Genomic DNA, 72,089 nt, shown 5'->3' on the forward strand with positions numbered 1-72,089 from the left:
CTGCATGAAACCAGAGATTGAAATTAGCACAGATACCGTTCCATAAGCCAAATATGTAATAGACAAGAGCTACTCCTTGCTCAACGAAGTGGACTCAACACCCCATATTAAACGCTTAAGAATACACCTGACTAGAAATAATCTTAAAAACTACGAATTTATATGTCTCCGAAAGACAATCAAGCGTGTGTACAGCGGCATAAACGCAGCAGTGATAGGATTGGTGAGGTTCGGTGAGCAAATGCAGACCCTTTGAAGTCATATTGCATGGTACCCATTCCATGGGTCTCAACTCTCCAGGTTTAAGGGATTCTTCCTTCAGCTAAAACATGCATGTGGAACCCAGAGTATGATCCACCATGTGATCGGGAAACGTGTTCAAATGTGTCTCAGTTTTCGTCCCCTGGTACTCGGGTGCAAATTCCAGACGCTTTACTAACACTCTCCCCACTTGGAGAGTCAGTGCCTTTAACCTCCTGTTTGGCCCAGTTTGCAATTTCTGCGGAAAATGTACAGGAATAGGGAGAACCAATGAGAGACTAGCTGGGGGTGTCTGGACGGGCAAATTTAACTCTCATTTCCCACCAGGAAGAGGAATTAACCAAAGGCTCAGCGTGCCGTGCCGGAACCACACTAGGGCCTGAAGCAATCCTGCGGTGTTGCGGCCAGCTCACAAGAAAGCGAGTTGAAGAAAGGAGCTCAAGGGCACTGTAATTCACAAACCTGCAGAGTTATAAATGACAGCTATCGTCCAAAAATATATTGAAGTAAGGCTGCCAAGAGGACTTGAAAGCGGGGCAGAATTGCAGGAAACCGATTTCAGGAGGTAGACGGGAATTGCATGTAAAGCATAGGAAAAGAGGCAGAACGTCCACAATGATGCACTTGGCCAAAAAGGGCGTATGCGTTTCTTCCAGGAAAAAACGCATACGGCCTTTTTGGCCAATCAAGCAAGCTTGCAAAGGAAATCTGCACTACAATGAAGTCTCGCTGCCCCCCGGTCAAAAGGGCCATATGAAAAAAGTGTAAAATCCAGAAAGGCAGGACAGGCCATGGAGGACTGGGAGCCTTGTTTTGCTGATGGGCAAGATGTAAATTGCCAACAGCCACTCTGGAGAAGTGTATGCTGTTTCCTGAAACATCTAAAAAACAAAGCAACAGAGCCTAGGGCACTTCCACTTATGGTCCTATAGCTTAGGGAAATTAAAATCAAAAAGACACAGCCACCCCAAAGTTTGGGACGGCTCTGTTTACAAGAACCTTGTTTACGGTACAAGTTCAATATCACAGAAAGCGAAAAATGGATAAAGAAGTTGTGGTACTTACGTACAATACAATATCACTCAGCAATGAAATCTATGTCATCAGGCCCGTAGCAGCATAATGAGTGGATTAAGGTACGATGATTGTAAGTGAAATAAGTCACACAGAAAAAGAAACATCATAAGATATCACTACTACACGGAATGTAAACTTGGCTACACAGGAACTGAATTACAAAACAGAACAGGGTCTCAAATGTAGAAAACCAACTTACGCTAGCTTAAGGGGAAAGGTGAGTTGGGGTGCTGCATGAAACCAGAGATTGAAATTAGCACAGATACCGTTCCATAAGCCAAATATGTAATAGACAAGAGCTACTCCTTGCTCAACGAAGTGGACTCAACACCCCATATTAAACGCCTAAGAATATACCTGACTAGAAATAATCTTAAAACCTACGGATTTATATGTCTCCGAAAGACAATCAAGCGTGTGTACAGCGGCATAAACGCAGCAGTGATAGGATTGGTGAGGTTCGGTGAGCAAATGCAGACCCTTTGAAGTCATATTGCATGGTACCCATTCCATGGGTCTCAACTCTCCAGGTTTAAGGGATTCTTCCTTCAGCTAAAACATGCATGTGGAACCCAGAGTATGATCCACCGTGTGATCGGGAAACGTGTTCAAATGTGTCTCAGTTTTCGTCCCCTGGTACTCGGGTGCAAACTCCAGATGCTTTACTAATACTCTCCCCACTTGGAGAGTCAGTGCCTTTAACCTCCTGTTTGGCCCAGTTTGCAATTTCTGCGGAAAATGTACAGGAATAGGGAGAACCAATGAGAGACTAGCTGGGGGTGTCTGGACGGGCAAATTTAACTCTCATTTCCCACCAGGAAGAGGAATTAACCAAAGGCTCAGCGTGCCGTGCCGGAACCACACTAGGGCCTGAAGCAATCCTGCGGTGTTGCGGCCAGCTAACAAGAAAGCGAGTTGAAGAAAGGAGCTCAGGGGCACTGTAATTCACAAACCTGCAGAGTTATAAATGACAGCTATCGTCCAAAAATATATTGAAGTAAGGCTGCCAAGAGGACTTGAAAGCGGGGCAGAATTGCAGGAAACCGATTTCAGGAGGTAGACGGGAATTGCATGTAAAGCATAGGAAAAGAGGCAGAACGTCCACAATGATGCACTTGGCCAAAAAGGGCGTATGCGTTTTTTCCAGGAAAAAACGCATACGCCCTTTTTGGCCAACCAAGCAAGCTTGCAAAGGAAATCTGCACTACAATGAAGTCTCGCTGCCCCCCGGTCAAAAGGGCCATCTGAAAAAAGTGTAAAATCCAGAAAGGCAGGATAGGCCATGGAGAACTGGGAGCCTTGTTATGCTGATTGGCGGGATGTAAATTGCCAACAGCAACACTGGAGAAGTGTATGGTGTTTCCTGAAACATCCAAAAATCAAAGCAACAGAGCCTAGGGCACTTCCACTTATGGGCCTATAGCTTAGGGAAATTAAAATCAAAAAGACACAGCCACCCCAAGATTGGGACGGCTCTGTTTACAAGAACCTCGTTTATGGTACAAGTTCAATATCACAGAAAGCGAAAAATGGATAAAGAAGTTGTGGTACTTACGTACAATGCAATATCACTCAGCAATGAAATCTATGTCATCAGGCCTGTAGCAGCATAATGAGTGGATTCAGGTACGATGATTCTAAGTGAAATAAGTCACACAGAGCTTACCTGGTGGCGCAGTGGTTGAGAGTCCGCCTGCCGATGCAGAGGACATGGGTTCGTGCCCCGCTCCGGGAAGGTCCCACATGCCGCGGAGCGGCTGGGCCTGTGAGCCATGGCCGCTGAGCCTGCGCGTCCGGAGCCTGTGCTCTGCAATGGGAAAGACCACAGCAGTGACAGGCCCACGTACCGCAAAATAAATAAATAAATAAATAAATAAATAAAATAAAAAAATAAGTCACACAGAAAAAGAAACATCATAAGATATCACTACTACATGGAATGTAAACTTGGTTACACAGGAACTAAATTACTAAACAGAACAGAGTGTCAAATGTAGAAAACCAATTTATGCTTGCTTAAGGGGAAAGGTGAGTTGGGGTGCTGCATACAACAAGAGATTGAAATTAGCACAGATACCGTTCCATAAGCCAAATATATAATAGACAAGTGCTACTCCTTGCTCAACGAACTGGACTCAACACCCCATATTAAACGCCTAACAATATACCTGACTAGTAAGAATCTTAAAAACTATGGATTTATATGTCTCCGAAAGAGAATGAAGCGTGTGTACAGCGGCATAAACGCAGCAGTGATAGGATTGGTGAGGTTCGGTGAGCAAATGCAGACCCTTTGAAGTCATATTGCATGGTACCCATTCCATGGGTCTCAACTCTCCATGTTTAAGGGATTCTTCCTTCAGCTAAAACATGCATGTGGAACCCAGAGTATGATCCACCGTGTGATCGGAAAACGTGTTCAAATGTGTCTCAGTTTACGTCCCCTGGTACTCGGGTGCAACATTCCAGACGCTTTACTAACACTCTCCCCACTTGGAGAGTCAGTGCCTTTAACCTCCTGTTTGGCCCAGTTTGCAATTTCTGTGGAAAATGAACAGGAATAGGGAGAACCAATGAGAGACTAGCTGGAGGTGTCTGGACGGGCAAATTTAACTCTCATTTCCCACCAGGAAGAGGAATTAACCAAAGGCTCAGCATGCCGTGCCGGAAACAAACTAGGGCCTGAAGCAATCCTGCGGTGTTGCGGCCAGCTCACAAGAAAGCGAGTTGAAGAAAGGAGCTCAGGGGCACTGTAATTCACAAACCTGCAGAGTTATAAATGACAGCTATCATCCAAAAATATATTGAAGTAAGGCTGCCAAGAGGACTTGAAAGTGGTGCAGAATTGCACGAAACCGATTTCAGGAGGTAGACTGGAATTGCATGTAAAGCATAGGAAAAGAGGCAGAACGTCCACAACGATGCACTTGGCCAAAAAGGGCGTATGCGTTTTTTCCTGAATATATTCAGGAAAAAACGCATACGCCCTTTTTGGCCAACCAAGCAAGCTTGCAAAGGAAATCTGCACTACAATGAAGTCTCACTGCCCCCCGGTCAAAAGGGTCATCTGAAAAAAGTATAAAATCCAGAAAGGCAGGACAGGCCATGGAGAACTGGGAGCCTTGTTATGCTGGTGGGCGGGATGTAAATTGCCAACAGCCACTCTGGAGAAGTGTATGGTGTTTCCTGAAACATCTAAAAAACTAAGCAACAGAGCCTAGGGCACTTCCACTTATGGTCCTATAGCTTAGGGAAATTAAAATCAAAAAGACACAGCCACCCCAAAGTTTGGGCCGGCTCTGTTTACAAGAACCTCGTTTACGGTACAAGTTCAATATCACAGAAAGCGAAAAATGGATAAAGAAGCTGTGGTACTTACGTACAATGCAATATCACTCAGCAATGAAATCTATGTCATCAGGCCCGTCGCAGCATAATGAGTGGATTCAGGTACGATGATTCTAAGTGAAATAAGTCACACAGAAAAAGAAACATCATAAGATATCACTACTACACGGAAGGTAAACTTGGCTACACAAGAACTGAATTACAAAACAGAACTGGGTCTCAAATGTAGAAAACCAACTTATTCTTGCTTAAGAGGAAAGGTGAGTTGGGGTGCTGCATGAAACCAGAGATTGAAATTAGCACAGATACCGTTCCATAAGCCAAATATGTAATAGACAAGAGCTACTCCTTGCTCAACGAAGTGGACTCAACACCCCATATTAAACGCCTAAGAATATACCTGACTAGAAATAATCTTAAAACCTACGGATTTATATGTCTCCGAAAGACAATCAAGCGTGTGTACAGCGGCATAAACGCAGCAGTGATAGGATTGGTGAAGTTCGGTGAGCAAATGCAGACCCTTTGAAGTCATATTGCATGGTACCCATTCCATGTGTCTCAACTCTCCAGGTTTCAGGGATTCTTCCTTCAGCTAAAACATGCATGTGGAACCCAGAGTATGATCCACCGTGTGATCGGGAAACGTGTTCAAATGTGTCTCAGTTTTCGTTCCCTGGTACTCGGGTGCAACATTCAAGACGCTTTACTAACACTCTCCCCACTTGGAGAGTCAGTGCCTTTAAACTCCTGTTTGGCCCAGATTGCTATTTCTGCGGAAAATGTACAGGAATAGGGAGAACCAATGAGAGACTAGCTGGAGGTGTCTGGACGGGCAAATTTAACTCTCATTTCCCACCAGGAAGAGGAATTAACCAAAGGTTCTGCGTGCCATGCCGGAATCACACTAGGGCCTGAAGCAATCCTGCGGTGTTGTGGCCAGCTCACAAGAAAGCGAGTTGAAGAAAGGAGCTCAGGGGCACTGTAATTCACAAACCTGCAGAGTTATAAATGACAGCTATCGTCCAAAAATATATTGAAGTAAGGCTGCCAAGAGGACTTGAAAGCGGGGCAGAATTGCAGGAAACCGATTTCAGGAGGTAGACGGGAATTGCATGTAAAGCATAGGAAAAGAGGCAGAACGTCCACAATGATGCACTTGGCCAAAAAGGGCGTATGCGTTTTTTCCAGGAAAAAACGCATACGCCCTTTTTGGCCAACCAAGCAAGCTTGCAAAGGAAATCTGCACTACAATGAAGTCTCACTGCCCCCCGGTCAAAAGGGCCATCTGAAAAAAGTGTAAAATCCAGAAAGGCAAGACAGGACATGGAGAATTGGGAGCCTTGTTATGCTGATGGGCGGGATGTAAATTGCCAACAGCCACTCTGGAGAAGTGTATGCTGTCTCCTGAAACATCTAAAAAACAAAGCAACAGAGCCTAGGGCACTTCCACTTATGGTCCTATAGCTTAGGGAAATTAAAATCAAAAAGACACAGCCACCCCAAAGTTTGGGACGGCTCTGTTTACAAGAACCTTGTTTACGGTACAAGTTCAATATCACAGAAAGCGAAAAATGGATAAAGAAGTTGTGGTACTTACGTACAATGCAATATCACTCAGCAATGAAATCTATGTGATCAGGCCCGTAGCAGCATAATGAGTGGATTAAGGTACGATGATTCTAAGTGAAATAAGTCACACAGAAAAAGAAACATCATAAGATATCACTACTACACGGAATGTAAACTTGGCTACACAGGAACTGAATTACAAAACAGAACAGGGTCTCAAATGTAGAAAACCAACTTACGCTAGCGTAAGGGGAAAGGTGAGTTGGGGTGCTGCATGAAACCAGAGATTGAAATTAGCACAGATACCGTGCCATAAGCCAAATATGTAATAGACAAGAGCAACTCCTTGCTAAACGAAGTGTACTCAACACCCCATATTAAACGCCTAAGAATACACCTGACTAGTAAGAATCTTAAAACCTGTGGATTTATATGTCTCCGAAAGAGAATCAAGCGTGTGTACGGTGGCATAAACGCAGCAGTGATAGGATTGGTGAGGTTCGGTGAGCAAATGCAGACCCTTTGAAGTCATATTGCATGGTACCCATTCCATGTGTCTCAACTCTCCAGGTTTCAGGGATTCTTCCTTCAGCTAAAACATGCATGTGGAACCCAGAGTATGATCCACCGTGTGATCGGGAAACGTGTTCAAATGTGTCTCAGTTTTCGTTCCCTGGTACTCGGGTGCAACATTCAAGACGCTTTACTAACACTCTCCCCACTTGGAGAGTCAGTGCCTTTAAACTCCTGTTTGGCCCAGATTGCTATTTCTGCGGAAAATGTACAGGAATAGGGAGAACCAATGAGAGACTAGCTGGAGGTGTCTGGACGGGCAAATTTAACTCTCATTTCCCACCAGGAAGAGGAATTAACCAAAGGTTCTGCGTGCCATGCCGGAATCACACTAGGGCCTGAAGCAATCCTGCGGTGTTGTGGCCAGCTCACAAGAAAGCGAGTTGAAGAAAGGAGCTCAGGGGCACTGTAATTCACAAACCTGCAGAGTTATAAATGACAGCTATCGTCCAAAAATATATTGAAGTAAGGCTGCCAAGAGGACTTGAAAGCGGGGCAGAATTGCAGGAAACCGATTTCAGGAGGTAGACGGGAATTGCATGTAAAGCATAGGAAAAGAGGCAGAACGTCCACAATGATGCACTTGGCCAAAAAGGGCGTATGCGTTTTTTCCAGGAAAAAACGCATACGCCCTTTTTGGCCAACCAAGCAAGCTTGCAAAGGAAATCTGCACTACAATGAAGTCTCACTGCCCCCCGGTCAAAAGGGCCATCTGAAAAAAGTGTAAAATCCAGAAAGGCAAGACAGGACATGGAGAATTGGGAGCCTTGTTATGCTGATGGGCGGGATGTAAATTGCCAACAGCCACTCTGGAGAAGTGTATGCTGTCTCCTGAAACATCTAAAAAACAAAGCAACAGAGCCTAGGGCACTTCCACTTATGGTCCTATAGCTTAGGGAAATTAAAATCAAAAAGACACAGCCACCCCAAAGTTTGGGACGGCTCTGTTTACAAGAACCTTGTTTACGGTACAAGTTCAATATCACAGAAAGCGAAAAATGGATAAAGAAGTTGTGGTACTTACGTACAATGCAATATCACTCAGCAATGAAATCTATGTGATCAGGCCCGTAGCAGCATAATGAGTGGATTAAGGTACGATGATTCTAAGTGAAATAAGTCACACAGAAAAAGAAACATCATAAGATATCACTACTACACGGAATGTAAACTTGGCTACACAGGAACTGAATTACAAAACAGAACAGGGTCTCAAATGTAGAAAACCAACTTACGCTAGCGTAAGGGGAAAGGTGAGTTGGGGTGCTGCATGAAACCAGAGATTGAAATTAGCACAGATACCGTGCCATAAGCCAAATATGTAATAGACAAGAGCAACTCCTTGCTAAACGAAGTGTACTCAACACCCCATATTAAACGCCTAAGAATACACCTGACTAGTAAGAATCTTAAAACCTGTGGATTTATATGTCTCCGAAAGAGAATCAAGCGTGTGTACGGTGGCATAAACGCAGCAGTGATAGGATTGGTGAGGTTCGGTGAGCAAATGCAGACCCTTTGAAGTCATATTGCATGGTACCCATTCCATGGGTCTCAACTCTCCAGGTTTAAGGGATTCTTCCTTCAGCTAAAACATGCATGTGGAACACAGAGTATGATCCACCGTGTGATCGGGAAACATGTTCAAATGTGTCTCAGGTTTCGTCCCCTGGTACTCGGGTGCAACATTCAAGACGCTTTACTAACACTCTCCCCACTTGGAGAGTCAGTGCCTTTAAACTCCTGTTTGGCCCAGTTTGCAATTTCTGCGGAAAATGTACAGGAATAGGGAGAACCAATGAGAGACTAGCTGGAGGTGTCTGGACGGGCAAATTTAACTCTCATTTCCCACCAGGAAGAGGAATTAACCAAAGGTTCAGCGTGCCGTGCCGGAACCACACTAGGGCCTGAAGCAATCCTGCGGTGTTGCGGCCAGCTCACAAGAAAGCGAGTTGAAGAAAGGAGCTCAGGGGCACTGTAATTCACAAACCTGCAGAGTTATAAATGACAGCTATCGTCCATAAATATATTGAAGTAAGGCTGCCAAGAGGACTTGAAAGCGGGGCAGAATTGCAGGAAACCGATTTCAGGAGGTAGACGGGAATTGCATGTAAAGCATAGGAAAAGAGGCAGAACGTCCACAATGATGCACTTGGCCAAAAAGGGCGTATGCGTTTTTTCCTGAATATATTCAGGAAAAAACGCATACGCCCTTTTTGGCCAACCAAGCAAGCTTGCAAAGGAATTCTGCACTACAATGAAGTCTCACTGCCCCCCGGTCAAAAGGGCCATCTGAAAAAGTGTAAAATCCAGAAAGGCAAGACAGGACATGGAGAATTGGGAGCCTTGTTATGCTGATGGGCGGGATGTAAATTGCCAACAGCCACTCTGGAGAAGTGTATGCTGTTTCCTGAAACATCTAAAAAACAAAGCAACAGAGCCTAGGGCACTTCCACTTATGGTCCTATAGTTTAGGGAAATTAAAATCAAAAAGACACAGCCACCCCAAAGTTTGGGTTCGGCTCTGTTTACAAGAACCTTGTTTACGGTACAAGTTCAATATCACAGAAAGCGAAAAATGGATAAAGAAGTTGTGGTACTTACGTTCAATGCAATATCACTCAGCAATGAAATCTATGTCATCAGGCCCGTAGCAGCATAATGAGTGGATTAAGGTACGATGATTGTAAGTGAAATAAGTCACACAGAAAAAGAAACATCATAAGATATCACTACTACACGGAATGTAAACTTGGCTACACAGGAACTGAATTACAAAACAGAACAGGGTCTCAAATGTAGAAAACCAACTTACGCTAGCTTAAGGGGAAAGGTGAGTTGGGGTGCTGCATGAAACCAGAGATTGAAATTAGCACAGATACCGTTCCATAAGCCAAATATGTAATAGACAAGAGCTACTCCTTGCTCAACGAAGTGGACTCAACACCCCATATTAAACGCCTAAGAATATACCTGACTAGAAATAATCTTAAAACCTACGGATTTATATGTCTCCGAAAGACAATCAAGCATGTGTGCAGCGGCATAAACGCAGCAGTGATAGGATTGGTGAGGTTCGGTGAGCAAATGCAGACCCTTTGAAGTTATATTGCATGGTACCCATTCCATGGGTCTCAACTCTCCAGGTTTAAGGGATTCTTCCTTCAGCTAAAACATGCATGTGGAACCCAGAGTATGATCCACCGTGTGATCGGGAAACGTGTTCAAATGTGTCTCAGTTTTCGTCCCCTGGTACTCGGGTGCAAACTCCAGACGCTTTACTAACACTCTCCCCACTTGGAGAGTCAGTGCCTTTAACCTCCTGTTTGGCCCAGTTTGCAATTTCTGCGGAAAATGTACAGGAATAGGGAGAACCAATGAGAGACTAGCTGGGGGTGTCTGGACGGGCAAATTTAACTCTCATTTCCCACCAGGAAGAGGAATTAACCAAAGGCTCAGCGTGCCGTGCCGGAACCACACTAGGGCCTGAAGCAATCCTGCGGTGTTGCGGCCAGCTCACAAGAAAGCGAGTTGAAGAAAGGAGCTCAGGGGCACTGTAATTCACAAACCTGCAGAGTTATAAATGACAGCTATCGTCCAAAAATATATTGAAGTAAGGCTGCCAAGAGGACTTGAAAGCGGGGCAGAATTGCAGGAAACCGATTTCAGGAGGTAGACGGGAATTGCATGTAAAGCATAGGAAAAGAGGCAGAACGTCCACAATGATGCACTTGGCCAAAAAGGGCGTATGCGTTTTTTCCTGAATATATTCAGGAAAAAACGCATACGCCCTTTTTGGCCAACCAAGCAAGCTTGCAAAGGAAATCTGCACTACAATGAAGTCTCACTGCCCCCCGGTCAAAAGGGCCATCTGAAAAAAGTGTAAAATCCAGAAAGGCAAGACAGGACATGGAGAATTGGGAGCCTTGTTATGCTGATGGGCAGGATGTAAATTGCCAACAGCCACTCTGGAGAAGTGTATGCTGTTTCCTGAAACATCTAAAAAACAAAGCAACAGAGCCTAGGGCACTTCCACTTATGGTCCTATAGCTTAGGGAAATTAAAATCAAAAAGACACAGCCACCCCAAAGTTTGGGACGGCTCTGTTTACAAGAACCTTGTTTACGGTACAAGTTCAATATCACAGAAAGCGAAAAATGGATCAAGAAGTTGTGGTACTTACGTACAATGCAATATCACTGAGCAATGAAATCTATGTCATCAGGCCCGTAGCAGCATAATGAGTGGATGCAGGTACGATGATTCTAAGTGAAATAAGTCACACAGAAAAAGAAACATCATAAGGTATCACTACTACATGGAATGTAAACTTGGCTACACAGGAACTGAATTACAAAACAGAACAGGGTCTCAAATGTAGAAAACCAACTTATGCTTGCTTAAGGGGAAAGGTGACTCGGGGTGCTGCATAAAACCAGAGATTGAAATTAGCACAGATACCGTTCCATAAGCCAAATATGTAATAGACAAGAGCTACACCTTGCTCAATGCAGTGGACTCAACACCCCATATTAAACGCCTAAGAATATACCTGACTAGAAATAATCTTAAAACCTACGGATTTATGTGTCTCCGAAAGAGAATCAAGCGTGTGTACGGTGGCATAAACGCAGCAGTGATAGGATTGGTGAGGTTCGGTGAGCAAATGCAGACCCTTTGAAGTCATACTGCATGGTACCCATTCCATGGGTCTCAACTCTCCAGGTTTAAGGGATTCTTCCTTCAGCTGAAACATGCATGTGGAACACAGAGTATGATCCACCGTGTGATCAGGAAACGTGTTCAAATGTGTCTCAGTTTTCGTCCCCTGGTACTCGGGTGCAACATTCAAGACGCTTTACTAACACTCTCCCCACTTGGAGAGTCAGTGTCTTTAAACTCCTGTTTGGCCCAGTTTGCAATTTCTGCGGAAAATGTACAGGAATAGGGAGAACCAATGAGAGACTAGCTGGAGGTGTGTGGACGGGCAAATTTAACTCTCATTTCCCACCAGGAAGAGGAATTAACCAAAGGCTCAGCGTGCCATGCCGGAACTACACTAGGGCCTGAAGCAATCCTGCGGTGTTGCGGCCAGCTCACAAGAAAGCGAGTTGAAGAAAGGAGCTCAGGGGCACTGTAATTCACAAACCTGCAGAGTTATAAATGACAGCTATTGTTCAAAAATATATTGAAGTAAGGCTGCCAAGAGGACTTGAAAGCGGGGCAGAATTGCAGGAAACCGATTTCAGGAGGTAGACGGGAATTGCATGTAAAGCATAGGAAAATAGGCAGAACGTCCACAATGATGCACTTGGCCTAAAAGGGCGTATGCGTTTTTTCCTGAATATATTCAGGAAAAAACGCATACGCCCTTTTTGGCCAACCAAGCAAGCTTGCAAAGGAAATCTGCACTACAATGAAGTCTCACTGCCCCCCCCCCCCGGTCAAAAGGGCCATCTGAAAAAAGTGTAAAATCCAGAAAGGCAGGACAGGCCATGGAGAACTGGGAGCCTTGTTATGCTGATGGGCGGGATGTAAATTGCCAACAGCCACTCTGGAGAAGTGTATGGTGTTTCCTGAAACATCTAAAAAACAAAGCAACAGAGCCTAGGGCACTTCCACTTATGGTCCTATAGCTTAGGGAAATTAAAATCAAAAAGACACAGCCACCCCAAAGTTTGGGACGGCTCTGTTTACAAGAACCTTGTTTACTGTACAAGTTCAATATCACAGAAAGCAAAAAATGGATAAAGAAGTTGTGGTACTTACATACAATACAATATCACTCAGCAATGAAATCTATGTCATCAGGCCCGTAGCAGCATAATGAGTGGATTAAGGTACGATGATTGTAAGTGAAATAAGTCACACAGAAAAAGAAACATCATAAGATATCACTACTACACGGAATGTAAACTTGGCTACACAGGAACTGAATTACAAAACAGAACAGGGTCTCAAATGTAGAAAACCAACTTACGCTAGCTTAAGGGGAAAGGTGAGTTGGGGTGCTGCATGAAACCAGAGATTGAAATTAACACAGATACCGTTCCATAAGCCAAATATGTAATAGACAAGAGCTACTCCTTGCTCAACGAAGTGGACTCAACACCCCATATTAAACGCCTAAGAATATACCTGACTAGAAATAATCTTAAAACCTACGGATTTATATGTCTCCGAAAGACAATCAAGCGTGTGTACAGTGGCATAAACGCAGCAGTGATAGGATTGGTGAGGTTCGGTGAGCAAATGCAGACCCTTTGAAGTCATATTGCATGGTACCCATTCCATGGGTCTCAACTCTCCAGGTTTAAGGGATTCTTCCTTCAGCTAAAACATGCATGTGGAACCCAGAGTATGATCCACCGTGTGATCGGGAAACGTGTTCAAATGTGTCTCAGTTTTCGTCCCCTGGTACTCGGGTGCAAACTCCAGATGCTTTACTAATACTCTGCCCACTTGGAGAGTCAGTGCCTTTAACCTCCTGTTTGGCCCAGTTTGCAATTTCTGCGGAAAATGTACAGGAATAGGGAGAACCAATGAGAGACTAGCTGGGGGTGTCTGGACGGGCAAATTTAACTCTCATTTCCCACCAGGAAGAGGAATTAACCAAAGGCTCAGCGTGCCGTGCCGGAACCACACTAGGGCCTGAAGCAATCCTGCGGTGTTGCGGCCAGCTCACAAGAAAGCGAGTTGAAGAAAGGAGCTCAGGGGCACTGTAATTCACAAACCTGCAGAGTTATAAATGACAGCTATCGTCCAAAAATATATTGAAGTAAGGCTGCCAAGAGGACTTGAAAGCGGGGCAGAATTGCAGGAAACCGATTTCAGGAGGTAGACGGGAATTGCATGTAAAGCATAGGAAAAGAGGCAGAACGTCCACAATGATGCACTTGGCCAAAAAGGGCGTATGCGTTTTTTCCAGGAAAAAACGCATATGCCCTTTTTGGCCAACCAAGCAAGCTTGCAAAGGAAATCTGCACTACAATGAAGTCTCGCTGCCCCCCGGTCAAAAGGGCCATATGAAAAAAGTGTAAAATCCAGAAAGGCAGGACAGGCCATGGAGAACTGGGAGCCTTGTTATGCTGATGGGCGGGATGTAAATTGCCAACAGCCACTCTGGAGAAGTGTATGCTGTTTCCTGAAACATCTAAAAAACTAAGCAACAGAGCCTAGGGCACTTCCACTTATGGTCCTATAGCTTAGGGAAATGAAAATCAAACAGACACAGCCACCCCAAAGTTTGGGACGGCTCTGTTTACAAGAACCTCATTTACGGTACAAGTTCAATATCACAGAAAGCGAAAAATGGATAAAGAAGTTGTGGTACTTACGTACAATGCAATATCACACAGCAATGAAATCTATGTCATCAGGCCCGTAGCAGCATAATGAGTGGATTCAGGTATGATGATTCTAAGTGAAATAAATCACACAGAAAAAGAAACACCATAAGATATCACTCCTACACGGAAGGTAAACTTGGCTACACAAGAACTGAATTACAAAAGAGAACAGGGTCTCAAATGTTGAAAACCAACTTATGCTTGCTTAAGAGGAAAGGTGAGTTGGGGTGCTGCATGAAACCAGAGATTGAAATTAGAACAGATACCGTTCCATAAGCCAAATATGTAATAGACAAGAGCTACTCCTTGCTCAACGAAGTTGACTCAACACCCCATATTAAACGCCTAAGAATATATCTGACTAGCAAGAATATTAAAACCTACCGATTTATATGTGTCCGAAAGAGAATCAAGCGTGTGTACGGCGGCATAAACGCAGCAGTGATAGGATTGGTGAAGTTCGGTGAGCAAATGCAGACCCTTTGAAGTCATATTGCATGGTACCCATTCCATGGGTCTCAACTCTCCAGGTTTAAGGGATTCTTCGTTCAGCTAAAACATGCATGTGGAACCCAGAGTATGATCCACCGTGTGATCGGGAAACGTGTTCAAATGTGTCTCAGTTTTCGTCCCGTGGAACTCGGGTGCAACATTCCAGATGCTTTACTAACACTCTCCCCACTTGGAGAGTCAGTGCCTTTAACCTCCTGTTTGGCCCAGTTTGCAATTTCTGTGTAAAATGAACAGGAATAGGGAGAACCAAAGAGAGACTAGCTGGAGGTGTCTGGACGGGCAAATTTAACTCTCATTTCCCACCAGGAAGAGGAATTAACCAAAGGCTCAGCGTGCCGTGCCGGAACCACACTAGGGCCTGAAGCAATCCTGCGGTGTTGCGGCCAGCTCACAAAAAAGCGAGTTGAAGAAAGGAGCTCAGGGGCACTGTAATTCACAAACCTGCAGAGTTATAAATGACAGCTATCGTCCAAAAATATATTGAAGTAAGGCTGCCAAGAGGACTTGAAAGCGGGGCAGAATTGCAGGAAACCGATTTCAGGAGGTAGACGGGAATTGCATGTAAAGCATAGGAAAAGAGGCAGAACGTCCACAATGATGCACTTGGCTAAAAAGGGCGTATGCGTTTTTTCCTGGATATATTCAGGAAAAAACGCATACGCCCTTTTTGGCCAACCAAGCAAGCTTGCAAAGGAAATCTGCACTACAATGAAGTCTCACTGCCCCCCGGTCAAAAGCGCCATCTGAAAAAAGTGTAAAATCCAGAAAGGCAGGACAGGCCATGGAGAACTGGGAGCCTTGTTATGCTGGTGGGCGGGATGTAAATTGCCAACAGCCACTCTGGAGAAGTGTATGCTGTTTCCTGAAACATCTAAAAAACAAAGCAACAGAGCCTAGGGCACTTCCACTTATGGTCCTATAGCTTAGGAATATTAAAATCAAAAAGACACAGCCACCCCAAAGTTTGGGACGGCTCTGTTTACAAGAACCTCGTTTACGGTACAAGATCAATATCACAGAAAGCGAAAAATGGATAAAGAAGTTGTGGTACTTACGTACAATGCAATATCACTCAGCAATGAAATCTATGTCATCAGGCCCGTAGCAGCATAATGAGTGGATGCAGGTACGATGATTCTAAGTGAAATAAGTCACACAGAAAAAGAAACATCATAAGGTATCACTACTACACGGAATGTAAACTTGGCTACACAGGAACTGAATTACAAAACAGAACAGGGTCTCAAATGTAGAAAACCAACTTATGCTAGCTTAAGGGGAAAGGTGAGTTGGGGTGCTGCATGAAACCAGAGATTGAAATTAGCACAGATACCATTCCATAAGCCAAATATGTAATAGACAAGAGCTACTCCTTGCTCAACGAAGTGGACTCAACATCCCATATTAAAAGCCTAAGAATATACCTGACTAGTAAGAATCTTAAAACCTATGGATTTATATGTCTCCGAAAGAGAATCAAGCATGTGTACAGCGGCATAAACGCAGCAGTGATAGGATTGGTGAGGTTCGGTGAGCAAATGCAGACCCTTTGAAGTCATATCGCATGGTACCCATTCCATGGTCTCAACTCTCCAGGTTTAAGGGATTCTTCATTCAGCTAAAACATGCATGTGGAACCCAGAGTATGATCCACGGTGTGATCGGGAAACGTGTTCAAATGTGTCTCAGTTTTCGTCCCCTTTTACTCGGGTACAACATTCCAGACGCTTTACTAACACTCTCCCCACTTGGAGAGTCAGTGCCTTTAACCTCCTGTTTGGCCCAGTTTGCAGTTTCTGTGGAAGATGAACAGGAAGATGGAGAACCAAGGAGAGACTAGCTGGAGGTGTTTGGAAGGGCAAATTTAACTCTCATTTCCCACCAGGAAGAGGAATTAACCAAAGGCTCAGCATGCCATGCCGGAACCACACTAGGGCCTGAAGCAATCCTGTGGTGTTGCGGTCAGCTCACAAGAAAGCGAGTTGAAGAAAGGAGCTCAGGGACACTGTAATTCACAACCCTACAGTTATAAATGACACTTATCGTCCAAAAATATATTGAAGTAAGGCTGCCAAGAGGACTTGAAAGCGGGGCAGAATTGCAGGAAACCAATTTCAGGAGGTAGACTGGAATTGCATGTAAAGCATAGGAAAAGAGGCAGAACGTCCACAATGATGCACTTGGCCAAAAAGGGCGTATGCGTTTTTTCCTGAATATATTCAGGAAAAAACGCATACGCCCTTTTTGGCCAACCAAGCAAGCTTGCAAAGGAAATCTGCACTACAATGAAGTCTCACTGCCCCCCGGTCAAAAGGGCCATCTGAAAAAAGTGTAAAATCCAGAAAGGCAGGACAGGCCATGGAGAACTGGGAGCTTTGTTATGCTGATGGGCGGGATGTAAATTGCCAACAGCCACTCTGGAGAAGTGTATGCTGTTTCCTGAAACATCTAAAAAACAAAGCAACAGAGCCTAGGGCACTTCCACTTATGGTCCTATAGCTTAGGGAAATTAAAATCAAAAAGACACAGCCACCCCAAAGTTTGGGCCGGCTCTGTTTACAAGAACCTCGTTTACGGTACAAGTTCAATATCACAGAAAGCGAAAAATGGATAAAGAAGTTGTGGTACTTACGTACAATGCAATATCACTCAGCAATGAAATCTATGTCATCAGGCCCGTCGCAGCATAATGAGTGGATTCAGGTACGATGATTCTAAGTGAAATAAGTCACACAGAAAAAGAAACATCATAAGTTATCACTACTACACGGAATGTAAACTTGGCTACACAGGAACTGAATTACAAAACAGAACAGGGTCTCAAATGTAGAAAACCAACTTACGCTAGCTTAAGGGGAAAGGTGAGTTGGGGTGCTGCATGAAACCAGAGATTGAAATTAGCACAGATACCGTTCCATTATCCAAATATGTAATAGACAAGAGCTACTCCTTGCTCAACGAAGTGGACTCAACACCCCATATTAAACGCCTAAGAATATACCTGACTAGAAATAATCTTAAAACCTACGGATTTATATGTCTCCGAAAGACAATCAAGCGTGTGTACAGCGGCATAAACGCAGCAGTGATAGGATTGGTGAGGTTCGGTGAGCAAATGCAGACCCTTTGAAGTTATATTGCATGGTACCCATTCCATGGGTCTCAACTCTCCAGGTTTAAGGGATTCTTCCTTCAGCTAAAACATGCATGTGGAACGCAGAGTATGATCCACCGTGTGATCGGGAAACGTGTTCAAATGTGTCTCAGTTTTCGTCCCCTGGTACTCAGGTGCAAACTCCAGACGCTTTACTAACACTCTCCCCACTTGGAGAGTCAGTGCCTTTAACCTCCTGTTTGGCCCAGTTTGCAATTTCTGCGGAAAATGTACAGGAATAGGGAGAACCAATGAGAGACTAGCTGGGGGTGTCTGGACGGGCAAATTTAACTCTCATTTCCCACCAGGAAGAGGAATTAACCAAAGGCTCAGCGTGCCGTGCCGGAACCACACTAGGGCCTGAAGCAATCCTGCGGTGTTGCGGCCAGCTCACAAGAAAGCGAGTTGAAGAAAGGAGCTCAGGGGCACTGTAATTCACAAACCTGCAGAGTTATAAATGACAGCTATCGTCCAAAAATATATTGAAGTAAGGCTGCCAAGAGGACTTGAAAGCGGGGCAGAATTGCAGGAAACCGATTTCAGGAGGTAGACGGGAATTGCATGTAAAGCATAGGAAAAGAGGCAGAACGTCCACAATGATGCACTTGGCCAAAAAGGGCGTATGCGTTTTTTCCAGGAAAAAACGCATACGCCCTTTTTGGCCAACCAAGCAAGCTTGCAAAGGAAATCTGCACTACAATGAAGTCTCGCTGCCCCTCGGTCAAAAGGGCCATATGAAAAAAGTGTAAAATCCAGAAAGGCAGGACAGGCCATGGAGAACTGGGAGCCTTGTTATGCTGATGGGCGGGATGTAAATTGCCAACAGCCACTCTGGAGAAGTGTATGCTGTTTCCTGAAACATCTAAAAAACTAAGCAACAGAGCCTAGGGCACTTCCACTTATGGTCCTATAGCTTAGGGAAATTAAAATCAAAAACACACAGCCACCCCAAAGTTTGGGACGGCTCTGTTTACAAGAACCTCGTTTACGGTACAAGTTCAATATCACAGAAAGCGAAAAATGGATAAAGAAGTTGTGGTACTTACGTACAATACAATATCACTCAGCAATGAAATCTATGTCATCAGGCCCGTAGCAGCATAATGAGTGGATTAAGGTACGATGATTGTAAGTGAAATAAGTCACACAGAAAAAGAAACATCATAAGATATCACTACTACACGGAATGTAAACTTGGCTACACAGGAACTGAATTACAAAACAGAACAGGGTCTCAAATGTAGAAAACCAACTTACGCTAGCTTAAGGGGAAAGGTGAGTTGGGGTGCTGCATGAAACCAGAGATTGAAATTAGCACAGATACCGTTCCATAAGCCAAATATGTAATAGACAAGAGCTACTCCTTGCTCAACGAAGTGGACTCAACACCCCATATTAAACGCCTAAGAATATACCTGACTAGAAATAATCTTAAAACCTACGGATTTATATGTCTCCGAAAGACAATCAAGCGTGTGTACAGCAGCATAAACGCAGCAGTGAAAGGATTGGTGAGGCTCGGTGAGCAAATGCAGACCCTTTGAAGTCATATTGCATGGTACCCATTCCATGGGTCTCAACTCTCCAGGTTTAAGGGATTCTTCCTTCAGCTAAAACATGCATGTGGAACGCAGAGTATGATCCACCGTGTGATCGGGAAACGTGTTCAAATGTGTCTCAGTTTTCGTCCCCTGGTACTCGGGTGCAAACTCCAGACGCTTTACTAACACTCTCCCCACTTGGAGAGTCAGTGCCTTTAACCTCCTGTTTGGCCCAGTTTGCAATTTCTGCGGAAAATGTACAGGAATAGGGAGAACCAATGAGAGACTAGCTGGGGGTGTCTGGACGGGCAAATTTAACTCTCATTTCCCACCAGGAAGAGGAATTAACCAAAGGCTCAGCGTGCCGTGCCGGAACCACACTAGGGCCTGAAGCAATCCTGCGGTGTTGCGGCCAGCTCACAAGAAAGCGAGTTGAAGAAAGGAGCTCAGGGGCACTGTAATTCACAAACCTGCAGAGTTATAAATGACAGCTATCGTCCAAAAATATATTGAAGTAAGGCTGCCAAGAGGACTTGAAAGCGGGGCAGAATTGCAGGAAACCGATTTCAGGAGGTAGACGGGAATTGCATGTAAAGCATAGGAAAAGAGGCAGAACGTCCACAATGATGCACTTGGCCAAAAAGGGCGTATGCGTTTTTTCCTGAATATATTCAGGAAAAAACGCATACGCCCTTTTTGGCCAACCAAGCAAGCTTGCAAAGGAAATCTGCACTACAATGAAGTCTCACTGCCCCCCGGTCAAAAGGGCCATCTGAAAAAAGTGTAAAATCCAGAAAGGCAGGACAGGCCATGGAGAACTGGGAGCCTTGTTAGGCTGATGAGCGGGATGTAAATTGCCAACAGCCACTCTGGAGAAGTGTATGGTGTTTCCTGAAACATCCAAAAAACAAAGCAACAGAGCCTAGGGCACTTCCACTTATGGTCCTATAGCTTAGGGAAATTAAAATCAAAAAGACACAGCCACCCCAAAGTTTGGGACGGCTCTGTTTACAAGAAACTCGTTTACAGTACAAGTTCAATATCACAGAAAGCGAAAAATGGATAAAGAAGTTGTGGTACTTACGTACAATGCAATATCACTCAGCAATGAAATCTATGTCATCAGGCCCATAGCAGCATAATGAGTGGATTCAGGTACGATGATTCTAAGTGATATAAGTCACACAGAAAAAGAAACATCATAAGATATCACTACTACACGTAATGTAAACTTGGCTACACAGGAACTGAATTACTAAACAGAACAGGGTGTCAAATGTAGAAAACCAACTTATGCTTGCTTAAGGGGAAAGGTGAGTTGGGGTGCTGCATACAACAAGAGATTGAAATTAGCACAGATACCATTCCATAAGCCAAATATGTAATAGACAAGAGCTACTCCTTGCTCAACGAAGTGGACTCAACACCCCATATTAATCGCCTAACAATATACCTGACTAGTAAGAATCTTAAAACCTATGGATTTATATGTCTCCGAAAGAGAATCAAGCGTGTGTACAGCGGCATAAACGCAGCAGTGATAGGATTGGTGAGGTTCGGTGAGCAAATGCAGACCCTTTGAAGTCATATTGCATGGTACCCATTCCATGGGTCTCAACTCTCCATGTTTAAGGGATTCTTCCTTCAGCTGAAACATGCATGTGGAACCCAGAGTATGATCCACCGTGTGATCGGAAAACGTGTTCAAATGTGTCTCAGTTTACGTCCCCTGGTACTCGGGTGCAACATTCCAGACGCTTTACTAACACTCTCCCCACTTGGAGAGTCAGTGCCTTTAAACTCCTGTTTGGCCCAGTTTGCAATTTCTGTGGAAAATGAACAGGAATAGGGAGAACCAATGAGAGACTAGCTGGAGCTGTCTGGACGGGCAAATTTAACTCTCATTTCCCACCAGGAAGAGGAATTAACCAAAGGCTCAGCATGCCGTGCCGGAACCAAACTAGGGCCTGAAGCAATCCTGCAGTGTTGCGGCCAGCTCACAAGAAAGCGAGTTGAAGAAAGGAGCTCAGGGGCACTGTAATTCACAAACCTGCAGAGTTATAAATGACAGCTATCTTCCAAAAATATATTGAAGTAAGGCTGCCAAGAGGAGTTGAAAGCGGGGCAGAATTGCAGGAAACCAATTTCAGGAGGTAGACTGGAATTGCATGTAAAGCATACGAAAAGAGGCAGAACGTCCACAATGATGCATCTGGCCAAAAAGGGCGTATGCGTTTTTTCCTGGATATATTCAGGAAAAAACGCATACGCCCTTTTTGGCCAACCAAGCAAGCTTGCAAAGGAAATCTGCACTACAATGAAGTCTCACTGCCCCCTGGTCAAAAGGGCCATCTGAAAAAAGTGTAAAATCCAGAAAGGCAGGACAGGCCATGGAGAACTGGGAGCCTTGTTATGCTGATGGGTGGGATGTAAATTACCAGCAGCCACTCTGGAGAAGTGTATGGTGTTTCCTGAAACATCCAAAAAACAAAGCAACAGAGCCTAGGGCACTTCCACTTATGGTCCTATAGCTTAGGGAAATTAAAATCAAAAAAACACAGCCATCCCAAAGTTTGGGACGGCTCTGTTTACAAGAACCTCGTTCACCGTACAAGTTCAATATCACAGAAAGCGAAAAATGGATAAAGAAGTTGTGGTACTTACGTACAATGCAATATCACTCAACAATGAAATCTATGTCATCAGGCACATAGCAGCATAATGAGTGGATTCAGGTACGATGATTCTAAGTGAAATAAGTCACACAGAAAAAGAAACATCATAAGATATCACTACTACACGGAATGTAAACTTGGCTACACAGGAACTAAATTACTAAACAGAAAAGAGTGTCAAATGTAGAAAACCAACTTATGCTTGCTTAAGGGGAAAGGTGAGTTGGGGTGCTGCATACAACAAGAGATTGAAATTAGCACAGATACCATTCCATAAGCCAAATATGTAATAGACAAGAGCTACTCCTTGCTCAACGAAGTGAACTCAACACCCCATATTAAACGCCTAACAATATACCTGACTAGTAAGAATCTTAAAACCTATGGATTTATATGTCTCCGAAAGAGAATCAAGCGTGTGTACAGCGGCATAAATGCAGCAGGGATAGGATTGGTGAGGTTCGGTGAGCAAATGCAGACCCTTTGAAGTCATATTGCATGGTACCCATTCCATGGGTCTCAACTCTCCAGGTTTAAGGGATTCTTCCTTCAGCTAAAACATGCATGTGGAACCCAGAGTATGATCCACCGTGTGATCGGGAAACGTGTTCAAATGTGTCTCAGTTTTCGTCCCTTGGTACTCGGGTGCAACATTCCAGACGCTTTACTAACACTCTCCCCACTTGGAGAGTCAGTGCCTTTAACCTCCTGTTTGGCCCAGTTTGCAATTTCTTCGGAAGATGAACAGGAATAAGGAGAAGCAATGGGAGACTATCTGTAGGTGTCTGGACGGGCAAATTTAACTCTCATTTCCCACCAGGAAGATAAATGAACCAAAGGCTCCGCGTGCCATGCTGGAACTAGATTAGGGCCTGAGGAGATCCTGCGGTGTTGCGGCCAGCTCACAAGAAAGCGAGTTGAAGAAAGGAGCTCAGGGGCACTGTAATTCAGAAACCTGCGGAGTTATAAATGACAGCTATCATCCAAAATTATACTGAAGTAAGGCTGCGAAGAGGACTTGAATGCGGGGCAGAATTGCTGGAAACTGATTTCAGAACGTACACGGGAGTAGCTCTTAAAGCATAGGAAAAGAGACAGAACTTGGAAAATAATGCACTTGGCAAAAAAGGGCATATGTGTTTTATCCAGAGCTCTCATACCTGAGGGGAGGAGATTCCCAGCAGGCTCCAACTGCCACCTGAGGGCTCACATTGCCAAGGCAACGTGAGCATGCCAGGCAGGAGTTACCTCACATCAGAGGTCCCACCTCACAGAAGGGTGAGAAACCCAGCCAACATCAGACTCTCACCAGAGGGTCCACATCACCAAGGGGATGGGAACCAGGCAGGAGTGTCTTCACATCAGTGGGGCCACATCATCAAAAGCTGAGGTACTCAGCACATGTGTCCTCAAACCAGAGGACCCACATCACCAAGGACCTCGGAGTGAGGCAGGCAGGAGTAACCTCACAACACTGGGCCCATAGAATAAAAAAGTGAGGAATCCAGCAGTTGGAACCTCCCAGCAGGCGACCCAGAGCACCGAGGCCATGGGATCCAGGCCACAGTGAACTCACAGAAGAGGGCCCATGTCATGAAACTGAGCAACCCAGCCATTGGGACCTCAGAGCAGGAGGCCCACATCCCCATGGGGATGGAATTCTGGTAGGAGTGTCCTCGCACCACTGAGAACGTATCAGAAAATTTTGGGCGACCAGCAGTTAGGGCCTGACGCCAGAGGACCCTCATCACCAAGGGAAGGAGGCTCCCAGCAGGCTCCAACTGCCACCAGAGGGCTGACGTCGCCAAGGCGATGTGTGCCAACCAGGCACGAATGACCTCACAGCAGAGGGCCCACCTCAGAGAAGTGTGACGAACCCAGTCAGGATCAGACTCGCACCAGAGGGCCCACATCACCAAATGGATTGGAACCAGGCAGGAGTGTCCTCACATGAGTAGGGCCACATCATCTAAAGGTGAGGAACCCAGAACATGTGGCTTCAAACCATAGGACACCCATCACCAAGGGGCTGGGAGTGAGGCAGGCAGGAGGAGCCTCATAACAGAGGGCCCAAAAATAAGAAAGGTGAGGAATCCAGCAGTTGGAACCTCCCAGCAGGCGGCCCAGAGCACAGAGGCTAGAGGAACCAGGCCAGAGTGAACTAACACCAGACAGCCCACATCATGAAACTGTGAGCAACCCAGACATTGGGACCTCAGAGCAGAAGGCCCACATCCCCATGGTGATGGGAACATGACAGGAGTGTCCTGGCATCACTGGGCTCACATCAGAAAAGGTGGGGTGCTCAGAAGTTAGGGCCTGACGCTAGAGGGCACTCATCACCGAGAGGAGGAGGCTCCCAGCAGGCTCCAGCTGCCACCAGAGGGCCAACGTCGCCAAGGTGATGTGTGCCAGCCTGGCAGGAGTGACCTCACAGCAGAGGGCCCACCTCACAGAAGGGTGAGGAACACAGCCAGGATCAGACTCTCACCAGAGGGCCCACATCACCAAGGGGATGGGAACCAGGCAGGAATGTCCCCACACCAGTGGGACAACATCATCGAAAGGTGAGGATCCCAGCACATGTGTCCTCAAACCAGAGGAACCACATCACCAAGTGGTTCGGAATGAGGCTGGCAGGACTGGCCTCACAACACAGGGTCCATAGAATATAAAAGTTGAGGAATCCAGCAGTTGGAACCTCCCAGCAAGTGGCCCAGAGCACCGAGGCTATGGGATCCAGGCCGCAGTGAACTCACAGCAGAGGGCCCACATCATGAACCTGTGAGCAGCCCAGCTGTTGGGACCTCAGAACAGAAGGCCCACATCCCCATTGGGATGGGAACCTGGCAGGAGTGGCTTTGCACCACTTAGCACATATCAGAAAATGTTAGGAGCCCAGCAGTTAGGGCCTGACGCCAGGGGGCCCTCATAACTGAGGGGAGGAGACTCCCAGCAGGTTCCAACTGCCAACAGAGGGCCCACGTCTACAAGGTGGCATGCGCCAGGCAGGCAGTAGTGACCTCACAGCAGAGGGCCTATCTCACAGAAGGGTGAGGAACCGAGGCAGGATGAGACTCTCACCAGAGGGCCCACAACACCAAGGGGATGGGAACCAGTCAGGACTGTCCTCCCACCAGTGGGGCCACATCATCGAAAGGTGAGGAACCCAGCACATGTGGCCTCATATCAGAGGACATACATCACAAAGGGGATGAGAGTGAGGCAGGTAGGAGTAGCCTAAAAACAGAGGGCCCAAAGAATAAAAAAAGTGAGGAATCCAGCATTTGGAACCTCCCAGCAGGCGGCCGAGAGCACAGAAGCTATGGGATGCAGGCAGGAGTGAACTAACAGCAGAGAGCCCACATCATGAAACTGTGAGCAACCCAGGCATTGGGACCTCAGAGCAGAAAGCCCACATCCCCATGGGGATGGGAACCTGACAGGAGTGTCCTGGCATCACTGGGCTCACATCAGAAAACGTGGGGAGCCCAGCAGTTAGAGCCTGATGCTAGAGGGCCGTCATCACCGAGGGCAGGAGGCTCCCAGCAGGTTCCATGTGCCAACAGAGGGCCCACATCGCCAAGGTGATGTGTGCAAGTCAGGCAGGATTGACCTCACAGCAGAGGGCCTACCTCACAGAAGAGTGAGGAACCCAGCCAGGATAAGACTGTCACCAGAAGGCCCACATCACCAAGGGGATGGGAACCAGGCAGGAGTGTCCTCACACCAGTGGGGCCACATCATTGAAAGTTGCCTAACCCAGCACATGTGGCCTCAAACCAGAAGACCCACATCACGAAGGGGTTGCGAGTGAGGCAGGCAGGAGGAGCATCACAACACAGGACCCATAGAATACAAAAGTTGAGGAATCGAGCAGTTGGAACCTCCCAGCAGGCAGCCAAGACCACAGAGGCTATGGGATCCAGGCCACAGTGAACTAACACCAGAGAGCCCACATCATGAAATTGTGATCAACCCAGCCGTTGGAACCTCAGAGCAGAAGGCCCACATCCCCATGGGGATGGGAACCTAAGAGGAGTGCTTGAGCAACACTGGGCTCACTAAGAAAAGTTGGGGAGCCCAGCAGTTAGGGCCTGACGTCAGAGGGCCCTCATCACAGAGCTGAGGAGGCTCCCAGCAGGGTCCAATTGCCACCAGAGGGCTCATGTCAACAAGGCGAGGTGAGCAACCCAGGCAAGAGTTACCTGATAGTAGAGGGCCCACCTCACAGATGGGTGAGGAACCCAGCCAGGATCAGACTCTCACCAGAGGGCCCACATCACAAAGGGGATGGGACCCAGTCAGGATTATCCTCACACCAGTGGGGCCTCATCATCTTAAGGTGAGGAACCCAGCACATGTGTCCTCAAACCAGAGGACCCACATCACCAAGGGCCTTGGAGTGAGGCAGGCAGGAGTAGCCTCACAACACAGGGCACATAATATAAAAAACGTGAGGATTCCAGCATTTAGACCTTCCAGCAGGCGGCCCAGAACACCGAGGCTATGGGATCCAGGCCACAGTGAACTCACAGCAGAGGGCCCACATCACAAAACTGTGAGCAACCCAGGAGTTGAGACCTCAGCGCAGAAGGACCACATCCCCATGGGAATGGGAACCTGGCTGGAGTGTCCTCGCACCACTGGGCGCACATCAGAAAATGTGGGGAGCCCACCATTTAGGGCCTGACGCCAGAGAGCCATCATCACCGAGAGGAGGAGGTGCCCTGCACGCTCCAACTGCCACCAGAGGGCTCACGTCTCCAAGGTGACGTGTGCCAGCCAGGCAGGAGTGACCTCACAGCAGAGGGCCTACCTCACAGAACGTTGAGGAACCCAGCCAGGATTAGACTCTCGCCAGAGGGCCCACCTCACCAAGGGGATGGGAACCAGGCAGGAGTGTCCTCACACAAGTGGGGTCACATCATCGAAAGGTGAGGAACGCAGCACATGTGGCCTCAAGCCATAGGACAGTCATCACCAAGGGGCTGGCAGTGAGGCAGGCAGGAGGAGCCTCACAACAGAGGGCACATAGAATAAAAAAGTTGAGGAATCCAGCAGTTGGAACCTCCCAGCAGGCGGCTCAGAGCACCGATGATAAGGGATCCTTGCCGGAGTGAACTCACAGCAGAGGGCCCACATCATGGTACTGTGAGCAAGCCAGCCGTTTTGACCTCAGAGCAGAAGGCCCATATCGCCATGGGGATGGGAACCTGGCAAGAGTCTCCTCACTCACTTGGCGCACATCAGAAAATGTGGGGAGCCCAGCAGTTATGGCCTAAGGCAAGAGGGCCCTCATCACCGAGGGGAGGAGGATCCCAGCACACTCCAACTGCCACCAGAGGGCCCACGTCGCCAAGGTGACCTGTGCCAGACAGGCATGATTGACCTCACAGCAGAGGGCCCACCTCACAGAAGGGTGAGGAACCCAGCCAGGATCAGACTCTCACCTGAGGGCCCACATCAGCAAGGGGATGGGAACCAGTCAGGACTGTCTTCCCTCCAGTGGGGTCACATCATCGAAAGGTGCGGAACCCAGCACATGTGGCCTCAAATCAGAGGACACATATCACAAAGGGAATGGGAGTGAGGCAGGCAGGAGTAGCCTAAAAACAGAGGGCCCAAAGAATAAGAAAGGTGAGGAATCCAGCAGTTGGAACCTCCCAGCAGGCGGTCCAGAGCACAGAAGCTATGGGATGCAGGCAGGAGTGAACTAACAGCAGAGAGCCCACATCATGAAACTGTGAGCAACCCAGGCTTTGGGACCTCAGAGCAGAAGGCCCACACCCCAATGGGGATGTGAACCTGGCTGGAGTGTCCTCGCACCACTGGGCACACATCACAAAATGTGGGGAGCCCAGCAGTTAGGGCCTGATGCCAGAGGGCCCTCATCACCGAGGAGAGGAGGCTCCCAGCAGGCTCCAAGCGCCACCAGAGGGCTCATGTCCACAAGGCGAGGTGAGCAAGCCAGGCAAGAATGACCTCACATCAGACGGCCTACCTCACAGATGGGTGAGGAACCCAGCCAGGATCAGACTCTCAACAGAGGGCCCACATCACCAAGGGGATGTGAACCAGGCAGGAGTCTCCTAAGACCATTGGTCCCACATCATCGAAAGGTGAGGAACCCAGCACATGTGGCCTCAAACCAGACGACACACATCACGAAGGGGCTGGGAGTGAGGCAGGCAGGAGGATCCTCACAACAGAGGGCCCAAAAATTTAAAAAAGTGAGGAATCCAGCAGTTGGAACCTCCCAGCAGGCGGCCAAGAGCACAGAGGCTATGGGATCCAGGCTTCTGTGAACTAACACCAGAGAGCCCACATCATGAAAATGTGAACAACCCAGCCGTTGGGACCTCAGAGCAGAAGGCCCACATCCCCATGGAGATGGGATCCTAAGAGGAGTGCCAAAGCATCACTGGGCTCACTAAGAAAAGTTGGTGAGCCCAGCAGTCAGGGCCTGATGCAAGAGGGCCCTCATCACCGGGGGGAAGAGATTCCCAGCACGCTCCAACTGCCACCACACGGCTGACTTCAACAAGGCAATGTGTGCCAGCCATGCAGGAGTGACCTATCAGCAGAGGGTCTCCCTCACAGGTGGGTGAGGAACAAAGCCAGGAACAGACTCTCACCAGGGGGTCCACATAACCACGTGGATGAGAACCAAGCAGGAGTGTCCTCACACTAGTGGGGCCACATCATCGAAAGGTGAGGAACCCAGCAAAAGTGGCCACAAACCAGAGGACCCACATCACCAAGGGGTTGAGAGTGAGGTAGGTGTCTGGACGGGCATATTTAACACTCATTTCCCACCAGGAAGAGGAATTAACCAAAGGCTCAGCGTGCCCTGCCAGAAGCAGATTAGGGCCTGAAGCAGCCTTGCGGGTTTGCGGCCAGCTCACAAGAAAGCGAGTTGAAGAAAGGAGCTCAGGGGCCCTGTAATTCACAAACCTGCAGAGTTATAAATGACAGATAACGTCCAAAAATATATTGAAGTAAGGCTGCGAAGAGGACTTGAAAGCGGGGCAGAATTGCAGGAAACCGATTTCAGGAGGTAGACTGGATTTGCATTTAAAGCATAAGAAAAGAGGCAGAACATCGACAATGATGCACTTGGCAACAAAGGGCGTATGAGTTTGTTCCTGAATATATTCAGGAACAAACACATACGCCCTTTTTGGCAAACCAAGCAAGCTTGCAATGGAAATCCGAACTACTATGAAGTGTCACTTCCCCCCGGTCTAAAGGGCCATCTGAGAAAAGTGTAAAATCCAGAAAGGCAAGACAGGCCATGGGGAAAAAGGAGCCTTGTTATGCTGATGGGCGGGATGTACATTGCCAACAGCCACTCTGGAGAAGTGTATGGTGTTTCCTGATACATCTGAAAAACAAAGCAACAGAGTCTAGGGCATTTCCACTTATGGTCCTATAGCTTAGGGAAATTAAAATCAAAAAGACACAGCCACCCCAAAATTTACAACGGCTCTGTTTACAGGAGCCTCTTCTACAGTACAAGTTAAATATCCCAGAGAACAAATAATTGATAAAGAAGTTGCGGTACTTATGTACAACAGAATACCACTCAGCAATGAAATCTGTGTCACCAGGCCTGTACCAGCATAATGAGTGGATTGAGGCATGATGATTCTAAGTGAAATAAGTCACACAGAAAAAGAAACATCATAAGGTATCACTAATGCACGGAATGTAAACTTGGCTACACATGAACTGAATTACAAAACAGAACAGGGTCTCAAGTTTAGAAAACCAACTTATGCTTGCTTAAGGGGAAAGGTGAGTTGGGGTGCTGCATAAAACCAGAGTTTGAAATTAGCACAGATACCGTTCCATAAGCCAAATATGTAATAGACAAGACCTACCCCTTGCTCAACGAAATGGACTCAACAATGAGGTATCACCTCACACCTGTTAGAATGGGCATCATCTGAAAATCTACAAACAACAAATGCTGGAAAGGGTGTGGAGAAAAGGAAGCCTCTTCCACTATTGTTGGGAATATAAATTGATACAGTCACTATGGAGAACAATATGGAGTTTCTTAAGAAACTAATAATAGAATTACCATATGATACAGCAATCCCAGGACTGGACATATACCCAGACAAAACCATAAATCAAAAAGAGACATTCACCGCAATGTTCATTGCATCACTATTTACAATATCGAGGTAATGGAAGCAACCTAAATGCCCACAGACAGACGAATGCATAAAGATGTGGTACATATATAAAATGGAATATTACTAAGCCATGAAAGGAATGAAATTGGGTCATTTGTAGAGACGTCGATGGATCTAGAGACTGTCATACAGAGTGAAGTAAGTCAGAAAGAGAAAAACAAATCTTGTATATTTATGCATATATGTGGAACCTAGAAAAACTGTACAGATTAACCGTTTTGCAAGGCATAAATAGAGCAACAGATGTAGACAACAATCGTATGGACAACAAGGGGGGAAAGCTCTTGGAGGGGTGGTGGTGGGAGGAGTTGAGAGATTGGGATTGGCATGTAAACATTTATATGTATAAAATAGATAACCAATGAGAACCTGCTGTATAAAAATATAAAATAAAATTCAAAATTAAAAAGAAATAAAATTTAAAAAATAAAACAGAAAAAACAATTATTCCCTTCACATACATGTATTTATATGAATAAATTATTTCCATGCTTATATCTGTAAATACAAAAAAGAGGAATAAAATCTACCTTGAACCAAAAACGAAAAAGAGAAAAAAAAAACAGAACCCACCAGTTACTCAGAGGAAAACCGTATCAGGGCACTTGCTCCAGTTGTAAACAATTCTGAAGTTGGTCAGTGGTGGGGAATCGTCTCCCATTCAGCCAGCAGCCCCCACACAACAAGCGTCCTCATTGCAAAGCTGGGGCACCGTGCCGAGGCATCTGTGAGTAAACGTGAGCTGAACCCCAGGCCAGTTGCTGCTGAACTGTTCCCGCCCTTCCCAGGTAAAACACCTGAATATATACAAGGACTTGAAAGCCTAGAGGAAGGGCCATGGAGCCACACGAGTGACAGCATGCCAGCTGACTTGGTGCCTGCAGGCCAGCCAGGATGGTCCTGGCCCTGGGTGCTCTTCTGGAAGATTTCCATTTCCCTGCCTGAGATACCCGTCCTGTCCCTGCCCCCACTGCTTTTTTCCTTCCTCACCTCTGCCCAGGGAGAAATTCCAGCAGCAGGTATGGGTGACACATCCTCTTCTTTAGCAGGTGGCAGCCTGGCAACTGCTGCAGAAAGTCCAGCAGAGCCCCACTCACACTGGGCCACCCACAAAGCCGTGGCCTCTCACTCCCTCCCACCAGCCCAGCCCCGAGACTGCTGACAGGGCAGAGAAAATGGCGTCAGGCACAGCTGCAGGGGCTTTTGCTGCCTGGAGTGGTATTTATATTGATCTCAACCCAGGCACACCTGGGGAGGGCTGGCCGGCATGGTAAGGCTGCCCAGGTCAGCCAATCATCACCCCTCAGGGGCTCACAGTTGCAGAAAACGGAACTTGCTGAACCGGCCAGGTCCAAGGAACAGGTGTGGGCTCCTGAGAGTCAGGATAGACAAGGGGCTGCAGCTTTGGCTTGTTTTCTAATCATTTTATCTGGCCCATGAGTGGGAGACAACTTCAAGAAAACCCTCTCCTAATGAGAGGAACCCAGGAGTCAGGGAGAGGAGGGGTGGGTGGTGGTTGGAGACAGAGGCCTGGTGCCCTGGGTGCAGTGGAAGTCTCTGGAAGACCAGGTGGAGGGAGGCCACACAGAGTGATGCCCAGGGTCACAGACCTGTCGGAGCTGCTGTTTGTTAGTTCAAGTCCTGCTCTGAGGTGCTCTGTGTCAGCTCTGAGCGACAGGTGAGCTGGGGGTGCTCTTCAATGAGGGCTATGTGCACGGTTCCTGTGTGCCCAGCCCTGCCACGGTACCTGCAAGGGTAGCTCTGTATCCTGGGAGGGGCCTGACCATGAGAGCCCCGTGGGCTGGGTTGGGGGTGGGGTACCTGCCCAGGAGAGCTCCATATCCTGGGATTGGCCTGACCACGAGAGCCCCATGGGCTGCTGGGGACCTGGTAAAGGATGTCAGGACAGTCAGTGAAGCCACCGAGGATATACCTCCAGTTGCTCCTGATCCCTACACCCTGCTGGTCATTCTACCAACCACCAGGACATGGTATTCTGTATTAGTCTTCAATGATGCCTTCTTTTGTATTCCATTAGTCCCAGAGTCACAAGAAATTTTGGTTTGTGAGTGGCAGGACTCAACATACAACTAAAACAATACTTCCGGGCCGTCTTGCCCCAAGGGTTCAAAAATTCCCACACCATCTTTGGGGAAAGCTTAGCTAACGACCGAAAAGTTCTACCTCTGGAAAAGGAAACCCTCCTTCAATATGCAGATGACATTCTGATCGCCAGCCCTACTAAGGAGGCCTCTGAACTACCAAGCCAATAAAGGATAGAAGTTGTCCAAGAAAAAGCTCAAATATCACAGACTGCAGTGACCTGCCTGGGCTTCATTCTCACACAAGGTCAGAGAAGCCCATCCCAGGAAAGGGAAGAAACCATTTGCAGCCTTACCCCTTTCTAAAACTAGAAGACAGCTTAGGGGTTCCTGGGGAGGCCAGGGTTTGCTGCTTCTGGATCCCTAACTACAGTCTACTAGCTGGGCCTCTATATGAAACACTGAAAGGAAAAGATGATGATCCTTTTGAACAGAATCCAGAAGTGGCCTTTCAAGAATGGAAAGAGCAGTCAATTCAGACCCTTGCCCTGGAACTCCCTAATTGAGCTAAACCCTTTGACCTTTCCATTCCCGGTGAAAGGTGAATCGCCATTGGAGAATTAGTGCAAAAACTGGGACCACTTGAAATGGAACAACGCAAGAATGCCATCCAGGTAGGATAAACTACAGTCACCAAGGGGCTTGGCCCACTGCCACATCTGGCCAAGATACTGGCGGTATCTAAAAACCTGGAAATCAGCAGCCCAAAAGGCCACCTCCCTCCTAAGGGAAAAGGACCCCACGTGGTGATCCTAATCACCAACCATGCCCTGAAGTTGCAGGGTTCGCTCCGTGGGCACACCGACCTCGAGTGAGGAGGCCCTCCAACTCCAACATCCAGAGAGATAACCGGGGGCAACAGGGCACCATGACGACTCGTGTGAACATCACTTGACCTGGAGTTTCTCTCATAAAACAACAATAGTGTGTCCCGAAGGAGTAGACTACTGCTTGCAGGACTTCCTGCACCCGGAGGGGAGCTAATAATCTTGGCGGGGGAACCGTATATCACACCGTCACCATAGAAAAGCCTACAGACACCGTGATGATGGTGGCCAATAAGACCGGCTGGACTCCTGTTTACTTCAAAAGGCTGTTGACTCAGTGGCCATCATGGTCCTTGATCACCACTGACCCTGGACTGTCTGGGAGTTGAGCGGGCAGGGCTCTGACACCTGGTGCTGTTTTTACGTTAATTCAGGGGCCTAATTGAAGAAAGAGCAGACTACTGGTCAGAGCATCTAGGCTGGCAGAAACGGTCAGCCTAAGGTGGCCGAACAAATGTGGGGCGGGGTGAAACCGGCCCCCACAGCGTCTCTGCACATCTCTTTCCTGGACCCTTAAAGGTCATTAGAATCTATAACACTTCCAATGCTGGTGCTCAGGCGGACGAGCAGGGAGGCAGGGGTCCTGGGGCCAATCAACGTCACCTGGAGGCTGCTGGGGAGAAGTTCTGACCCTCGTCCCCTGGTATGAGGGCTCCCAACTCAGCACTCAGCAGTTACAGAAGAAGGGTCTGCACCCTCAGCACTCCAAGAATGAGGAACGGGACAAAAGGCAGAGGAGGGGTTTGTCCCCAGCAAAGCCCATTAAAAATCCCTGGGAGATAAAAATAGAATGTGGGCAATAAAGTCAAGTCTGACCTTTTTTATCCTTTGTGCTTTGTCTAATTTCACGTGCTCCTAGGGTCCCGCATGCAGAGGTTCCACACCCGGCACTTCAGACCAGATTTCCTGGTGCAGAATGGCTGGGTCGACACCTCAGCTCCTGGGGCCCAGTGCAGACTCCGAGATATAGAGCCTGAGCTGCAGCCAACCCGGCCCTTGAGAGCTCCGCCCCCTCCCTCCCACTGACTCTGACAGGATCTCTACACAGCAGCCCAGCCCACAGCCCACGGGGTAGTGCATGCTCTCACCTCTCCATTCTCTGATGAAAATATAAAGTTTCCTTTGCTTGGGAACCAAACTCAGTCTCGATCTGTTGGCCCCAATGACACTGGGCAGGGGGACCCTTGTTGGGGTCCACTCTGGAGGATCAGTAACAGAAATTGAGACTATTGTAACTTCAGTGAACAGATGTGTGAGCCAAACTGTAGTTAACATAGAACAGTTTATAAGGCTCGGGTAAAATAAGATGTTTCTAACACTTCCATTTGATATTTCCATCACTTTATTATAAGCAAGTTCAGTGAAAAGGTTTGTCTTATTTGTCAGGTCAATATTAGAGAAATGAAGTGATTTCTTTCCAAGGATGTACATCTAATAATCTTGGTTAAAGCTTCAATCTTGTTTTAAATGCTTTTCCATTGAAAATGATACCTCTCTTTCAGCTCCCCCATTTCTGAGAAGTATAAAATCTTATAATTTATTATTACCAAAGGGGAAAGGTGGGAGGAGGGATAAATTAACAGTTTGGAATTAACACATACACACTGCTATGTATAAAATAGATCATCAACAAGGAACTACTGTATAGCACAGGGAACTACACTCAATATTGTGCAATAACCTATAAGGGGAAATAATCGGAAAAAGAATAGATATTTTTATTGACATCATCTATCAATGACAGTTAAAGTGTAACCTAAGGGAAGCCGGTGGTGAGTGCTTCTGACCCTGAAGACTTCAGTCATCTAAAGTTTGGACTCTGCCTACTTCCCAAGGCCCTTAATGAACATATGTGTAGCCGTAGCTTAAAAAACTCCCCAGTTTGGGTTTCGGGGAGACACTGATTTTGAAAAAGCCCTGGTGTTCTCCTTACATGAATGGGACTCTTCCTACTGCTAAAACATGTCTGTCACATCCAGAGGATGGTATACCGTCTGATCGGGAAGAGTTTGGAAAAGGCATCTCATCTCCTCATCTCCTGGTGCTCGGGTTCACCCCTCCAGCGTCTTTACTAACAGTCTCCCCACTTGGAGATGTCAACACTGTCAACATCCTGTTGCGTACAGTTTGGAATTTGTCCAGAGGATGAAGCGGAAGGATGAGGAACAATGAGAGACAAGTCCTAGGTGTTCAGACAGGCACATGTCACTCTAATTTCCAATCAGGAAGATGAATTGACCAAAGGCTAGGGTTGCCCATGGAAACAGTATAGGGCTTGAGGAAATCCCACTGCTTTGTGGCCAGTTCCCATAAACACAAGTTGAACAATGGAACTCAGGGGCAGTAAAATTCACGAAACTGCAGAGTTGAAAATATCTATCACTGAAAAATGTCTTGAGGAAAGTCAGAGAAAAGGATTGGCAAGCAAGGGAGAATGGCAGGAAAGGGATTTGAGGAGGTAGAAAGGACTCGCCATTAAGCACAAGAAAAGGGACTGAACATTGCCGACATTGCAGTTGGCCAAAAAGGCTGTATGTGTTTTTTTCTGTATATATTCAAGAAAAGGGCATACACTTTTTTAGCCAACCAAACAGGTGGGCACTGGAAATCAATACTACAAAAGATATCACTTCGCATCAGTCAGAAGAGCCATCCTCATAAAGTGTAAACGCCAGAAATGCAGGACAGGGCAAGGAGAAGAGGGAGCCCTGTGAGGCTTATAGTGGAAATGTATATTGCCAACGGCCATTCTGGAGAAGTGTATTGTGTTTACTAAAGCATCTAAAAAATGAGCTACAGAGCATAGGGCACTTGCACTCATGGGCGTATATCTTGGGAAAAACAAAAATCGAGAGGACACAGGCACCCCAATGTTTACTGCCTCTCTGTTTAAAAGATCCTCGACTAGGATATAACTTAAATGTCTCTGGAGGGAAAAAATGGATAGAGATGTGGTACTTATGTAGAGTGGAATATTACTCAGCCTGGAAATCAATGAAATATGGCCAGTTGTAACAACTCCGGAGGAGTTACGTATGATCATTCTAAGTGACATAATTCAAAAAGAAAAAGACACATATCATAAGATATCACTTAAAGGTGGAATCCAAAATGGCTACACATGAAATAAATTACAAAACAAAAACATAGTCAAATATGTAGAAAACACGTGTAAGGCTGCTAAACGGGAAAGGTGGGGAGGGGTGAGGCATCATCCAGGAGGTTGAAATTAGCAAAGATACCATTCCAAATACCAAACTGATAATCAACAAGGCCTACACGGTAGCTAAAAGAACTGCACTCAGCACACTCAAGTCACCGGAAAAGAATATCTATGACTGGTAAGAATCTGAAAAAGAAATTATTGATGTCTCTCTGTACGTGAATCAAGTGGATGTACAGCAGCAAGAAACAGAGCTTTGAAAATCAGCTGTAAACAACATAGTAATAAATTGAAAAAAATAAACGACAGAGAGACAGAGAAAACCTCTTACAACTTTTCCTCAGGGACGGTGATGCAACATGGATTGAACACATTTAGACCCACAGCAGGATGAGACATAAGGCTGGAAACTGTTCGCGCTAAGAGAAATGTGAGGTTGGGTGAGGAAATGCACACCCTTTATAGTAATACTACCTGGTACCCATTCAATGGGTCCCAAATCTGCAGGTTCAAGGAATCTTCCTACAGCTAAAACATGCATGGAAAACCCAGAGGACTGTACACCATGTGATCGGGAGATGTGTCTAAAATGCACCTCATTTATCCTCTCCTGGTGCTCCTGTTCATCATTCCAGCCACGTTACTTAGAATCTCCCCACTTAGAGAATCAGCACATTTAAACTTCTGTTTCACACATTTTGCAAATTGTGAGGAGGATGAACGGGAACAGGGGGAACCAATGAGAGAATAGTTGTAGGGGTTTGGACGGGCACATGTCACTCTAATTTCCCATTAAGAATAAGAATTAAAAAAAGGCTCAGCCCGCCTCGCCGGAGCCAAAATAGGGCCTGAAGCAATCCTGCGGTTTTGAGGCCAGCTCACAAAAGAGCAACTTAAAAAATGGAGCTCAGGGTCACTGCAATTCACAAACCTGCAGAGTTATAAATGAAAACTAACGTCCAAAAATATGTTGAGGTAAGGCAAAGAAGAGGATCTGAATGCAAGACAGAATTGCAAGAAACAGATTTCAAGAGATAGATTGGACTCGCCTTTAAAGCACATGAAAAGCGGCAGAATTTCGACAATGATGCAGTTGGCCCAAAAGGGAGTATGCGTTTTTTCCTGAATATATCCAGGAAAAAACGCATACGCACTTTATGGGCAACCAAGCAAGCAAGCAATGCAAATGTGCACAACAAAGAAGTCTCATTTCCCACCGGTCAAAAGGGCCATCCGAAAAAATTGTAAAAACCAGAAATGCAGGACAGGCCATGGAGAACAGGGAGCCTTTATATGCTGATGGACAGTGTGTGAACTGCCGAGAGCCACTCTGGAGAAGTGTATGGTGGTTCCTAAATCATCTAAAAAACAGAGCGACAGAGCATAGGGCACTTCCAATCACGGGAGTATATCTAGGGAAGTCTAAAAATCAACAAGACACAAGCACACCACAGTTTAGGGCTACTCTGTTTACAAGAACCTCAACTTCAGTACACCTTAAATATCCCAGGAAAGAGAACAATGGATAAAGAAAATGTGGTACTTATGTACAATGGAATATCTCTTCACCATGAAATCAATGTAATAAGGCTAGTAGAAGGATAAAGAGTGGATTGAGGTCCGATAATACTACTTGAAATAAGTCAAACAGAAAAAGAAACATATCATAAGATATCACTTATAGAGGGAGGATAAATATGGCTGCACAAAAAATGAATTACAAAACAGAACAGTGTCTCACATTTAGAAAACACACTTATGTCAGCTTAAGGGGAAAGGAGAGGTGGGGTGATGCATAAAACCAGAGTTTGAAATTAGCACAGATACCGTTCAATAAACCAAATAGGTATCAGACAAGATCTACACCTTGCTCAATGAACTGGCCTCAACACACCCTATAAACCGCAGAGAAATATATCTGAGTAATAAGAATCTTAAAACCCATGTATTGATATATCTCCATAAGGGAATCAAGTGTGCACAGAGCGGCACAAACACAGCAGTGAAAATGAGCTAAACCCCATTATAGAAATAAATTTTAAAACCAAAACGCAGAAACAATGAAAGAGAGAAAAATTCTTACAAAATTCACTCAGGGGCTGTGATGCAACCTGGAATGACCACATATAAACCCACAGCTGGATAAGACATAAGGCTGGACACTTGGGGCTGAAAGGATTGGAGAGCTTTGGTGAGCAACTGCCGAAAGTTTAATGCAATACTTCATGCTACTTATTCCAAGGGTCCCAACACTCCAAGTTGAAGGGAATCTTCCTACAGCTAAACCATGCATGGGAAATCCAGCAGATGGTATACCATATGATCGGGAAAGGTTTCTAAAATGCACCTCATTTTCCTCTCCTGGGGCTCCGGATCAACATTCCAGCCACTTTACTAACAACATCTCCACATGGAGAGTCAATGCCTTTAAGTTCCGGTATCGCACAGTCTGCAGTTAGCGCGGAGGATGAATGGGAATAGGGGGAACCAGTGAGAAAATAGCTGTAGCGGTTTCAATGGGCACATGTCACTCTAATTTCAATTCAGGAAGAAGAATTAACCAAAGGCAGAGCAAGGCGCCCCAGAAGAAGAATAGGGCCTGAAGAAATCCTGTGGATATGAGGCAAGATCACAAAAATAAGAGCTGAAAAATGGAGCTAAGGGCCACTGCAATTCAAAAACCTGCAGAGTTATAAAGGCCAACTATTTTCCAAAAGTATATTGAAGTAAGGCTATGAAGAGGCACTGAGAGCAAGGCAGAACTGCAGGAAACCAATTTCAGGAGGTAGACTGGAATTGCACTGAAAACATATGAAAAGACTCAGAACGTCGACAATGATGCACTTGGCCAAAAAGGGCGTATGCGTTCTTTCCTGAATATATTCAGGAAGAAACGCATACGCCCTTTCTGGCCAACCAAGCAAGCTCGCAAAGGAAATCTGCACTACAATGAAGTCTCACTGCCCCCCGGTCAAAGGGACTTCTGAAAAAAGAGTAAAATCCAGAAAGGCAGGACAGGCCATGGAGAACTGGGAGCCTTGTTATGCTGATGGGCGAGATGTAAATTGCCAACAGCCACTCTGGAGAAGTGTATGGTGTTTCCTGAAACATTCAAAAAATTAAGCAACAGAGCCTAGGGCACTTCCACTTATGGTCCTATAGCTTAGGGAAATTAAAATCAAAAAGACACAGCCACCCCAAAGGTTGGGATGGCTCTGTTTACAAGAACCTCATTTACGGTACACGTTCAATATCGCAAAAAGCGAAAAATGGATAAAGAAGTTGTGGTACTTACGTACAATGCAATATCACTCAGCAATGAAATCTATGTCATCAGGCCCGTAGCAGCATAATGAGTGGATTCAGGTACGATGATTCTAAGTGAAATAAGTCACACAGAAAGAGAAACATCATAAGATATCACTACTACACGGAATGTAAACTTGGCTACACAGGAACTGAATTACAAAACAGAACAGGGTCTCAAATGTAGAAAACCAACTTATGCTTGCTTAAGGGGAAAGGTGAGTTGGGGTGCTGCATAAAACCAGAAATTGAAATTAGCAGATACCGTTCCATAAGACAAATATGTAATAGACAAGAGCTACTCCTTGCTCAACGAAGTGGACTCAACATCCCATATTAAAAGCCTAAGAATATACCTGACTAGTAAGAATCTTAAAACCTATGGATTTATATGTCTCCGAAAGAGAATCAAGCATGTGTACAGCGGCATAAATGCAGCAGTGATAGGATTGGTGAGGTTCGGTGAGCAAATGCAGACCCTTTGAAGTCATATTGCATGGTACCCATTCCATGGTCTCAACTCTCCAGGTTTAAGGGATTCTTCATTCAGCTAAAACATGCATGTGGAACCCAGAGTATGATCCACGGTGTGATCGGGAAACGTGTTCAAATGTGTCTCAGTTTTCGTCCCCTGGTACTCGGGTACAACATTCCAGACGCTTTACTAACACTCTCCCCACTTGGAGAGTCAGTGCCTTTAACCTCCTGTTTGGCCCAATTTGCAGTTTCTGTGGAAGATGAACAGGAAGATGGAGAACCAAGGAGAGACTAGCTGGAGGTGTCTGGAAGGGCAAATTTAACTCTCATTTCCCACCAGGAAGAGGAATTAACCAAAGGCTCAGCGTGCCACGCCGGAACCACACTAGGGACTGAAGCAATCCTGCGGTGTTGCGGCCAGCTCACAAAAAAGCGAGTTGAAGAAAGGAGCTCAGGGACACTGTAAATCACAACCCTACAGAGTTATAAATGACACTTATCGTCCAAAAATATATTGAAGTAAGGCTGCCAAGAGGACTTGAAAGCGGGGCAGAATTGCAGGAAACCGATTTCAGGAGGTAGACTGGAATTGCATGTAAAGCATAGGAAAAGAGGCAGAACGTCCACAATGATGCACTTGGCCAAAAAGGGTGTATGCGTTCTTTCCTGAATATATTCAGGAAAAAACGCATACGCCCTTTTTGGCCAACCAAGCAAGCTTGCAAAGGTAATCTGCACTACAATGAAGTCTCACTGCCCCCACGGTCAAAAGGGCCATCTGAAAAAAGTGTAAAATCCAGAAAGGCAGGACAGGCCATGGAGAACTGGGAGCCTTGTTATGCTGATGGGCGGGATGTAAATTGCCAGCAGCCACTCTGGAGAAGTGTATGGTGTTTCCTGAAACATCCAAAAAACAAAGCAACAGAGCCTAGGGCACTTCCACTTATGGTCCTATAGCTTAGGGAAATTAAAATCAAAAAGACACAGCCACCCCAAGTTTGGGACGGCTCTGTTTACAAGAACCTCGTTTACGGTACAAGTTCAATATCACAGAAAGCGAAAAATGGATAAAGAAGTTGTGGTACTTACGTACAATGCAATATCACTCAGCAATGAAATCTATGTCATCAGGCCTGTAGCAGCATAATGACTGGATTCAGGTACGATGATTCTAAGTGAAATAAGTCACACAGAAAAAGAAACATCATAAGGTATCACTAATACATGGAATGTAAACTTGGCTACACAGGAACTGAATTACAAAGCAAAACAGGGTCTCAAATGTAGAAAGCCAACTTATGCTTGCTTAAGGGGAAAGGTGAGTTGGGGTGCTGCATAAAACCAGAGATTGAAATTAGCACAGATACCGTTCCATAAGCCAAATATGTAATAGACAAGAACTACTCCTTACTCAACGAAGTGGACTCAACACCCCATATTAAACGCCTAAGAATATACCTGACTAGTAAGAATCTTAAAACCTATGGATTTATATGTCTCCGAAAGAGAATCAAGCGTGTGTACAGCGGCATAAACGCAGCAGTGATAGGATTGTTGAGGTTCGGTGAGCAAATGCAGACCCTTTGAAGTCATATTGCATGGTACCCATTACATCGGTCTCAACTCTCTAGGTCTAAGGGATTCTTCCTTCAGCTAAAACATCCATGTGGAACCAAGAGTATGATCCACCATGTGATCGGGAAATGTGTTCAAATGTGTCTCAGTTTTAGTCCCCTGGTACTCGGGTGCAACACTCCAGATGCTTTACTAACACTCTCCCCACTTGGAGAGTCAGTGCCTTTAACCTCCTGTTTGGCCCAGTTTGCAATTTCTGTGGAAGATGAACAGGAATAGTGAGAACCAATGAGAGACTAGCTCGAGGTGTCTGGACGGGCAAATTTAACTCTCATTTCCCACCAGGAAGAGGAATTAACCAAAGGTTCAGCATGCCGTGCCAGAACCAAATTAGGGCCTGAAGCAATCCTGCAGTGTTGCGGCCAGCTCACAAGAAAGCGAGTTGAAGAAAGGAGCTCAGGGGCACTGTAATTCACAAACCTGCAGAGTTATAAATGACAGCTATCTTCCAAAAATATATTGAAGTAAGGCTGCCAAGAGGAGTTGAAAGCGGGGCAGAATTGCAGGAAACCGATTTCAGGAGGTAGACTGGAATTGCATGTAAAGCATAGGAAAAGAGGCAGAACGTCCACAATGATGCACTTGGCCAAAAAGGGCGTATGCGTTTTTTCCTGAATATATTCAGGAAAAAACGCATACGCCCTTTTTGGCCACCCAAGCAAGCTTGCAAAGGAAATCTGCACTACAATGAAGTCTCACTGCCCCCCGGTCAAAAGGGCCATCTGAAAAAAGTGTATAATCCAGAAAGGCAGGACAGGCCATGGAGAACTGGGAGCCTTGTTATGCTGATGGGCGTGATGTAAATTGCCAACAGCCACTCTGGAGAAGTGTATGGTGTTTCCTGAAACATCCAAAAAACAAAGCAACAGAGCCTAGGGCACTTCCACTTATGGTCCTATAGCTTAGGGAAATTAAAATCAAAAAGACACAGCCACCCTAAAGTTTGGGACGGCTCTGTTTGCAAGAACCTCGTTTACGGTACAAGTTCAATATCACAGAAAGCGAAAAATGGATAAAGAAGTTGTGGTACTTACGTACAATGCAATATCAGTCAGCAATGAAATCTATGTCATCAGGCCCGTAGCAGCATAATAAATGGATTCAGGTACGATGATTCTAAGTGAAATAAGTCACACAGAAAAAGAAACATCATAAGATATCACTAATACATGGAATGTAAACTTGGCTACACAAGAACTGAATTACAAAACAGAACAGAGTGTCAAATGTAGAAAACCAACTTAGGCTTGCTTAAGGGGAAGGGTGAGTTGGGGTGCTGCATAAAACCAGAGATTGAAATTAGCACAGATACCGTTCCATAAGCCAAATATGTAATAGACAAGAGCTACTCCTTGCTCAACGAAGTGGACTCAACACCCCATATTAAACGCCTAAGAATATACCTGACTAGTAAGAATCTTAAAACCTTTGAATTTATGTCTCCGAAAGAGAATCAAGCGTGTGTACAGCGGCATAAACGCAGCAGTGATAGGATTGGTGAGGTTCGGTGAGCAAATGCAGACCCTTTGAAGTCATATTGCATGGTACCCATTCCATGGGTCTCAACTCTCCAAGTTTAAGGGATTCTTCCGTCAGCTAAAACATGCATGTGGAACACAGAGTATGATCCACCGTGTGATCAGGAAACGTCTTCAAATGTGTCTCAGTTTTCGTCCCCTGGTACTCGGGTGCAACACTCCAGACGCTTTACTAACAGTCTCTCCACTTGGAGAGTCAGTGCCTTTAACCTCCTGTATGGCCCAGTTTGCAATTTCTGCGGAAAATGTTCAGGAATAGGGAGAACCAATGATAAGCTAGCTGGAGGTGTCTGGACGGGCAAATTTAACTCTCATTTCCCACCAGGAAGAGGAATTAACCAAAGGCTCAGCGTGCCGTGCCGGATCCACACTAGGACCAGAAGCAATCCTTTGGTGTTGCAGCCAGCTCACAAGAAAGCGAGTTGAAGAAAGGAGCTCAGGGGCACTGTAATTCACAAACCTGCAGAGTTATAAATGACAGCTATCTTCCAAAAATATATTGAAGTAAGGCAGCCAAGAGGAGTTGAAAGCGGAGCAGAATTGCAGGAAACCGATTTCAGGAGGCAGACAGGAATTGCATGTAAAGCATAGGAAAAGAGGCAGAACGTCCACAATGATGCACTTGGCCAAAAAGGGCGTATGCGTTTTTTCCTGAATATATTCAGGAAAAAACGCATACGCCCTTTTTGGCCAACCAAGAAAGCTTGCAAAGGAAATCTGCACTACAATGAAGTCTCACAGCCTCCCGGTCAAAAGGGCCATCTGAAAAAAGTGTAAAATCCAGAAAGGCAGGACAGGCCATGGAGAACTGGGAGCCTTTTTATGCTGATGGGCGGGATGTAAATTGCCAGCAGCCACTCTGGAGAAGTGTATAGTGTTTCCTGAAACATCCAAAAAACAAAGCAACAGAGCCTAGGGCACTTCCACTTATGGTCCTATAGCTTAGGGAAATTAAAATCAAAAAGACACAGCCACCCCAAAGTTTGGGATGGCTCTGTTTACAAGAACCTCGTTTACGGTACAAGTTCAATATCACAGAAAGCGAAAAATGTATAAAGAAGTTGTGGTACTTACGTACAATGCAATATCACTCAGCAATGAAATCTATGTCATCAGGCCCGTAGCAGCATAATGAGTGGATTTTGGTACAATGATTCTAAGTGAAATAAGTCACACAGAAAAAGAAACATCATAAGATATCACTATTACACGGAATGTAAACTTGGCTACAAAGGAACTGAATTACAAAACAGAACAGGGTGTCAAATGTAGAAAACCAACTTATGCTTGCTTAAGGGGAAAGGTGAGTTGGGGTGCTGCATGAAACCAGAGATTGAAATTAGCACAGATACCGTTCCATAAGCCAAATATGTAATAGACAAGAGCTACTCCTTGGTCAACGAAGTGGACTCAACACCCCATATTAAACGCCTAACAATATACCTGACTAGTAAGAATCTTAAAACCTATGGATTTATATGTCTCCGAAAGAGAATCAAGCGTGTGTACAGTGGCATAAACGCAGCAGTGATAGTATTGGTGAGGTTCGGTGAGCAAATGCAGACCCTTTGAAGTCATATTGCATGGTACCCATTCCATGGGTCTCAACTCTCCAGGTTTAAGGGATTCTTCCTTCAGCTAAAACATGCATGTGGAACACAGAGTATGATCCACCGTGTGATCAGGAAACGTCTTCAAATGTGTCTCAGTTTTAGTCCCCTGGTACTCGGGTGCAACACTCCAGACGCTTTACTAACACTCTCTCCACTTGGAGAGTCAGTGCCTTTAACCTCCTGTATGGCCCAGTTTGCAATTTCTGCGGAAAATGTACAGGAATAGGGAGAACCAATGAGAAACTAGCTGGAGGTGTCTGGACGGGCAAATTTAACTCTCATTTCCCACCAGAAAGAGGAATTAACCAAAGGCTCAGCATGCCGTGCCGGAACCACACTAGGGCCTGAAGCAATCCTACGGTGTTGCGGCCAGCTCACAAGAAAGCGAGTTGAAGAAAGGAGCTCAGGGGCACTGTAATTCACAAACCTGCAGAGTTATAAATGACAGCTATCGTCCAAAAATATATTGAAGTAAGGCTGCCAAGAGGACTTGAAAGCGGGGCAGAATTGCAGGAAACCGATTTCAGGAGGTAGACAGGAATTGCATGTAAAGCATAGGAAAAGAGGCAGAACGTCCACAATGATGCACTTGGCCAAAAAGGGCGTATGCGTTTTTTCCTGAATATATTCAGGAAAAAACGCATACGCACTTTTTGGCCAACCAAGCAAGCTTGCAAAGGAAATCTGCACTACAATGAAGTCTCACTGCCCCCCGGTCAAAAGGGCCATCTGAAAAAAGTGTAAAATCCAGAAAGACAAGACAGGACATGGAGAATTGGGAGCCTTGTTATGCTGATGGGCGGGATGTAAATTGCCAACAGCCAATCTGGAGAAGTGTATGGTGTTTCCTGAAACATCCAAAAAACAAAGCAACAGAGCCTGGGGCACTTCCACTTATGGTCCTATAGCTTAGGGAAATTAAAATCAAAAAGACACAGCCACCCCAAAGTTTGGGACGGCTCTGTTTACAAGAACCTCGTTTACGGTACACGTTCAATATCGCAAAAAGCGAAAAATGGATAAAGAAGTTGTGGTACTTACGTACAATGCAATATCACTCAGCAATGAAATCTATGTCATCAGGCCCGTAGCAGCATAATGAGTGGATTCAGGTACGATGATTCTATGTGAAATAAGTCACACAGAAAGAGAAACATCATAAGATATCACTACTACACGGAATGTAAACTTGGCTACACAGGAACTGAATTACAAAACAGAACAGCGTCTCAAACGTAGAAAACCAACTTATGCTTGCTTAAGGGGAAAGGTGAGTTGGGGTGCTGCATAAAACCAGAAATTGAAATTAGCACATACCGTTCCATAAGACAAATATGTAATAGACAAGAGCTACTCCTTGCTCAACGAAGTGGACTCAACATCCCATATTAAAAGCCTAAGAATATACCTGACTAGTAAGAATCTTAAAACCTATGGATTTATATGTCTCCGAAAGAGAATCAAGCATGTGTACAGCGGCATAAATGCAGCAGTGATAGGATTGGTGAGGTTCGGTGAGCAAATGCAGACCCTTTGAAGTCATATTGCATGGTACCCATTCCATGGTCTCAACTCTCCAGGTTTAAGGGATTCTTCATTCAGCTAAAACATGCATGTGGAACCCAGAGTATGATCCACGGTGTGATCGGGAAACGTGTTCAAATGTGTCTCAGTTTTCGTCCCCTGGTACTCGGGTACAACATTCCAGACGCTTTACTAACACTCTCCCCACTTGGAGAGTCAGTGCCTTTAACCTCCTGTTTGGCCCAGTTTGCAGTTTCTGTGGAAGATGAACAGGAAGATGGAGAACCAAGGAGAGACTAGCTGGAGGTGTCTGGAAGGGAAAATTTAACTCTCATTTCCCACCAGGAAGAGGAATTAACCAAAGGCTCAGCGTGCCATGCCGGAACCACACTAGGGACTGAAGCAATCCTGCGGTGTTGCGGCCAGCTCACAAAAAAGTGAGTTGAAGAAAGGAGCTCAGGGACACTGTAATTCACAACCCTACAGAGTTATAAAGGACACTTATCGTCCAAAAATATATTGAAGTAAGGCTGCCAAGAGGACTTGAAAGCGGGGCAGAATTGCAGGAAACCGATTTCAGGAGGTAGACTGGAATTGCATGTAAAGCATAGGAAAAGAGGCAGAACGTCCACAATGATGCACTTGGCCAAAAAGGGCGTATGCGTTCTTTCCTGAATATATTCAGGAAAAAACGCATACGCCCTTTTTGGCCAACCAAGCAAGCTTGCAAAGGAAATCTGCACTACAATGAAGTCTCACTGCCCCCACGGTCAAAAGGGCCATCTGAAAAAAGTGTAAAATCCAGAAAGGCAGGACAGGCCATGGAGAACTGGGAGCCTTGTTATGCTGATGGGCGGGATGTAAATTGCCAGCAGCCACTCTGGAGAAGTGTATGGTGTTTCCTGAAACATCCAAAAAACAAAGCAACAGAGCCTAGGGCACTTCCACTTATGGTCCTATAGCTTAGGGAAATTAAAATCAAAAAGACACAGCCACCCCATGTTTGGGACGGCTCTGTTTACAAGAACCTCGTTTACGGTACAAGTTCAATATCACAGAAAGTGAAAAATGGATAAAGAAGTTGTGGTACTTACGTACAATGCAATATCACTCAGCAATGAAATCTATGTCATCAGGCCTGTAGCAGCATAATGACTGGATTCAGGTACGATGATTCTAAGTGAAATAAGTCACACAGAAAAAGAAACATCATAAGGTATCACTAATACATGGAATGTAAACTTGGCTACACAGGAACTGAATTACAAAGCAAAACAGGGTCTCAAATGTAGAAAACCAACTTATGCTTGCTTAAGGGGAAAGGTGAGTTGGGGTGCTGCATAAAACCAGAGATTGAAATTAGCACAGATACCGTTCCATAAGCCAAATATGTAATAGACAAGAGCTACTCCTTACTCAACGAAGTGGACTCAACACCCCATATTAAACGCCTAAGAATATACCTGACTAGTAAGAATCTTAAAACCTATGGATTTATATGTCTCCGAAAGAGAATCAAGCGTGTGTACAGCGGCATAAACGCAGCAGTGATAGGATTGGTGAGGTTCGGTGAGCAAATGCAGACCCTTTGAAGTCATATTGCATGGTACCCATTCCATGGGTCTCAACTCTCCAGGTTTAAGGGATTCTTCCTTCAGCTAAAACATGCATGTGGAACACAGAGTATGATCCACCGTGTGATCGGGAAACGTGTTCAAATGTGTCTCAGTTTTCGTCCCCTGGTACTCGGGTGCAACACTCCAGACGCTTTACTAACACTCTCCCCACTTGGAGAGTCAGTGCCTTTAACCTCCTGTATGGCCCAGTTTGCAATTTCTGCGGAAAATGTTCAGGAATAGGGAGAACCAATGAGAAACTAGCTGGAGGTGTCTGGACGGGCAAATTTAACTCTCATTTCCCACCAGGAAGAGGAATTAACCAAAGGCTCAGCGTGCCGTGCCGGATCCACACTAGGACCAGAAGCAATCCTTTGGTGTTGCAGCCAGCTCACAAGAAAGCGAGTTGAAGAAAGGAGCTCAGGGGCACTGTAATTCACAAACCTGCAGAGTTATAAATGACAGCTGTCTTCCAAAAATATATTGAAGTAAGGCAGCCAAGAGGAGTTGAAAGCGGAGCAGAATTGCAGGAAACCGATTTCAGGAGGCAGACAGGAATTGCATGTAAAGCATAGGAAAAGAGGCAGAACGTCCACAATGATGCACTTGGCCAAAAAGGGCGTATGCGTTTTTTCCTGAATATATTCAGGAAAAAACGCATACGCCCTTTTTGGCCAACCAAGAAAGCTTGCAAAGGAAATCTGCACTACAATGAAGTCTCACAGCCCCGCAGTCAAAAGGGCCATCTGAAAAAAGTGTAAAATCCAGAAAGGCAGGACAGGCCATGGAGAACTGGGAGCCTTTTTATGCTGATGGGCGGGATGTAAATTGCCAGCAGCCACTCTGGAGAAGTGTATAGTGTTTCCTGAAACATCCAAAAAACAAAGCAACAGAGCCTAGGGCACTTCCACTTATGGTCCTATAGCTTAGGGAAATTAAAATCAAAAAGACACAGCCACCCCAAAGTTTGGGATGGCTCTGTTTACAAGAACCTCGTTTACGCTGCATGTTCAATATCACAGAAAGTGAAAAATGTATAAAGAAGTTGTGGTACTTACGTACAATGCAATATCACTCAGCAATGAAATCTATGTCATCAGGCCCGTAGCAGCATAATGAGTGGATTCAGGTACAATGATTCTAAGTGAAATAAGTCACACAGAAAAAGAAACATCATAAGATATCACTATTACACGGAATGTAAACTTGGCTACAAAGGAACTGAATTACAAAACAGAACAGGGTGTCAAATGTAGAAAACCAACTTATGCTTGCTTAAGGGGAAAGGTGAGTTGGGGTGCTGCATACAACAAGAGATTGAAATTAGCACAGATACCGTTCCATAAGCCAAATATGTAATAGACAAGAGCTACTCCTTGCTCAACGAAGTGGACTCAACACCCCATATTAAACGCCTAACAATATACCTGACTAGTAAGAATCTTAAAACCTATGGATTTATATGTCTCCGAAAGAGAATCAATCGTGTGTACAGTGGCATAAACGCAGCAGTGATAGTATTGGTGAGGTTCGGTGAGCAAATGCAGACCCTTTGAAGTCATATTACATGGTACCCATTCCATGGGTCTCAACTCTCCAGGTTTAAGGAATTCTTCCTTCAGCTAAAACATGCATGTGGAACACAAAGTATGATCCACCGTGTGATCAGGAAACGTGTTCAAATGTGTCTCAGTTTTCGTCCCCTGGTACTCGGGTGCAACACTCCAGACGCTTTACTAACACTCTCCCCACTTGGAGAGTCAGTGCCTTTAACCTCCTGTATGGCCCAGTTTGCAATTTCTGCGGAAAATGTACAGGAATAGGGAGAAACAATGAGAAACTAGCTGGAGGTGTCTGGACGGGCAAATTTAACTCTCATTTCCCACCAGAAAGAGGAATTAACCAAAGGCTCAGCATGCCGTGCCGGAACCACACTAGGGCCTGAAGCAATCCTGTGGTGTTGCGGCCAGCTCACAAGAAAGCGAGTTGAAGAAAGGAGATCAGGGGCACTGTAATTCACAAACCTGCAGAGTTATAAATGACAGCTATCGTCCAAAAATATATTGAAGTAAGGCAGCCAAGAGGACTTGAAAGCGGGGCAGAATTGCAGGAAACCGATTTCAGGAGGTAGACGGGAATTGCATGTAAAGCATAGGAAAAGAGGCAGAACGTCCACAATGATGCACTTGGCCAATAAGGGCGTATGCGTTTTTTCCTGAATATATTCAGGAAAAAACGCATACGCCCTTTTTGGCCAACCAAGAAAGCTTGCAAAGGAAATCTGCACTACAATGAAGTCTCACAGCCCCCAGGTCAAAAGGGCCATCTGAAAAACTGTAAAATCCAGAAAGGCAGGACAGGCCATGGAGAACAGGGAGCCTTTTTATGCTGATGGGCGGGATGTAAATTGCCAGCAGCCACTCTGGAGAAGTGTATAGTGTTTCCTGAAACATCCAAAAAACAAAGCAACAGAGCCTAGGGCACTTCCACTTATGGTCCTATAGCTTAGGGAAATTAAAATCAAAAAGACACAGCCACCCCAAATTTGGGATGGCTCTGTTTACAAAAACCTCGTTTATGGTACAAGTTCAATATCACAGAAAGCGAAAAATGGATAAAGAATTTGTGGTACTTACGTACAATGCAATATCACTCAGCAATGAAATCTATGTCATCAGGCCCGTAGCAGCATAATGAGTGGATTCAGGTACGATGATTGTAAGTGAAATAAGTCACACAGAAAAAGAAACATCATAAGATATCACCAATACACGGAATGTAAACTTGGCTACACAGGAACTGAATTACAAAACAGAACAGGGTCTCAAATGTAGAAAACCAACTTATGCTTGCTTAAGGGGAAAGGTGAGTTGGGGTGCTGCATGAAACCAGAGATTGAAATTAGCACAGATACCGTTCCATAAGCCAAATATGCAATAGACAAGAGCTACTCCTTGCTGAACGAAGTGGACTCAACACCCCATATTAAACGCCTAAGAATATACCTGACTAGAAATAATCTTAAAACCTACGGATTTATATGTCTCCGAAAGAGAATCAAGCGTGTGTACAGCGGCATAAACGCAGCAGTGATAGGATTGGTGAGGTTCGGTGAGCAAATGCAGACCCTTTGAAGTCATATTGCATGGTACCCATTCCATGGGTCTCAACTCTCCAGGTTTAAGGGATTCTTCCTTCAGCTAAAACATGCATGTGGAACCCAGAGTATGATCCACCGTGTGATCGGGAAACGTGTTCAAATGTGTCTCAGTTTTCGTCCCCTGGTACTCGGGTGCAACATTCCAGACGCTTTACTAACACTCTCCCCACTTGGAGAGTCTGTGCCTTTAACCTCCTGTATGGCCCAGTTTGCAATTTCTGCGGAAAATGTACAGGAATAGGGAGAACAAATGAGAAACGAGCTGGAGGTGTCTGGACGGGCAAATTTAACTCTCATTTCCCACCTGAAAGAGGAATTAACCAAAGGCTCAGCATGCCGTTCCAGAACCACACTAGGGCCTGAAGCAATCCTGCGGTGTTGCGGCCAGCTCACAAGAAAGCGAGTTGAAGAAAGGAGATCAGGGGCACTGTAATTCACAAACCTGCAGAGTTATAAATGACAGCTATCGTCCAAAAATATATTGAAGTAAGGCTGCCAAGAGGACTTGAAAGCGGGGCAGAATTGCAGGAAACCGATTTCAGGAGGTAGACTGGAATTGCATGTAAAGCATAGGAAAAGAGGCAGAACGTCCACAATGATGCACTTGGCCAAAAAGGGCGTATGTATTCTTTCCTGAATATATTCAGGAAAAAACGCATACGCCCTTTTTGGCCAACCAAGAAAGCTTGCAAAGGAAATCTGCACTACAATGAAGTCTCACAGCCCCCCGGTCAAAAGGGCCATCTGAAAAAAGTGTAAAATCCAGAAAGGCAGGACAGGCCATGGAGAACTGGGAGCCGTTTTATGCTGTTAGGCGGGATGTAAATTGCCAGCAGCCACTCTGGAGAAGTGTATAGTGTTTCCTGAAACATCCAAAAAACAAAGCAACAGAGCCTAGGGCACTTCCACTTATGGTCCTATAGCTTAGGGAAATTAAAATCAAAAAGACACAGCCACCCCAAAGTTTCGGATGGCTCTGTTTACAAGAACCTCGTTTACGGTACAAGTTCAATATCACAGAAAGCGAAAAATGTATAAAGAAGTTGTGGTACTTACGTACAATGCAATATCACTCAGCAATGAAATCTATGTCATCAGGCCCGTAGCAGCATAATGAGTGGATTTAGGTACAATGATTCTAAGTGAAATAAGTCACACAGAAAAAGAAACATCATAAGATATCACTATTACACGGAATGTAAACTTGGCTACAAAGGAACTGAATTACAAAACAGAACAGGGTGTCAAATGTAGAAAACCAACTTATGCTTGCTTAAGGGGAAAGGTGAGTTGGGGTGCTGCATACAACAAGAGATTGAAATTAGCACAGATACCGTTCCATAAGCCAAATATGTAATAGACAAGAGCTACTCCTTGCTCAACGAAGTGGACTCAACACCCCATATTAAACGCCTAACAATACACCTGACTAGTAAGAATCTTAAATCCTGTGGATTTATATGTCTCCGAAAGAGAATCAAGCGTGTGTACGGCGGCATAAACGCAGCAGTGATAGGATTGGTGAGGTTCGGTGAGCAAATGCAGACCCTTTGAAGTCATATTGCATGGTACCCATTCCATGGGTCTCAACTCTCCAGGTTTAAGGGATTCTTCCTTCAGCTAAAACATGCATGTGGAACACAGAGTATGATCCACCGTGTGATCAGGAAACGTCTTCAAATGTGTCTCAGTTTTCGTCCCCTGGTACTCGGGTGCAACACTCCAGACGCTTTACTAACACTCTCTCCACTTGGAGAGTCAGTGCCTTTAACCTCCTGTATGGCCCAGTTTGCAATTTCTGCGGAAAATGTACAGGAATAGGGAGAACCAATGATAAACTAGCTGGAGGTGTCTGGACGGGCAAATTTAACTCTCATTTCCCACCAGGAAGAGGAATTAACCAAAGGCTCAGCGTGCCGTGCCAGATCCACACTAGGGCCTGAAGCAATCCAGCGGTGTTGCGGCCAGCTCACAAAAAAGCGAGTTGAAGAAAGGAGATCAGGGGCACTGTAATTCACAAACCTGCAGAGTTATAAATGACAGCTATCGTCCAAAAATATATTGAAGTAAGGCTGCCAAGAGGACTTGAAAGTGGTGCAGAATTGCACGAAACCGATTTCAGGAGGTAGACTGGAATTGCATGTAAAGCATAGGAAAAGAGGCAGAACGTCCACAATGATGCACTTGGCCAAAAAGGGCGTATGCGTTTTTTCCTGAATATATTCAGGAAAAAACGCATACGCCCTTTTTGGCCAACCAAGCAAGCTTGCAAAGGAAATCTGCACTACAATGAAGTCTCACTGCCGCCCAGTCAAAAGGGCCATCTGAAAAATGTGTAAAATCCAGAAAGGCAGGACAGGCCATGGAGAACTGGGAGCCTTGTTATGCTGATGGGCGGGATGTAAATTGCCAACAGCCACTCTGGAGAAGTGTATGGTGTTTCCTGAAACATCTAAAAAACAAAGCAACAGAGCCTAGGGCACTTCCACTTATGGTCCTATAGCTTAGGGAAATTAAAATCAAAAACACACAGTCACCCCAAGTTTGGGATGGCTCTGTTTACAAGAACCTCGTTTATGGTACAAGTTCAATATCACAGAAAGCGAAAAATGGATAAAGAATTTGTGGTACTTACGTACAATGCAATATCACTCAGCAATGAAATCTATGTCATCAGGCCCGTAGCAGCATAATGAGTGGATTCAGGTACGATGATTCTAAGTGAAATAAGTCACACAGAAAAAGAAACATCATAAGATATCACCAATACACGGAATGTAAACTTGGCTACACAGGAACTGAATTACAAAACAGAACAGGGTCTCAAATGTAGAAAACCAACTTATGCTTGCTTAAGGGGAAAGGTGAGTTGGGGTGCTGCATGAAACCAGAGATTGAAATTAGCACAGATACCGTTCCATAAGCCAAATATGCAACAGACAAGAGCTACTCCTTGCTGAACGAAGTGGACTCAACACCCCATATTAAACGCCTAAGAATATACCTGACTAGAAATAATCTTAAAACCTACGCATTTATATGTCTCCGAAAGAGAATCAAGCGTGTGTACAGCGGCATAAACGCAGCAGTGATAGGATTGGTGAGGTTCGGTGAGCAAATGCAGACCCTTTGAAGTCATATTGCATGGTACCCATTACATCGGTCTCAACTCTCTATGTCTAAGGGATTCTTCCTTCAGCTAAAACATGCATGTGGAACACAGAGTATGATCCACCGTGTGATCGGGAAACGTGTTCAAATGTGTCTCAGTTTTCGTCCCCTGGTACTCGGGTGCAACATTCCAGACGCTTTACTAACACTCTCCCCACTTGGAGAGTCAGTGCCTTTAACCTCCTGTATGGCCCAGTTTGCAATTTCTGCGGAAAATGTACAGGAATAGGGAGAACCAATGAGAAACTAGCTGGAGGTGTCTGGACGGGCAAATTTAACTCTCATTTCCGACCAGAAAGAGGAATTAACCAAAGGCTCAGCATGCCGTGCCGGTACCACACTAGGGCCTGAAGCAATCCTACGGTGTTGCGGCCAGCTCACAAGAAAGCGAGTTGAAGAAAGCAGCTCAGGGGCACTGTAATTCACAAACCTGCAGAGTTATAAATGACAGCTATCGTCCAAAAATATATTGAAGTAAGGCTGCCAAGAGGACTTGAAAGCGGGGCAGAATTGCAGGAAACCGATTTCAGGAGGTAGACAGGAATTGCATGTAAAGCATAGGAAAAGTGGCAGAACGTCCACAATGATGCACTTGGCCAAAAAGGGCGTATGCGTTTTTTCCTGAATATATTCAGGAAAAAACGCATACGCCCTTTTTGGCCAACCAAGCAAGCTTGCAAAGGAAATCTGCACTACAATGAAGTCTCACTGCCCCCCAGTCAAAAGGGCCATCTGAAATATGTGTAAAATCCAGAAAGGCAGGACAGGCCATGGAGAACTGGGAGCCTTGTTATGCTGGTGGGCGTGATGTAAATTGCCAACAGCCACTCTGGAGAAGTGTATGGTGTTTCCTGAAACATCTAAAAAACAAAGCAACAGAGCCTAGGGCACTTCCACTTATGGTCCTATAGTTTAGGGAAATTAAAATCAAAAAGACACAGCCACCCCAAAGTTTGGGACGGTTCTGTTTACAAGAACCTCGTTTACGGTACAAGTTCAATATCACAGAAAGCAAAAAATGGATAAAGAAGTTGTGGTACTTACGTACAATGCAATATCACTCAGCAATGAAATCTATGTCATCAGGCCCGTAGCAGCATAATGAGTGGATGCAGGTTTGATGAGTCTAAGTGAAATAAGTCACACAGAAAAAGAAACATCATAAGATATCACTACTACACGGAATGTAAACTTGGCTACACAGGAACTGAATTACAAAACAGAACAGTGTCTCAAATGTAGAAAACCAACTTATGCTAGCTTAAGGGGAAAGGTGAGTTGGGGTGCTGCATGAAACCAGTGATTGAAATTAGCACAGATACCGTTCCATAAGCCAAATATGCAATAGACAAGAGCTACTCCTTGCTGAAAGAAGTGGACTCAACACCCCATATTAAACGCCTAAGAATATACCTGACTAGAAATAATCTTAAAACCTACGGATTTATATGTCTCCGAAAGAGAATCAAGCGTGTGTACAGCGGCATAAACGCAGCAGTGATAGGATTGGTGAGGTTCCGTGAGCAAATGCAGACCCTTTGAAGTCATATTGCATGGTACCCATTCCATGGGTCTCAACTCTCCAGGTTTAAGGGATTCTTCCTTCAGCTAAAACATGCATGTGGAACCCAGAGTATGATCCACCGTGTGATCGGGAAACGTGTTCAAATGTGTCTCGTTTTCGTCCCTGGTACTCGGGTGCAACATTCCAGATGCTTTACTAACACTCTCCCCACTTGGAGAGTCAGTGCCTTTAACCTCCTGTTTGGCCCAGTTTGTAATTTCTGTGGAAAATGAACAGGAATAGGGAGAACGAAAGAGAGACTAGCTGGGGGTGTCTGGACGGGCAAATTTAACTCTCATTTCCCACCAGGAAGAGGAATTAACCAAAGGCTCAGTGTGCCGTGCCGGAACTACACTAGGGCCTGAAGCAATCCTGCGGTGCTGCGGCCAGCTCACAAGAAAGCGAGTTGAAGAAACGAGCTCAGGGGCACTGTAATTCACAAACCTGCAGAGTTATAAATGACACTTATCGTCCAAAAATATATTGAAGTAAGGCTGCCAAGAGGACTTGAAAGCGGGGCAGAATTGCAGGAAACCGATTTCAGGAGGTAGACTGGAATTGCATGTAAAGCATAGGAAAAGAGGCAGAACGTCCACAATGATGCACTTGGCCAAAAAGGGCGTATGCTTTCTTTCCTGAATATATTCAGGAAAAAACGCATACGCCCTTTTTGGCCAACCAAGCAAGCTTGCAAAGGAAATCTGCACTACAATGAAGTCTCACTGCCCCACGGTCAAAAGGGCCATCTGAAAAAAGTGTAAAATCCAGAAAGGCAGGACAGGCCATGGAGAACTGGGAGCCTTGTTATGCTGATGGGCGGGATGTAAATTGCCAGCAGCCACTCTGGAGAAGTGTATAGTGTTTCCTGAAACATCCAAAAAACAAAGCAACAGAGCCTAGGGCACTTCCACTTATGGTCCTATAGCTTAGGGAAATTAAAATCAAAAAGACACAGCCACCCCAAAGTTTCGGATGGCTCTGTTTACAAGAACCTCGTTTACGGTACAAGTTCAATATCACAGAAAGCGAAAAATGTATAAAGAAGTTGTGGTACTTACGTACAATGCAATATCACTCAGCAATGAAATCTATGTCATCAGGCCCGTAGCAGCATAATGAGTGGATTTAGGTACAATGATTCTAAGTGAAATAAGTCACACAGAAAAAGAAACATCATAAGATATCACTATTACACGGAATGTAAACTTGGCTACAAAGGAACTGAATTACAAAACAGAACAGGGTGTCAAATGTAGAAAACCAACTTATGCTTGCTTAAGGGGAAAGGTGAGTTGGGGTGCTGCATACAACAAGAGATTGAAATTAGCACAGATACCGTTCCATAAGCCAAATATGTAATAGACAAGAGCTACTCCTTGCTCAACGAAGTGGACTCAACACCCCATATTAAACGCCTAACAATACACCTGACTAGTAAGAATCTTAAATCCTGTGGATTTATATGTCTCCGAAAGAGAATCAAGCGTGTGTACGGCGGCATAAACGCAGCAGTGATAGGATTGGTGAGGTTCGGTGAGCAAATGCAGACCCTTTGAAGTCATATTGCATGGTACCCATTCCATGGGTCTCAACTCTCCAGGTTTAAGGGATTCTTCCTTCAGCTAAAACATGCATGTGGAACACAGAGTATGATCCACCGTGTGATCAGGAAACGTCTTCAAATGTGTCTCAGTTTTCGTCCCCTGGTACTCGGGTGCAACACTCCAGACGCTTTACTAACACTCTCTCCACTTGGAGAGTCAGTGCCTTTAACCTCCTGTATGGCCCAGTTTGCAATTTCTGCGGAAAATGTACAGGAATAGGGAGAACCAATGATAAACTAGCTGGAGGTGTCTGGACGGGCAAATTTAACTCTCATTTCCCACCAGGAAGAGGAATTAACCAAAGGCTCAGCGTGCCGTGCCAGATCCACACTAGGGCCTGAAGCAATCCAGCGGTGTTGCGGCCAGCTCACAAAAAAGCGAGTTGAAGAAAGGAGATCAGGGGCACTGTAATTCACAAACCTGCAGAGTTATAAATGACAGCTATCGTCCAAAAATATATTGAAGTAAGGCTGCCAAGAGGACTTGAAAGTGGTGCAGAATTGCACGAAACCGATTTCAGGAGGTAGACTGGAATTGCATGTAAAGCATAGGAAAAGAGGCAGAACGTCCACAATGATGCACTTGGCCAAAAAGGGCGTATGCGTTTTTTCCTGAATATATTCAGGAAAAAACGCATACGCCCTTTTTGGCCAACCAAGCAAGCTTGCAAAGGAAATCTGCACTACAATGAAGTCTCACTGCCGCCCAGTCAAAAGGGCCATCTGAAAAATGTGTAAAATCCAGAAAGGCAGGACAGGCCATGGAGAACTGGGAGCCTTGTTATGCTGATGGGCGGGATGTAAATTGCCAACAGCCACTCTGGAGAAGTGTATGGTGTTTCCTGAAACATCTAAAAAACAAAGCAACAGAGCCTAGGGCACTTCCACTTATGGTCCTATAGCTTAGGGAAATTAAAATCAAAAAGACACAGTCACCCCAAGTTTGGGATGGCTCTGTTTACAAGAACCTCGTTTATGGTACAAGTTCAATATCACAGAAAGCGAAAAATGGATAAAGAATTTGTGGTACTTACGTACAATGCAATATCACTCAGCAATGAAATCTATGTCATCAGGCCCGTAGCAGCATAATGAGTGGATTCAGGTACGATGATTCTAAGTGAAATAAGTCACACAGAAAAAGAAACATCATAAGATATCACCAATACACGGAATGTAAACTTGGCTACACAGGAACTGAATTACAAAACAGAACAGGGTCTCAAATGTAGAAAACCAACTTATGCTTGCTTAAGGGGAAAGGTGAGTTGGGGTGCTGCATGAAACCAGAGATTGAAATTAGCACAGATACCGTTCCATAAGCCAAATATGCAATAGACAAGAGCTACTCCTTGCTGAACGAAGTGGACTCAACACCCCATATTAAACGCCTAAGAATATACCTGACTAGAAATAATCTTAAAACCTACGCATTTATATGTCTCCGAAAGAGAATCAAGCGTGTGTACAGCGGCATAAACGCAGCAGTGATAGGATTGGTGAGGTTCGGTGAGCAAATGCAGACCCTTTGAAGTCATATTGCATGGTACCCATTACATCGGTCTCAACTCTCTATGTCTAAGGGATTCTTCCTTCAGCTAAAACATGCATGTGGAACACAGAGTATGATCCACCGTGTGATCGGGAAACGTGTTCAAATGTGTCTCAGTTTTCGTCCCCTGGTACTCGGGTGCAACATTCCAGACGCTTTACTAACACTCTCCCCACTTGGAGAGTCAGTGCCTTTAACCTCCTGTATGGCCCAGTTTGCAATTTCTGCGGAAAATGTACAGGAATAGGGAGAACCAATGAGAAACTAGCTGGAGGTGTCTGGACGGGCAAATTTAACTCTCATTTCCGACCAGAAATAGGAATTAACCAAAGGCTCAGCATGCCGTGCCGGTACCACACTAGGGCCTGAAGCAATCCTACGGTGTTGCGGCCAGCTCACAAGAAAGCGAGTTGAAGAAAGGAGCTCAGGGGCACTGTAATTCACAAACCTGCAGAGTTATAAATGACAGCTATCGTCCAAAAATATATTGAAGTAAGGCTGCCAAGAGGACTTGAAAGCGGGGCAGAATTGCAGGAAACCGATTTCAGGAGGTAGACAGGAATTGCATGTAAAGCATAGGAAAAGTGGCAGAACGTCCACAATGATGCACTTGGCCAAAAAGGGCGTATGCGTTTTTTCCTGAATATATTCAGGAAAAAACGCATACGCCCTTTTTGGCCAACCAAGCAAGCTTGCAAAGGAAATCTGCACTACAATGAAGTCTCACTGCCCCCCAGTCAAAAGGGCCATCTGAAATATGTGTAAAATCCAGAAAGGCAGGACAGGCCATGGAGAACTGGGAGCCTTGTTATGCTGGTGGGCGTGATGTAAATTGCCAACAGCCACTCTGGAGAAGTGTATGGTGTTTCCTGAAACATCTAAAAAACAAAGCAACAGAGCCTAGGGCACTTCCACTTATGGTCCTATAGTTTAGGGAAATTAAAATCAAAAAGACACAGCCACCCCAAAGTTTGGGACGGTTCTGTTTACAAGAACCTCGTTTACGGTACAAGTTCAATATCACAGAAAGCAAAAAATGGATAAAGAAGTTGTGGTACTTACGTACAATGCAATATCACTCAGCAATGAAATCTATGTCATCAGGCCCGTAGCAGCATAATGAGTGGATGCAGGTTTGATGAGTCTAAGTGAAATAAGTCACACAGAAAAAGAAACATCATAAGATATCACTACTACACGGAATGTAAACTTGGCTACACAGGAACTGAATTACAAAACAGAACAGTGTCTCAAATGTAGAAAACCAACTTATGCTAGCTTAAGGGGAAAGGTGAGTTGGGGTGCTGCATGAAACCAGTGATTGAAATTAGCACAGATACCGTTCCATAAGCCAAATATGCAATAGACAAGAGCTACTCCTTGCTGAAAGAAGTGGACTCAACACCCCATATTAAACGCCTAAGAATATACCTGACTAGAAATAATCTTAAAACCTACGGATTTATATGTCTCCGAAAGAGAATCAAGCGTGTGTACAGCGGCATAAACGCAGCAGTGATAGGATTGGTGAGGTTCCGTGAGCAAATGCAGACCCTTTGAAGTCATATTGCATGGTACCCATTCCATGGGTCTCAACTCTCCAGGTTTAAGGGATTCTTCCTTCAGCTAAAACATGCATGTGGAACCCAGAGTATGATCCACCGTGTGATCGGGAAACGTGTTCAAATGTGTCTCGTTTTTGTCCCTGGTACTCGGGTGCAACATTCCAGATGCTTTACTAACACTCTCCCCACTTGGAGAGTCAGTGCCTTTAACCTCCTGTTTGGCCCAGTTTGTAATTTCTGTGGAAAATGAACAGGAATAGGGAGAACGAAAGAGAGACTAGCTGGGGGTGTCTGGACGGGCAAATTTAACTCTCATTTCCCACCAGGAAGAGGAATTAACCAAAGGCTCAGTGTGCCGTGCCGGAACTACACTAGGGCCTGAAGCAATCCTGCGGTGCTGCGGCCAGCTCACAAGAAAGCGAGTTGAAGAAACGAGCTCAGGGGTACTGTAATTCACAAACCTGCAGAGTTATAAATGACACTTATCGTCCAAAAATATATTGAAGTAAGGCTGCCAAGAGGACTTGAAAGCGGGGCAGAATTGCAGGAAACCGATTTCAGGAGGTAGACTGGAATTGCATGTAAAGCATAGAAAAAGAGGCAGAACGTCCACAATGATGCACTTGGCCAAAAAGGGCGTATGCTTTCTTTCCTGAATATATTCAGGAAAAAACGCATACGCCCTTTTTGGCCAACCAAGCAAGCTTGCAAAGGAAATCTGCACTACAATGAAGTCTCACTGCCCCACGGTCAAAAGGGCCATCTGAAAAAAGTGTAAAATCCAGAAAGGCAGGACAGGCCATGGAGAACTGGGAGCCTTGTTATGCTGATGGGCGGGATGTAAATTGCCAGCAGCCACTCTGGAGAAGTGTATGGTGTTTCCTGAAACATCCAAAAAACAAAGCAACAGAGCCTAGGGCACTTCCACTTATGGTCCTATAGCTTAGGGAAATTAAAATCAAAAAGACACAGCCACCCCAAGTTTGGGACGGCTCTGTTTACAAGAACCTCATTTACGGTACAAGTTCAATATCACAGAAAGCGAAAAATGGATAAGGAAGTTGTGGTACTTACGTACAATGCAATATCACTCAGCAATGAAATCTATGTCATCAGGCCTGTAGCAGCATAATGACTGGATTTAGGTACGATGATTCTAAGTGAAATAAGTCACACAGAAAAAGAAACATCATAAGGTATCACTAATACATGGAATGTAAACTTGGCTACACAGGAACTGAATTACAAAGCAAAACAGGGTCTCAAATGTAGAAAACCAACTTATGCTTGCTTAAGGGGAAAGGTGAGTTGGGCAGCTGCATAAAACCAGAGATTGAAATTAGCACAGATACCGTTCCATAAGCCAAATATGTAACAGACAAGACCTACTCCTTACTCAACGAAGTGGACTCAACACCCCATATTAAACGCCTAAGAATATACCTGACTAGTAAGAATCTTAAAACCTATGGATTTATATGTCTCCGAAAGAGAATCAAGCGTGTGTACAGCGGCATAAACGCAGCAGTGATAGGATTGGTGAGGTTCGGTGAGCAAATGCAGACCCTTTGAAGTCATATTGCATGGTACCCATTACATCGGTCTCAACTCTCTAGGTCTAAGGGATTCTTCCTTCAGCTAAAATATCCATGTGGAACCAAGAGTATGATCCACCATGTGATCGGGAAATGTGTTCAAATGTGTCTCAGTTTTAGTCCCCTGGTACTCGGGTGCAACACTCCAGACGCTTTACTAACACTCTCCCCACTTGGAGAGTCAGTGCCTTTAACCTCCTGTTTGGCCCAGTTTGCAATTTCTGTGGAAGATGAACAGGAATAGTGAGAACCAATGAGAGACTAGCTCGAGGTGTCTGGACGGGCAAATTTAACTCTCATTTCCCACCAGGAAGAGGAATTAACCAAAGGTTCAGCATGCCGTGCCAGAACCAAACTAGGGCCTGAAGCAATCCTGCGGTGTTGCGGCCAGCTCACAAGAAAGCGAGTTGAAGAAAGGAGCTCAGGGGCACTGTAATTCACAAACCTGCAGAGTTATAAATGACAGGTATCTTCCAAAAATATATTGAAGTAAGGCTGCCAAGAGGAGTTGAAAGCAGGGCAGAATTGCAGGAAACCGATTTCAGGAGGTAGACTGGAATTGTATGTAAAGCATAGGAAAAGAGGCAGAACGTCCACAATGATGCACTTGGCCAAAAAGGGCGTATGCGTTTTTTCCTGCATATATTCAGGAAAAAACGCATACGCCCTTTTTGGCCAACCAAGCAAGCTTGCAAAGGAAATCTGCACTACAATGAAGTCTCACTGCCCCCCGGTCAAAAGGGCCATCTGAAAAAAGTGTAAAATCCAGAAAGGCAGGACAGGCCATGGAGAACTGGGAGCCTTGTTATGCTGATGGGCGTGATGTAAATTGCCAACAGGCACCTTGGAGAAGTGTATGGTGTTTCCTGAAACATCCAAAAAACAAAGCAAAAGAGCCTAGGGCACTTCCACTTATGGTCCTATAGCTTAGGGAAATTAAAATCAAAAAGACACAGCCACCCTAAAGTTTGGGACGGCTCTGTTTGCAAGAACCTCGTTTACGGTACAAGTTCAATATCACAGAAAGCGAAAAATGGATAAAGAAGTTGTGGTACTTACGTACAATGCAATATCACTCAGCAATGAAATCTATGTCATCAGGCCCGTAGCAGCATAATGAATGGATTCAGGTACGATGATTCTAAGTGAAATAAGTCACACAGAAAAAGAAACATCATAAGATATCACTAATACATGGAATGTAAACTTGGCTACACAAGAACTGAATTACAAAACAGAACAGAGTGTCAAATGTAGAAAACCAACTTAGGCTTGCTTAAGGGGAAGGGTGAGTTGGGGTGCTGCATAAAACCAGAGATTGAAATTAGCACAGATACCGTTCCATAAGCCAAATATGTAATAGACAAGAGCTACTCCTTGCTCAACGAAGTGGACTCAACACCCCATATTAAACGCCTAAGAATATACCTGACTAGTAAGAATCTTAAAACCTTTGAATTTATGTCTCCGAAAGAGAATCAAGCGTGTGTACAGCGGCATAAACGCAGCAGTGATAGGATTGGTGAGGTTCGGTGAGCAAATGCAGACCCTTTGAAGTCATATTGCATGGTACCCATTCCATGGGTCTCAACTCTCCAGGTTTAAGGGATTCTTCCTTCAGCTAAAACATGCATGTGGAACACAGAGTATGATCCACCGTGTGATCGGGAAACGTGTTCAAATGTGTCTCAGTTTTCGGCCCCTGGTACTCGGGTGAAACACTCCAGACGCTTTACTAACACTCTCCCCACTTGGAGAGTCAGTGCCTTTAACCTCCTGTATGGCCCAGTTTGCAATTTCTGCGGAAAATGTTCAGGAATAGGGAGAACCAATGTGAAACGAGCTGGAGGTGTCTGGACGGGCAAATTTAACTCTCATTTCCCACCAGGAAGAGGAATTAACCAAAGGCTCAGCGTGCCGTGCCGGATCCACACTAGGACCAGAAGCAATCCTTTGGTGTTGCAGCCAGCTCACAAGAAAGCGAGTTGAAGAAAGGAGCTCAGGGGCACTGTAATTCACAAACCTGCAGAGTTATAAATGACAGCTATCTTCCAAAAATATATTGAAGTAAGGCAGCCAAGAGGAGTTGAAAGCGGAGCAGAATTGCAGGAAACCGATTTCAGGAGGCAGACAGGAATTGCATGTAAAGCATAGGAAAAGAGGCAGAACGTCCACAATGATGCACTTGGCCAAAAAGGGCGTATGCGTTTTTTCCTGAATATATTCAGGAAAAAACGCATACGCCCTTTTTGGCCAACCAAGAAAGCTTGCAAAGGAAATCTGCACTACAATGAAGTCTCACAGCCCCCCGGTCAAAAGGGCCATCTGAAAAAAGTGTAAAATCCAGAAAGGCAGGACAGGCCATGGAGAACTGGGAGCCTATTTATGCTGATGGGCGGGATGTAAATTGCCAACAGCCACTCTGGAGAAGTGTATGCTGTTTCCTGAAACATCTAAAAAACAAAGCAACAGAGCCTAGGGCACTTCCACTTATGGTCTTATAGCTTAGGGAAATTAAAATCAAAAAGACACAGCCACCCCAATGTTTGGGATGGCTCTGTTTACAAGAACCTCGTTTACGGTACAAGTTCAATATCACAGAAAGCGAAAAATGGATAAAGAAGTTGTGGTACTTACGTACAATGCAATATCACTCAGCAATGAAATCTATGTCATCAGGCCCGTAGCAGCATAATGAGTGGATTCAGGTACAATGATTCTAAGTGAAATAAGTCACACAGAAAAAGAAACATCATAAGATATCACTATTACACGGAATGTAAACTTGGCTACAAAGAAACTGAATTACAAAACAGAACAGGGTGTCAAATGTAGAAAACCAACTTATGCTTGCTTAAGGGGAAAGGTGAGTTGGGGTGCTGCATACAACAAGAGATTGAAATTAGCACAGATACCGTTCCATAAGCCAAATATGTAATAGACAAGAGCTACTCCTTGCTCAACGAAGTGGACTCAACACCCCATATTAAACGCCTAAGAATATACCTGACTAGAAATAATCTTAAAACCTACGGATTTATATGTCTCCGAAAGACAATCAAGCGTGTGTACAGCGGCATAAACGCAGCAGTGATAGGATTGGTGAGGTTCGGTGAGCAAATGCAGACCCTTTGAAGTCATATTGCATGGTACCCATTCCATGGGTCTCAACTCTCCAGGTTTAAGGGATTCTTCCTTCAGCTAAAACATGCATGTGGAACCCAGAGTATGATCCACCGTGTGATCGGGAAACGTGTTCAAATGTGTCTCAGTTTTCGTCCCCTGGTACTCGGGTGCAAACTCCAGACGCTTTACTAACACTCTCCCCACTTGGAGAGTCAGTGCCTTTAACCTCCTGTTTGGCCCACTTTGCAATTTCTGCGGAAAATGTACAGGAATGGGGAGAAACAATGAGAGACTAGCTGGGGGTGTCTGGACGGGCAAATTTAACTCTCATTTCCCACCAGGAACAGGAATTAACCAAAGGCTCAGCGTGCCGTGCCAGAACCACACTAGGGCCTGAAGCAATCCTGCGGTGTTGCGGCCAGCTCACAAGAAAGCGAGTTGAAGAAAGGAGCTCAGGGGCACTGTAATTCACAAACCTGCAGAGTTATAAATGACAGCTATCGTCCAAAAATATATTGAAGTAAGGCTGCCAAGAGGACTTGAAAGCGGGGCAGAATTGCAGGAAACCGATTTCAGGAGGTAGACGGGAATTGCATGTAAAGCATAGGAAAAGAGGCAGAACGTCCACAATGATGCACTTGGCCAAAAAGGGCGTATGCGTTTTTTCCTGAATATATTCAGGAAAAAACGCATACGCCCTTTTTGGCCAACCAAGCAAGCTTGCAAAGGAAATCTGCACTACAATGAAGTCTCACTGCGCCCCGGTCAAAAGGGCCATCTGAAAAAAGTGTAAAATCCAGAAAGGCAGGACAGGCCATGGAGAACTGGGAGCCTTGTTATGCTGATGGGCGGGATGTAAATTGCCAACAGCCACTCTGGAGAAGTGTATGGTGTTTCCTGAAACATCTAAAAAACTAAGCAACAGAGCCTAGGGCACTTCCACTTATGGTCCTATAGCTTAGGGAAATTAAAATCAAAAAGACACGGTCACCCCAAAGTTTGGGACAGCTCTGTTTACAAGAACCTCGTTTACGGTACAAGTTCAATATCACAGAAAGCGAAAAATGGATAAAGAAGTTGTGGTACTTACGTACAATGCAATATCACTCAGCAATGAAATCTATGTCATCAGGCCCGTAGCATCATAATGAGTGGATGCAGGTATGATGAGTCTAAGTGAAATAAGTCACACAGAAAAAGAAACATCATAAGATATCACTACTACACGGAATGTAAACTTGGCTACACAGGAACTGAATTACAAAACAGAACAGGGTCTCAAATGTAGAAAACCAACTTATACTTGCATAAGGGGAAAGGTGAGTTGGGGTGCAGCATGAAACCAGATATTGAAATTAGCACAGATACCGTGCCATAAGCCAAATATGTAATAGACAAGAGCTACTCCTTGCTAAACGAAGTGTACTCAACACCCCATATTAAACGCCTAAGAATACACCTGACTAGTAAGAATCTTAAAACCTGTGGATTTATATGTCTCCGAAAGAGAATCAAGCGTGTGTACGGCGGCATAAACGCAGCAGTGATAGGATTGGTGAGGTTCGGTGAGCAAATGCAGACCCTTTGAAGTCATATTGCATGGTACCCATTCCATGGGTCTCAACTCTCCAGGTTTAAGGGATTCTTCCTTCAGCTAAAACATGCATGTGGAACCCAGAGTATGATCCACCGTGTGATCGGGAAACGTGTTCAAATGTGTCTCAGTTTTCGTCCCCTGGTACTCGGGTGCAACATTCGAGACACTTTACTAACACTCTCCCCACTTGGAGAGTCAGTGCCTTTAAACTCCTGTTTGGCCCAGTTTGCAATTTCTGCGGAAAATGTACAGGAATAGGGAGAACCAATGAGAGACTAGCTGGAGGTGTCTGGACGGGCAAATTTAACTCTCATTTCCCACCAGGAAGAGGAATTAACCAAAGGTTCAGCATGCCATGCCGGAACCACACTAGGGCCTGAAGCAATCCTGCGGTGTTGTGGCCAGCTCACAAGAAAGCGAGTTGAAGAAAGGAGCTCAGGGGCACTGTAATTCACAAACCTGCAGAGTTATAAATGACAGCTATCGTCCAAAAATATATTGAAGTAAGGCTGCCAAGAGGACTTGAAAGCGGGGCAGAATTGCAGGAAAACGATTTCAGGAGGTAGACGGGAATTGCATGTAAAGCATAGGAAAAGAGGCAGAACGTCCACAATGATGCACTTGGCCAAAAAGGGCGTATGCGTTTTTTCCTGAATATATTCAGGAAAAAACGCATACGCCCTTTTTGGCCAACCAAGCAAGCTTGCAAAGGAAATCTGCACTACAATGAAGTCTCACTGCCCCCCGGTCAAAAGGGCCATCTGAAAAAAGTGTAAAATCCAGAAAGGCAAGACAGGACATGGAGAATTGGGAGCCTTGTTATGCTGATGGGCGGGATGTAAATTGCCAACAGCCACTCTGGAGAAGTGTATGGTGTTTCCTGAAACATCTAAAAAACTAAGCAACAGAGCCTAGGGCACTTCCACTTATGGTCCTATAGCTTAGGGAAATTAAAATCAAAAAGACACAGCCACCCCAAAGTTTGGGACGGCTCTGTTTACAAGAACCTTGTTTACGGTACAAGTTCAATATCACAGAAAGCGAAAAATGGATAAAGAAGTTGTGGTACTTACGTACAATGCAATATCACTCAGCAATGAAATCTATGTCATCAGGCCCGTAGCAGCATAATGAGTGGATTAAGGTACGATGATTGTAAGTGAAATAAGTCACACAGAAAAAGAAACATCATAAGATATCACTACTACACGGAATATAAACTGGGCTACCCAGGAACTGAATTACAAAACAGAACAGGGTCTCAAATGTAGAAAACCAACTTACGCTAGCTTAAGGGGAAAGGTGAGTTGGGGTGCTGCATGAAACCAGAGATTGAAATTAGCACAGATACCGTTCCATAAGCCAAATATGTAATAGACAAGAGCTACTCCTTGCTCAACGAAGTGGACTCAACACCCCATATTAAACGCCTAAGAATATACCTGACTAGAAATAATCTTAAAACCTACGGATTTATATGTCTCCGAAAGACAATCAAGCGTGTGTACAGCGGCATAAACGCAGCAGTGATAGGATTGGTGAGGTTCGGTGAGCAAATGCAGACCCTTTGAAGTCATATTGCATGGTACCCATTCCATGGGTCTCAACTCTCCAGGTTTAAGGGATTCTTCCTTCAGCTAAAACATGCATGTGGAACCCAGAGTATGATCCACCGTGTGATCGGGAAACGTGTTCAAATGTGTCTCAGTTTTCGTCCCCTGGTACTCGGGTGCAAACTCCAGACGCTTTACTAACACTCTCCCCACATGGAGAGTCAGTGCCTTTAACCTCCTGTTTGGCCCAGTTTGCAATTTCTGCGAAAAATGTACAGGAATAGGGAGAACCAATGAGAGACTAGCTGGGGGTGTCTGGACGGGCAAATTTAACTCTCATTTCCCACCAGAAAGAGGAATTAACCAAAGGTCAGCGTGCCGTGCCGGAACCACACTAGGACCTGAAGCAATCCTGCGGTGTTGCGGCCAGCTCACAAGAAAGCGAGTTGAAGAAAGGAGCTCAGGGGCACTGTAATTCACAAACCTGCAGAGTTATAAATGACAGCTATCGTCCAAAAATATATTGAAGTAAGGCTGCCAAGAGGACTTGAAAGCGGGGCAGAATTGCAGGAAACCGATTTCAGGAGGTAGACGGGAATTGCATGTAAAGCATAGGAAAAGAGGCAGAACGTACACAATGATGCACTTGGCGAAAAAGGGCGTATGCGTTCTTTCCTGAATATATTCAGGAAAAAACGCATACGCCCTTTTTGGCCAACCAAGCAAGCTTGCAAAGGAAATCTGCACTACAATGAAGTCTCACTGCCCCCCGGTCAAAAGGGCCATCTGAAAAAAGTGTAAAATCCAGAAAGGCAGGACAGGCCATGGAGAACTGGGAGCCTTGTTATGCTGATGGGCGGGATGTAAATTGCCAACAGCCACTCTGGAGAAGTGTATGCTGTTTCCTGAAACATCTAAAAAACAAAGCAACAGAGCCTAGGGCACTTCCACTTATGGTCCTATAGCTTAGGGAAATTAAAATCAAAAAGACACAGCCACCCCAAAGTTTGGGACGGCTCTGTTTACAAGAACCTTGTTTACGGTACAAGTTCAATATCACAGAAAGCGAAAAATGGATAAAGAAGTTGTGGTACTTACGTACAATGCAATATCACTCAGCAATGAAATCTATGTCATCAGGCCCGTCGCAGCATAATGAGTGGATTCAGGTACGATGATTCTAAGTGAAATAAGTCACACAGAAAAAGAAACATCATAAGATATCAGTACAACACGGAATGTAAACTTGGCTACACAGGAACTGAATTACAAAACAGAACAGGGTCTCAAATGTAGAAAACCAACTTATGCTTGCTTAAGGGGAAAGGTGAGTTGGGGTGCTGCATGAAAGCAGAGATTGAAATTAGCAAAGATACCGTGCCATAAGCCAAATATGTAATAGACAAGAGCAACACCTTGCTAAACGAAGTGTACTCAACACCCCATATTAAACGCCTAAGAATACACCTGACTAGTAAGAATCTTAAAACCTGTGGATTTATATGTCTCCGAAAGAGAATCAAGCGTGTGTACGGTGGCATAAACGCAGCAGTGATAGGATTGGTGAGGTTCGGTGAGCAAATGCAGACCCTTTGAAGTCATATTGCATGGTACCCATTCCATGGGTCTCAACTCTCCAGGTTTAAGGGATTCTTCCTTCAGCTAAAACATGCATGTGGAACACAGAGTATGATCCACCATGTGATCGGGAAACGTGTTCAAATGTGTCTCAGTTTTCGTCCACTGCTACTCGGGTGCAACATTCAAGACGCTTTACTAACACTCTCCCCACTTGGAGAGTCAGTGCCTTTAAACTCCTGTTTGGCCCAGTTTGCAATTTCTGCGGAAAATGAACAGGAATAGGGAGAACCAATGAGAGACTAGCTGGAGGTGTCTGGACGAGCAAATTTAACTCTCATTTCCCACCAGGAAGAGGAATTAACCAAAGGTTCAGCGTGCCGTGCCGGAACCACACTAGGGCCTGAAGCAATCCTGCGGTGTTGTGGCCAGCTCACAAGAAAGCGAGTTGAAGAAAGGAGCTCAGGGGCACTGTAATTCACAAACCTGCAGAGTTATAAATGACAGCTATCGTCCAAAAATATATTGAAGTAAGGCTGCCAAGAGGACTTGAAAGCGGGGCAGAATTGCAGGAAACCGATTTCAGGAGGTAGACGGGAATTGCATGTAAAGCATAGGAAAAGAGGCAGAACGTCCACAATGATGCACTTGGCCAAAAAGGGCATATGCGTTTTTTCCTGAATATATTCAGGAAAAAACGCATACGCCCTTTTTGGCCAACCAAGCAAGCTTGCAAAGGAAATCTGCACTACAATGAAGTCTGACTGCCCCCCGGTCAAAAGGGCCATCTGAAAAAAGTGTAAAATCCAGAAAGGCAAGACAGGACATGGAGAATTGGGAGCCTTGTTATGCTGATGGGCGGGATGTAAATTGCCAACAGCCACTCTGGAGAAGTGTATGCTGTTTCCTGAAACATCTAAAAAACAAAGCAACAGAGCCTAGGGCACTTCCACTTATGGGCTTATAGCTTAGGGAAATTAAAATCAAAAAGACACAGCCACCCCAAAGTTTGGGACGGCTCTGTTTACAAGAACCTCGTTTACGGTACAAGTTCAATATCACAGAAAGCGAAAAATGGATAAAGAAGTTGTGGTACTTACGTACAATGCAATATCACTCAGCAATGAAATCTATGTCATCAGGCCCGTAGCAGCATAATGAGTGGATTAAGGTACGATGATTGTAAGTGAAATAAGTCACACAGAAAAAGAAACATCATAAGATATCACTACTACACGGAATGTAAACTTGGCTACACAGGAACTGAATTACAAAACAGAACAGGGTCTCAAATGTAGAAAACCAACTTACGCTAGCTTAAGGGGAAAGGTGAGTTGGGGTGCTGCATGAAACCAGAGATTGAAATTAGCACAGATACCGTTCCATAAGCCAAATATGTAATAGACAAGAGCTACTCCTTGCTCAACGAAGTGGACTCAACACCCCATATTAAACGCCTAAGAATATACCTGACTAGAAATAATCTTAAAACCTACGGATTTATATGTCTCCGAAAGACAATCAAGCGTGTGTACAGCGGCATAAACGCAGCAGTGATAGGATTGGTGAGGTTCGGTGAGCAAATGCAGACCCTTTGAAGTCATATTGCATGGTACCCATTCCATGGGTCTCAACTCTCCAGGTTTAAGGGATTCTTCCTTCAGCTAAAACATGCATGTGGAACCCAGAGTATGATCCACCGTGTGATCGGGAAACGTGTTCAAATGTGTCTCAGTTTTCGTCCCCTGGTACTCGGGTGCAAACTCCAGACGCTTTACTAACACTCTCCCCACTTGGAGAGTCAGTGCCTTTAACCTCCTGTTTGGCCCAGTTTGCAATTTCTGCGGAAAATGTACAGGAATAGGGAGAACCAATGAAAGACTAGCTGGGGGTGTCTGGACGGGCAAATTTAACTCTCATTTCCCACCAGGAAGAGGAATTAACCAAAGGCTCA

The sequence above is a fragment of the Leucopleurus acutus genome, assembly GCF_964270905.1.
Source record: "Leucopleurus acutus genome assembly, chromosome: 1".
Lineage (NCBI taxonomy): Eukaryota > Metazoa > Chordata > Mammalia > Artiodactyla > Delphinidae > Leucopleurus > Leucopleurus acutus.